The 60,948-nt window shown below is 49.4% G+C and overlaps 3 protein-coding genes across 9 annotated transcripts; 2 read left to right on the plus strand and 1 right to left on the minus strand.

Annotated features, from left to right (window-relative positions):
* Positions 1–7,106: 7,106 nt before the first annotated feature.
* NUDT13 (nudix hydrolase 13) lies at positions 7,107–18,785 on the minus strand. Of its 4 annotated transcripts, none has more exons than XM_082285763.1 (9): positions 18,539–18,785; positions 12,264–12,374; positions 11,291–11,430; positions 10,685–10,792; positions 10,208–10,314; positions 9,270–9,395; positions 8,955–9,066; positions 8,102–8,256; positions 7,107–7,538 (listed from the first exon to the last, which is right to left on the minus strand). In XM_082285763.1, the coding sequence occupies exons 2-9, from the start codon at positions 12,344–12,346 to the stop codon at positions 7,344–7,346; spliced, it is 1,026 nt and encodes a 341-aa protein (XP_082141889.1). In that variant the 5' UTR covers positions 12,347–12,374; positions 18,539–18,785; the 3' UTR covers positions 7,107–7,343. The 4 variants fall into 4 exon arrangements, with proteins under 4 accessions (XP_082141889.1, XP_082141891.1, XP_082141890.1 ...); XM_082285765.1 differs by lacking the exon at positions 18,539–18,785 and adding an exon at positions 14,674–14,731; XM_082285764.1 differs by lacking the exon at positions 18,539–18,785 and adding an exon at positions 13,717–13,797.
* A 143-nt stretch (positions 18,786–18,928) lies between these two features.
* P4HA1 (prolyl 4-hydroxylase subunit alpha 1) lies at positions 18,929–47,697 on the plus strand. 3 transcript variants are annotated; one of them, XM_082286120.1, is made up of 15 exons: positions 18,929–19,015; positions 24,630–24,746; positions 25,607–25,703; positions 27,601–27,752; positions 28,442–28,579; positions 30,304–30,543; positions 31,375–31,565; positions 32,080–32,256; positions 36,072–36,142; positions 41,081–41,180; positions 42,120–42,173; positions 43,344–43,409; positions 43,841–43,909; positions 44,530–44,626; positions 45,088–47,697. In XM_082286120.1, the coding sequence occupies exons 2-15, from the start codon at positions 24,659–24,661 to the stop codon at positions 45,156–45,158; spliced, it is 1,611 nt and encodes a 536-aa protein (XP_082142246.1). In that variant the 5' UTR covers positions 18,929–19,015; positions 24,630–24,658; the 3' UTR covers positions 45,159–47,697. The 3 variants fall into 3 exon arrangements, with proteins under 3 accessions (XP_082142246.1, XP_082142247.1, XP_082142248.1); XM_082286121.1 differs by lacking the exon at positions 42,120–42,173 and adding an exon at positions 42,235–42,292 and having other exon boundaries at positions 43,348–43,409; XM_082286122.1 differs by lacking the exons at positions 42,120–42,173; positions 44,530–44,626 and adding an exon at positions 42,235–42,292 and having other exon boundaries at positions 43,348–43,409.
* Positions 47,698–52,311: 4,614 nt separating this feature from the next.
* Positions 52,312–60,573, plus strand: PLA2G12B (phospholipase A2 group XIIB; the record flags this gene model as incomplete). 2 transcript variants are annotated; one of them, XM_082286587.1, is made up of 4 exons in its annotated part: positions 52,312–52,546; positions 57,150–57,238; positions 58,407–58,572; positions 60,455–60,573. In XM_082286587.1, 4 exons carry the CDS (start codon positions 52,312–52,314, stop codon positions 60,571–60,573), a joined length of 609 nt encoding a protein of 202 aa, XP_082142713.1. The 2 variants fall into 2 exon arrangements, with proteins under 2 accessions (XP_082142713.1, XP_082142714.1); XM_082286588.1 differs by lacking the exon at positions 57,150–57,238 and having other exon boundaries at positions 52,517–52,546.
* Positions 60,574–60,948: the final 375 nt, after the last annotated feature.

Below are 60,948 nucleotides of genomic sequence, written 5' to 3' on the forward strand. Positions count from 1 at the left end.
CGCTGGAATCCCCAATCCCATCAATCCAGGGAGTGTTAAAAGCTTAGTCCAACCTGGCCCACCATCAATTTTTGCCAAATATCCCCCAAATCATCAGGTTAACAGAACCCTGTTCTGGTGCTGCATTTTTAGTATTGGAAAGCCAGGAATTACTTTATTCCCAGCGCAGGGCTCTGGATATGGGCTTGGGGAGAACAAGACCTTACCAAGTTACAGAGCCAGGGGATGGCGTTTGGGAACAATCCTGGGCTGCCTGGCAGCAATTCATTGTCCCTCTTGTCGCCCACGAACACCTTCAGCAGCTCCTCCAGGAGCCCGGGCCAGCGGCTCTGCTTCTCTGGGAGCGGGAGACATTCCCTTGCCCACTGCAGGTACCTGCAAACCATTCCAGAGTCAGCTCCGAGCCAGGGACGGGGCAACAGCGGGGCAGGGATGCGGCAGGGATGGGACAGGGACGGGGCAGGGATGCGGCAGGGACGGGGCAACAGCGGGGCAGGGATGGGGCACCCCGAGACAGGGCCGTGCTCAGCCGAACCACGGCTCCAGGGGCTCGGGCCCTCGGAAGTGCCGGATCGGAGCCTCGTAATCCCTGCAGGGAAGAGGCCGGCTCAGGCCGGGATCGGGGAGGGTGGGAAGCGCGCGGGGCGGGCGGAGGCTCTGCCACCCCCACGGCCGCGGCATCCGCACAGCTCCGGGGGACGGGGCACCCCCGATGCCGCTCCCCATCCCGTTCCCCCGTTCCCCATCCCGTTCCCCCGTTCCCCATCCCGCTCCCCGCCCGGGCCCGTCCATGCCCGCCTGTCCCCCCCGACCGCTCCCGCCCACTCAAACTGGCCGCGCGCAGCCGCGCCCCGCCTCCCCATTGGCCAGCCCTCGGCCCGCCCCGCCTTCCCATTGGCCGCTGGGCCCGTCAATCACGCGGGAAACCCCGCCGCCCGCAGGCGCTGTCCCACGGCGGCCGCTGGAATGCGGCCCGGGCACATCCCCAAGGGAAAAGGAGGCACAAAATGAGGAATTGGGAAGTAAAAGGGGAAGGCTGCGCAGCGCCCGCGGCGCCCCGACAACGAGGAGCAGCCCCCTCTCCTCTCCCCATCTTCGTTTCCCACCTCCAAGCCCTGCACGTTATCAGGGAGCAGCCCCAACCCTCTCCCATCATTAACTCGGAGATATTCCATGGTTTTTCCAAACTGCTGAATTTATTGTGCTGAAGAGCCGCTTCGTTCAGCACACACAGGTCCATAGAGCTCCATAGAAAAGTGCTGCGATACAATTCCGGTTACAAGAGGAGTTATTCCAGAACATACTGCCCAGGCGCCGTCCCTCTCCGGGCACAGCCGGATACTCCGGCTGCCCCCCGCATTCCAGATCTTTATACGGGACTTCACATGAGATAAAGCCCCTTCACAGGACAAAGCCGCTTGTTCCCACCGTCCAGGTCAGAGCAGAACCAGTGGGGACAAGAATGCAGCAGATCCCTCTAAACACATCCCACCTGCCTCCTATGGGTGACCCCGGGCCCACCAGCGCTGCCCTGGCAGGGGCAGATCCCGTTTTCCATCTAAAGAGGATGAAACCATCCCAAAAAACCTACTTGACAATGATTATCACCATCACAATGTGGAAGGCGATGAAGTAAAGCTTGGCAGGCTGAGCTGTCACATTGGCAAATCCACTGGCAAAGAGTGGAGCGGGAGTTAAGGGAAAAGAGGGAAGGAGGAGCTGAGGGAGGAACCGGGAACCCAACAAAGCCCTCTGAGGGCCCATCTCTGCCCCCTGTCCATGTGCCGTGCCCGGGGAAGAGCAGAGTCTGGGATCAAAGAACCACCCAGTCCCCCACAGCAAGGAAAGCCCGGCACCCCGGTGTTTCAGGGGCACACCAAGGGCTGTGCAGGGCAGGGAAGGAGCAGCAGGACCTTTCTCCTCCTCAGCCCCTGCTCCAAGGCGCAGCAGCCCCAGGTGTGAGCGGCCAGGATGAGGAGGGGGCGGCTCCTGCCAGAGGCCGCTCTCCGAGGGTTCCCCGGGCACAGCTGTGCAGGGAGCTGCTGGTCCAGAGGGGCAATGGGGGCATCCCCAGTGTCCCTCCAGGGACAATGGTCGGAGCATCCGGCAGGAGCTGGGGAGCAGCCGGAGGCACCTGGGCACAGAGCACTGCTCCCAGAAAATGCCCAGGGAAAACCCCTCGTGCCAAGGGGCAGCACCTGAGCAGGCAGGGCAGCATGTGGGGTCCCAGGGAAACATTCCACTTTCCCCTTTCATCTTGGCAGCCCTTCCCCAGTGCCCCCCCCCCAAAAAAGGGGGGTTATGAGGAGAAAAGGGATTTAAATGGAGGGAAAAAACTTCCTTCTCCATAATTGTCTGTGTTTAAATTGAGGGGGAATCCCCTTCCTCTGCAATTTTAAGGGTATCACTTGAAGGAAACCCTGCCTTTTCCATGCTCTTAGGGGTATCACTTGACAGGGAATCCCCATTTTCCATTATTCTCCAGTTTAAATTGAAAGGGAAAACCTTGACAATGCTATTTTATGGGTTTGAATTGAGCATAACTCCCCCATTTTCATCATCTTAAGGTTTAAATTGAGGGGAAATCCCTGTTGTCCCTTCTTTATAAGCGTTTGAATTGAGGGAGAAATCCCCCTTTTTCCATCACTGGAGAGACCTGAAGTAAGGAAAACCCCTCTTTTTCCAGTATTTTAGGGGATTCAGAGGAGAGAACCTATTTATTGCTATGGCATCTATTTAAGTAGAGACAAACACTCCCTAGTCTCTCATTTTAAGGGGTGCAATTGAAGGAAGCTCCCCCTTTTTCAGCATTTTAAGAATTTAAATCTGTACTTCAGGGCACTTCTAGCTGGGTACTGGCACCCAATCTCTCACAAGGGAGTGAGCCCAGCACTCACAAAACCCTCCTGCTGCCAGAGAGCTCCTTATTTTTTTATTTATAATGAATACAGCCTTAATTAGAGACCCCAACGGGAGTTACACCATGTATATTATTACTATCCTTCTCCACTCTCCATTGTCCTGTATAGAGTACTACTCAATAGTCACTAATGAACAATTACAGAACTTAACAAGGAATCATGCAACTCATGTGTCTACGCTGCCAAAACAAGAAGCTTTTTTACCCTTTCAGTGGATGCAGCTGTAGTAAAACAGAAGGCATCTACAGAGCCCTTTAGTCACCTGGAATTTAAGGCAGAGCAGCCAAACAGCTGCAGCTCCTCCCAGTGCTTTTATCCCTTCTGGTAAAATTGCCTCCTCCCTTTTCCCGGGCATTGTGGGAGCGAGAGGCGGGCCCGGCCAGGGGTATATTAACCCCAGCCCTGGGGCCCACGAGCTCATTATGTTTGTGGGCTGGGGTGGAGTAAGAGTTCGTCTGTTGTTTTAATGAAGGCACTCTTTCAGGTTGTGTCGGCTGTATTTTTAGGAGATGCTTTTGGCATCTAAAGCAGCAGAGGTTTTGGAGACACCATGAAGAAGACAGCATTGAGCGCAGGGAGTATTTAAGCTCATGGTTTTGGGTTGAGTATTCAGGGGTGGTAAGGTGCTTTTGTAATTTCCTTTTTTTCTTTTTCCTTTTTTTTTTTTTTTTTTTGTTAGGAGTGTTGCAACTTCTTGAAATTCCAGATTGTGTCAAGTATGAAACTTCAGATTTTTCAGCAGATTCATTGTGCCACAAAAGGAACCTGTGCTGTGTTAGAGATGATGTCTGAGCTGGAGGCTTCTGATAGGTAAGTTGAGGACTGCAACTGTGAGAGGGAGTATGAGCAGGGTATCAAGTTAGGAAGTGCCCGGAGAGGTTTTGAAAGTAGTGTGGTAGGAAATGATGTCTATTCAGAGGCCTTCTTAGGCTTACCTGCAAGCACAGCAGGTGCATTTATGTGTTTTAAGGCACACAGATGCACCCACTGTGCTCACAGAAACACCACATAACTCTTGCTAACCCAGATGTCCATTATAATGACGGCCACAGCCTTTGTCTTGGGATGAAGAGGGATGCTCAAGGACATGGGTGCACTTAGGACAGATGGTCAGTAGGTGACTTGTTGGGGTTTGGCTACTAAACTCAGGCATTGATTTTGGCTTTCTTTATTGTAGCTGATGGAGAGGCTAACCCAGCCACCACGGGGCCTTCCAAGACAGCTGAGGTGGACTAGTTTTGTATCCAGTGTGGATTCATGTCACTGGTCATCCAAAAGCTAAGTTGGGGACTGGGATCCAGAGATGGGAGGATAGCAGGTTGGAAATTCCCAGGAGAGATTTAAAAATTAGCATAGGGGAAAGGGATGTCCTCTAAGGGGCCTCTTAAGACAGCTGAAAGGAGTGGCTCTACTTGTGATCAGACCATAGGGTGTGCAGGACAGAGCAGTTCCAGCCTGTGTTGTGTTGTCCAGCGTGTCTTCTGTGTCTTTGTTCTCCCTTGGATCAGATCTCGGAGGCCTTTTCCCCTCAGGGGGCTTATTGCAAGTGTCAGCCATCATCTCCAGGTGCTCAAACATTCACTCTTCTTGGCACGATGCCGATCTCGTTTGTTCTTTTACGGTGGGCTTGGCTGTGTCTTGGCATCACAGATCAGAAGTACCGAGTCAGATCTCTTTTGAGGCCTTGTTCCCGGCTGTACTGCCATCCATCCTTTCCAGCCGTGAGCTGTAATGCCCTGGGGCTTGTAAGATTGTCAGGATATCGGGAGCATTCTGAATGTGGCACTGTCTCACAGCCATCTTGATCATTGTGACTGACAGTTCTTAGAACAGGTCACTGTTCCAGTCTTTTCTTCTGCTCCTTAGAGCCTCCTCTGTCCACGGTTGCCATACCATTGGTCATCTCTTTTGGCATCGTGTCAATCCTTGCTGTTGTTCTTCTTGCTGAGAGCTTTTTAAATCATCCTTGTGTCACACTGTAGCATCATGTGTTGTTTGTGTTGGGAACCGCTCTGTCCTGTGGAGTGGAAAGACTTTACAGGTAACGTTTTGCTTTGCTCAGCTGCCCGAGCTGCACCTCGGGCGGAGCAACCGTGGCTGCTCCGTGTGGGGTTCCGCGGAGAGGCGGGAGCGGCACAGCAGCGTCTCAGTTTGCAGTCATTTGTCTCAGTGCACGCTGTTGTGGGATCCTAGGCGGTTTGCTTTGGGAAATGAGAACTTGGGAAAGGTCAAGCTTTCCCTGTGTGTCTGGGGGACTTTGACAAATAATTCTTCTGTGGAGGAATGGGATGTAAACCCCATATGAACAGAGGAGGCCAGAGGAACGTGGCGATGAGGTGGGTCAGCACCTGATGTCTGAGCAGCAGTGTGACTTTTGGCTCTACATTTACTTCACTGGAGTGCTGGCCTGGATTTGGGAGGAGCCAAGTAGCCTGGAGCAGTGAGGTTTTTCCTGTCAGAAATCCATGCTGGGGATGTTTTCCCTGGCTGTCCCAAGGGGAAGGAACAGCTCTGGAGTTTTTGCAGCCACAGGCTGGGGATGCATCCCCTGAAAACCAGTTCAGGATCGTTCATCTGACTCTGTCCCTGACCTGTGGCTTCCAGGGAGCCTTCTGGTCTTCTGGATATGCCCAGGAGAGGATATTCCACCACCTGACTTTTAAGCCAGGAATTCCAAACCCAGTAAGTCAGTCCCATTCTATGGGAGCTGCCCCAATGGTGGGATGACAGAGGGCACACCCCACGCTGCTGTTTGGGACATTCCTGACTGGAACGGGAGCCAGCTGGGCATTTTGGAGCGCTGAGGCCACCAGGGCAGCCTTGAGTGGCATTCCCAGGCAATGCTGAGGCATCCCATGCCTGTGGCACGTGGCAACACATGCCTGATGTGGAGCAGAGAGAAATTCTGAGTTAATGGGAGGAATAGAATTGGGCTTTCCAGAATGGAATTGGTATAGGTGCTGATGGTACCATGGAATCATGGGGTGGCTTGGAAGGGACACAAAGACCCTCTGGGCTCTGTTATCCCATCCCGTGGCAAAGAACACGTCCAAAACTGCCTCCTCACCCTCATGGAATGGCAGTGGGTGTTGGAGCTCTGGCAGGAGCACCTGGTGTGGTGTGTCTGGCAGGGCTGGAGGGCAGGAAGCAATGCCCTTGGCAGTAGCAGAGCACATTCCTACCAGGATGACTGTCAGAACTCACAACTGTGAGAGACATGCTCTGACATGTAGGGTATATTGACTGAGGGTTGGGGTAGGAAGGGTGCTCATTTATGCCACCATGGCCTGAAAGAATCCCCTCCTGACCTCGTGAAGTAAAAGTAACCTGAGCAAGCACAGTGTGTCTCAACGGTGTGAAAGACTTCTTTTGTTACTTACTGCTCAGGTGTCAGGAACTGCAGATTTTTACCACTGCTCAGCTGCAGTGAATCCCAGTGGTGGCAGTCAGTGATACATCCCTGTTCCCCCTTCAAGCACCTGAATTTGCAGTCGTGGCATCTGAGCTCTGACCAAGCAGGCAGAAAGGACTGTCAGTCTGAATCAGCAGCTGATCAAACATCCTTTCATCTATCTCTTTCACTAAGTTTTCCTTGCCCAGATGGTCTCCTTGTTGCTCTTCCTCCAGAGAGGTGGTACCATTTCATCAGTAAAATCAGACCAGCTCTCCAGACAAGCCACAGACTTTGGCCTCAGGGTAAGAGGCATTGATCCTTTCAAGATTTTTCTCTGTTGTAAGTGAAGTTCCTGTTGTGGCAGTTCCTGTCAACTTTGCATTGTCTGGCTTATGTGTAGGTTTTGCTCTTCCCCTCTCTACCACTAGATAGCTCTGTTCTCTCTTTCTTCAGACAGAAGTAACTGTCTTACCAGTGGGGAAAAGGTAGCATTTAGCATTTGCGCAAAAAAAAAAAAAAAAAAAATTTGGAGGTTTTATATGAAAATGGAAGATTGAATGGGAAGAGACAGAAGAAGGGGAGAGCAAACAGGCAGTGGCTTTTCTTCTGGTTTTTGATAGCTCTTCCAGATCCATATAAACACGGACACTGGAAAGTGCCAGTGTCCCTTTATTTCTGTTCTGGTAAAAAGGGTGCATTCAATATCCATCCAAGATGGGAAAAATGGAGGAAAATAGGACATTGGTGCCATGGGGTCAGTGACAGCTGGTCACAGTAAGCTTGATGCTTTGGATCTAAGAATTTTATTGTACATTTACTGCAAGTCATAGGATCTCAGAGGTGATCCACTGTACTTGGGACTGTCAGATCAGTTCAGAGACGGCTTTGCAGGTCGGTGTGCCTGAGTGCAGGAGTGCCAGCAGCGTGGTGCTGTCCTCACTGTAACACAGCCCTTGCCTCCAGGGACTCTGGAAGCTTTTCTGTTGAGCTTTCACAGTTCTGGTGGAATCACAGACTCGAAGCCCTGCCTAAGCTGTCTGGGCACTCTGCTGCTGAACCCACTCACGGATCAGCTGGTGAGCAATGGCCTGTTTGGGAGGGAACCAGGGTAAAAAACTACCGTCGTCTTGCTTTGAAGATCTGGGCTCTCTCTTGAGACCCTCCACAATTTCTTCCAGGCCAAACCAACGGGCTTCCTCCAGTTCCAGGCTGTCCATACTGATCTGAAAGGAATTCAGAGAGCACCAGTTCCTTAAATCAGCTGTAAATGTGGGCAGTGGTACCTTGTCCATTCTTGCTTCCATGGAGACCCTATGCTGGAATGCCCAGAGCACTAAATCCATGCTTGAATTAAACACTGATGCCAATCCAGTGAAGGATATTACTGTGCACCAGAACTTGTTGTGCTGGCTTCCTTAGGGAAGCCACAAACCAACCCTGCTCCATCATGGCAAAGTACCAGTGGCTGAGCACAGTAGTTAACATGGCAGAATCTGCATGTTCTATGACAAATGTGTGAGGGAACCTCCTCTGCTAAGTTCAGAGATAAAAATACAGGGGTGTTGGGCTCTGGGCTTGTATATGTAGTGACCTGAGTGAAATCTGGCACCTTGCATCAGAAGATGATAGGATTGTTTCAAAGTTTATTCTGCACTTGCAGAAAAAGCCAGCGGAAAATTACATTTAAGGAGGGTCTGGTGCTCTCCCAACTAAATTCTGCCGATTGAAGGAGATTTCGCCGCCCGGGGCAGGCAGTGCAATGCCTCAGGGAGCCCGAGCCGCTCACCTCAGTCCGCTGCGCTCCCACCAGGGCGTGGCAGGCGATCATTAAGCAGCTGCTGGGGAAGGGCCAGTGCTGGGAAGCCGAGTAGCGGAGCAACTCCACCTCCAGCCCCACCTCTTCGGCCACCTCTCGCCGCACTGTCTCCTCCACGTTCTCACCTAGAACCAACCCGAGTCAGGCAAGGACAGGCACGCTCATTGCCACTGCGGGGGCTCCAGCCGTGCTGACCTGGAAGCGCTTGTGGGCGGCATGCTCCATTAAATTCAGCAGCCTCCGATAAACACAGGCACCAGAGACATTTTTGGCCCCATCCTACATACAGATGGTGGACAAAACAATTCTAAGCCGTTTTCCCTCCTGTAACAAGAGGTCTGTAGGTTTTTTTCCTAAGCCAGACGGCATGAGCCACAGAATGGATTTAAAAAGCATCAGGGCTTATACCCTGCTGAGTTTAAAGCTTATGTTTACTATCAGGGACTAGAACAACTGCTAGACACCTATAATAACCATTCCCTTCAGGCACATAACAGCTACTTTGAATTCTGTGTGCACAGAAACACTGATTTATTTAGATCTAATGTTTTTCCCGGCTATCCTAGAATCACGGACTGGTTTGGGTTCAAAGGGACTTCAAGGATCATTTAGTTCCAGCCCCCTGCCATCAGCATGGACACCTTCTGCTAGACCAGGTTAGTCCAAGGCTTACCCAGCTTGGCCTTGAACACTTCCAGGGATGGGGGCACATGGGGATGGGGACACACATCACCTGTGTGTCCATCCTTCTCTGTGAACGTGGATCTGGCTGATGTCCCCACACCCTGCATGGCCAAGGCCACTGTGCTGGATCAGAACTCACCCACGTCACAGAAGCCTGACAGAGCCGTGAACATCCCTTGGGGAAACGAGGGCTGTCGGGCGAGGAGGCACCGGCTCCCGTCGGACACCAGGGTGATCACCACTGGAGACATCTGGCACGTGCACCACAGAGCAAAAGAAGAAATTCAGGCAAAACAAGTTAAGTGCAAATTTTTGCTTTTCCTGGCTGGTCGAGGGTCACTGGCTGACCACTAAAGACAAAGTACCCAGCTGCACACAAATCCCTTTCCCTGCTTCCCCTCGGGGTGACCCAGCAGCGTTGTCACAGAGCCCTGTGTCCCTCACCTGTGCTCACCTGTGGGTAGTAAGTGACTCCACTGGCGTGGCAGACACGCTTGCTGCCAGCTGCGTTCTTCTGAGTGGGCTGCCCAGTTTTGCTGCAGTACTGGTGGGAATCATGCCACCGGAGAAGGGACTGGGCCTGCCAACACAGAGGAACACAAACCTTATTCATACCTAGAGGGAAGGAATAATTCAGAGCAGTCTCCCTGAATAATGCTTTGCATGCAGTCGTGGGGATAAACTCTGATTATCTTTGGAAGCCTCAGAAAGGTCAGTGAAGTAGGGGCGGTGCTTTGAAAAGTGGCAGATTCTGCAATCCATGTTTCCTGCTTCTAAACCTGAGTACGTCTGGGGGAGGTGGGCAAGAGCTGTTGTTTATTGGGACATAATTGGAGTTGTAATGGACTATTATAAAGAGTCTCCAGCCCTGAATATCTTCTTGAAAAATAGCCCAGGCATCACAAACATTATAGAGCAGGAAAGGAAACATGGGCTATTTCTCCCGACAGGTCAGGACAGCTGATTTTCACACACAGGACTTTTCTTAGGCCTTCCAAACACAGGACATCTGCAGAGTACCAGCTTGTGAGTGAGAGAAGATGTGTAAGTTTGTTTGTGACATCCAGTTTGCCTGATAGTTGTTGAGCTGAGGACAAACTGGGATTGCTGCTAAGGTCAGCACATTTCACTCTGAACATGCAGCAGCCTGATGCCAAATGGCATAAATTACTGCAGTCACTTTGAAGTTACTTGTCTGTTCCTCTTGCATCTTTCTTTTGGGACCACAACTCTGGGAAAACTGGTGTAATTTATAGTGTGTCTGTACCTAGGTTCCTGAAAGTGTACAGCAGGTACTTCTACAATATTAGATCATAAAACAACATGGGAGACAAGGAGAAGGGTTGATGTAAGAAATCACAGCTTCTTAAAGTAAAAAGCCCTGTCCAATACCGAAGCCAGCAAAGGAGAATCCTTCCCGTCCACTACAAAGAGAGCCTTTCGTAGGTCAGTGAATGATCCCTGGAGTTCTGACTCAATGGCTGACTTATCCAAGGCTCCTGTAAAAAAAAAAAAAAAAAAAAATCTCATAAATTTCAGCTATTATTGCTATTATTCCAATTTTATGCCTTTTGTTGTTCCAGTGTACAATTTCTAGGAGTTCCCATGGAAGTGAACCACACCAGGGGTAGCATTCCCAGATGTCAGTGGCCTGCCCCCAGCCCACCTTTACTGCCACACACAGCCCAGGAGCAGCAGTGCAGCCCGTGGCTGCGACCTGCCGCGCTCATCGCAGCTCCTACAGAGACTCAGCCCAGCCCGCCCTGGCAGGACAGGTTCTCTCCAGGATCAGGGATGCTGCCTTGGCAGCACCTCCATCTCAGTGCACCAAACTGGTGCTGGCATGGACGGAAGAGGAGTCATCCCAACCTAAATCCAGCGCGAAGTGCGGTCTGTGCTCGTCCGAACAACCGATCAGCACCGACTTCTGTAGCCACTGTTCAGCCTCTGGGAGCTTCTCCAGAATCCGTTTCATCTCTAAACAGCAGGGAAAGGGCAAGAGAAAGCTGTGATGGAAGCAAATCCAGGTAACTGTGATGTTCTCTGGATTGTCAAGGCACAGACAATCTTAGCTCAAGGCAGAATGCCCATGTGTGAAAGGGGACCAGACAAGTGATCCCGCCCAGATAGAAACCTAAATTCTGGCTTTTCTCCTAAGCTGTAGGAAGTTTAGATGATGTCAGGCTAAAGGTCCAAATGTTGTAATGCTTGGGGAGTAGCTGTCCATTGGTTTTGTCCTGCACCAGCCAATACCTTTCTCTCAAAGAAAGCTTTTCCTACATTACACCAAAAAAAAATTTTGTCAGTAAGACCTTACTTGTTTTCCTGCCAGCCCTCTCTCTTCAAAAGGCACAGTCCCAAATATTTAAACCTGATCGCCTCAGAACAGATTGGGTTGATATGTGTGTCTCTGTTTTATTTCAGCTGTGTGATCCACCAGGTGTTGCTTTCTGGATGCACTGACTTCTTTCTTACCTGCTGCACTGAGCTGTGGTACCAAATATTTCTTCCCAACTTTCTGCAGGAAGGGGGAGAGATTGTGAAAGAGGTAGAAAGCTCCTGAGGCCTGGGCTTGCCTGCAAAGGCTGTCATCTTCCTTTAACTGATTTAAGTATCTGCAGTGAGAAAATGATTGGGAAGATGAATTGAAGATTGTGTTGAGATTATTGCTTATTTGGAGGCATTTATTTTGCACAGAGCAGGGGGGCTGAATGGGCAGATCAGATTTAAGGCATTCCACATGCTTTGAGAGTTTTGACAGCTGAGTCGCTCTTTGGTGGGCTGCAGCCTCTAGTGAAGTTTGTGTGGCAGAAAATACTGCAGTTCTTACCTACCACGTGAGTACCCTCAAGTTTAGAGATGCAAGAGGATTAGTAACCCAGTCTCTCAATCCAAAAGGTCTTCTGTAAAGGCTGCAGAAAACCTTGATCTTCCCTTTAGTCCCCTCCCAACTCAGAATATTCTGTGAATTTGGATGGCTCCAAATGCTGTTTGGCCAAATTGCTGAGCACTTCTGATGTTGAATCTGGTTCCCATCAGGCTATGTGCATTGTGTTGTACCTGTCACACTGATGTGAGGGGTAAAAACCACGTCTTAGGGTACAGCCTGCTGGAGCTGCATTAGGAAAAAAAAAATCATAGGAAAAGGGTGTCAGCATGTGCTCCTTTCAGACTGTTTGAAGCAGTATTTAAAGTGAGGAGAGCAGCATCACTTCAAGTCTGCCTGGAGCCCTCGAGCCAGGACAGGCAATCATTACCAGAGCTGCAGCCTGAGAGAACCAGTCACTACCAGCGGTGAAGGGAGCTGTTACCATTTACAGAGCTCACTGTGTGCATTACTGTGTGATGGCTGGACTGTTAAAAGAGTAACCCCCCGGGTTAGAGTTAGGTAGGGCTGCTCGTGCCGAGCTCTGGCCTCTCAGGACTCACGAATCAGATGAGAACTTACCTCATTTTTCTCACATAGGTGGAGTGTGACCTGCAGACAAGGGAGGAAACTCTCCTGTGCAGTGCTTGGTAAACCACAGCCATAACCAACACCCACAGCTGGTGTCCCTGCCTGAAAAAAAGGCATAAAATGTAATGCAGCAGCCCTGCAAGGTTAAGTTTGATTTAAAAGGTGCAATAACCAGGTAAATCTCCCTCTCAGAGTCTGCAGAATCTGCTTTCTAAAATGATCACTTCAGTCACACTTCAAACCCCATTTCAGGCCATTTTAAGATTGCTTAAAGGTACCTCAGTTTGTTTCCATCTCTGAGTGTACACAGGTCTTACAGAATTTGCTTACAAGACTTGATTAAACCTTCCTGTCCCAAATCCCTGTGTTCCTGGGAAAAGGGCACAGAAGGTGGCTGCTCTCTTGTTGGTTTCCTGCACAGTTGTAATGGCCTCGGTCCAACCACACATCCTACTGCAGCACACAGTGGATCTGTGGGAAAGGCACTGATGCCAGGAGAAAGTGAAAGACAAAAGATCAGCTGTGGAAGAGAATTCCCTGAGTTAGACAGGAGACAGCAGTCGCAGCTGAATGGGATCATCTCCAGCTATGAATGCTTTTTGTGCCAAAGAATCCCACCACGTTTTCAGCCCAGGCCATGTCAGACTGCAGCTTGACCTTGGCTTCAGGATGTCAGGAAACAGCCACATTCACCCGAGACAAAAATTAACTGTGGTCCACAGTCCTCGATGATCACTTGGAACATTCCACTTTGCAGCCACAGAACTCGAAGCCTTTTACGGAGGAAGTCACGTTCGCTTGGTTACAGACACATAAGCAGTGCCAGGAAGAGTCTCAGAGTTCTTCCTTCAGCAAAGGTCTGTGATGGGAGCCTGAGAGGTGCCTCAGCACAGGCTCCTATTTGCACGTGGAGACTCTGCCTTGTGGCTTTGGACATCCGTGGCCCAGATCCCCCTTTCTCACCGTCTCAGCTGACTGGGTCGGTCCCTCGGGGACACAGGGGAGCCAAGCCTGTTGGGGAAGCCACTGGGAGCAGTGGGAGCTCGGCACGCTGGTGCAGACACGTGTGGGGACGGCGGCTGCCACACAGACCGTGTCAGGAGGGTTTCGTGGTGTGACACCCGTGTGGCGGTCCCTCCTCCACAGCCCGGCGTGCCAAACTCCCCGGCGCTGCACCGGGAGCGCCGCCCTTTGCTCTGGAATGAGCAGCAGGATGTCACAGGGAGGAGCTTCTGCCCAGAACTACGAGTGTGCGGGCGTTTAACCCCTTCCTCCCTAGGAACCACCGTGCCGGGCTCTGGTTGGGACCACCCACAGCTCGGAGCTGGCGACAGCAAAGGCTCCACCTGGAGAGGCCGTCCCGGCCTTCCGTGAACTCCACGCAGGCTGTGCAGCCCGCAGGAGGGCTCCAGGCTGCCATTCCCCGTGGATTTTCCCCACTTACTGCGCCGTGTGCCGTCTCCAGCGGCAGGGATCGGCTCCGGATCCCGGTGACCTCCGGCAGCAGCGCAGCCACTCTGCTGGCTCTGAGTCACTGCCCGCACTGGGAGCGCTGGGAGCTGTAGTTCTGCCCAGGCTGCTGGCACGCAGCTCCCGGCTTGGATTCACTTCTGGAGATTGTTCCTGCTCGTTTCTTTCTCTCTTTTCCCCTCTTTCTTTCCTTCCTTTCTTTCCTTCTTCCCTTCCTTTCTTTCTTTTTCCTTTCCTTTCTTCCTTCTAGCTTCTCTGGGGTTTGTCTCCACAGCATGGGAGCGCTGTTTAAAGTTAAGGACCATTCGTCCTCGAAGAGGAAAAGGTGCCAGAAGCTCTATCTATCCAAAGGCTGGAGCCGCTCAGTATCCCAGCACCCAAATACCCGCGGCTGGATTTGCCAGTGAATAGCTCTGATCAGAGTGCACCCTGTGCCAAGGCACGTCAGAATAATGACAAATCATTTTCATTCCTTTTTAAGTGAACAAACAGATTCCTCTCGAGTACTGAAAACATTATTCTGGGTTGGAGCCCACCTGACTATATTTAGCACAAAGAGAATTTTATAAACATACGAAAAGTAAATGTTTTCAGGGCGGCCTGTTGCTTTTTGGTGATGAATTGAGCCGTTCTAATCGAGAACTCACGTCATGTAATTTGAGAGTGTAGCTTGTAAAAATAATAAACAGAATATCCAGGGAAATAGTACTCTTGTTACCAGAGTTACTTACAAGTTTAGGTTTAATTGTGCTTGACTGCTATTTTTATGCTTCCTGAAGCAGAGCAAGCCCAGTCTTTATCAATCCACCAGGCTAATTGGATTAATGGACAAAACACATCTTCCCTTAATAAGATAAAGGACTGAAATATAATCTCTAAGGGAAGTATCCACCCTGCTGTTAAAACAAACTAACAGATTTATTGACCTTACCTGCCCCCAGATACGGATCTTGCAAGAAGAGCTGGCTTTAGATGGAAGCAGCTGGAGGAGATACTTCAGGCATCAAATCTAGGGACAGCCTCTCCAGCTCGTTCTGCCCACAGCAGCCAGGTGGTTGGTAAGGGAGGATTAAAAGCCAGAGCACCACACTGCAGTGTAGACACCCCTCTGAAGGCAGGGCAGTGCTCTGGCCACTTGTTGTTACATGCAGCTGAAAACCCTCATGGATTGGATTAGCCCAATCATGGCCACCTGGCCTGTGTGCCATGGGAAGATGGAGAAAATAAGATGAGAGCCTGCACTTGTGCTGCTGTCTGAGCCATGGGAAGCCAGGCAGTCTGTGAGACATTCCTTGTGCCTTCTCTGAGGGGTCACACGTTAACTGCCCTGTTAAATGTTTCTGCAGCATGTAAGCAACGGGGATGATTTTGAAACAGAGGCTTTCTTGTCACTTACTTAATTATTTAATTCAAGAACCACAAATACCAGCTGTTGGTTTGGCACCTGAGTTGTTTCTTTGTAAGTATTTTTGGGCTCTGAGTTGAGCGAGCTGCATCTGTGAACTGTTTATTTTAGTCCCTTGCAGCCATTGTACCCCATCCTGGGAACAATCCTGGGAGTGAACTGAGAGCCTGGACACACAAATGTGTCTCTGACAGCTTTCTGTATCTTAATAATTTGAGCTTTGGCAGGGCCGCAGAGGAAGTGAATCCCTGAAACTCTCCTGATGCAGTAAGAGCAAGGCAAAGAGGACACAAGCAGTAAGAACAAATACTTGTCATCTCTTACATGGACAAGATTAAGGTAAATCTTTGGTCCTGTGTTGCTAAAATTATTATTTTTTTTTAATCTGGGCTTGTAAAATACTCATATTGAAATTAAGAGTCAGTAAAAGATTTTTCCAAGCCATAAAAGTGGCTGGAAAATGTAATTCTAGGCTAATAGTGGTTATAGTACTGATCTTGCTGCTTCTTTTCTGTTTTGTGTCCTTCCAGATGCCCCCAATAAGCAGAAATGAGCATTAGAATTGCTAGCAGCTGGCCCTTGTAAGACTGTTAATGGCCTTAAATACATGAAACCAGCAAATTCACATTGACAACTTGTGGTCAAGCCACACCAAACTTCTTGGAAGGAAAAAAAAATTCCTTTTTTTAGGACAAGCCTGGGGAAAGACAAACCGCCTCTTTAAAGAGAAAGCTAATGAGTAGCCTTCCCCCTATCATTAAACTCTAGATGCAAACTAACCAAATCTGGCTTTTCTCCGAAGTTAGAATCATGAGTATTATGTATATGATGGACTCCTAGTTTCTCACACTGAGGGTGGGGACCTTGAAGTAAAGAAACTGCCCAATTTGTTCTGCTGATTCCATCCTGGACAGGTGTAGGGGGGAGACACTGCGACTTGTGAGAGGAAAAGGTTCCAAGAGGACAGTGAGCACGACCAAGGACTTGGCCACTGCAAGGAACTAGGTAGGCTCTGACTGCAGCCTGCGTGCGGGATGGGTACGGGGTGCCTCACCCCACGCATGAGCCTCATTAATCAAATCTAACGAGCTGGAGCCTTCAGCCCCATGCTGATCGGCTTGTTGGTGTTCCCCACTGCCTGCCTTACTTCCTAAGGGTATCTGGTAGTGCAAAAGAGGATGAGAAAGCAGCAGATCTTGCTTGAAAAAATCTGAATGTGCTTCTACAGCGTGTGAGGTTTTGTCAAATCTCCAGAAGCTGCTGTTAAACCTCTGGCTAGATGTTATGGACTCTTTGGATAACGGGGCTTTAACTGGATGCCTCAGCTAGAAGCTTGGATATCACTCTAGTATTTCCTGCTAGTTGTAGGAGTTGTATTTCTGTTGGAAGGCGACCAAAATGAGAGGGAAGGAAGGCTTATTTTTTTGATGGATAGTTCCACTAAAAGCTGGCCTTCTTCCTGCTCTGGCGCAGCAGCACTCACAGTGCTGGCCGTGCCGCCAGCTGTGGGGACACATCTGCGTCCACAGCTGGACCAGAAATGACTACATTCACCTCACGTCATTGTTTGTTTCTCCTGTGAGACACTTTCCATCTCAGCAGCCCCCCAAAATGGGACAGAACACCCGCAGCTCGCTCTTCTCAAGGCACTGCTGGGTGAGTGGGAGCTGAGGTGAGGGTCTGGGTACAGGGAGAAATCTCAGCTGTGGGTCACGCTGCAGCCCGCAGTCCCCCCTTCTGACCGAGGTGGTTTTAAGGCATTTCAGTCACCCTGCTGAAGAATGTGTTAGAGGGGGATTTTGCTCCCTGTGGTGCCTTTGCCCAGCTGTTTTTGTTGTGAAAGATTTCCAGCTGGCAGTGACCAAAAATGTGTGCCTTTAAAGGGCACCTTTGAAGGCTGGTTATGCTAGTGAGGAGGTGATCCTTTACCTGAAACCCACATCTAGAGAGAAAGGAAAAAATGCTTAGGAATGTCCCTGATTCCAACTTAATTGCTGGAATGGACAAATAACTGGTTTATTTATGAAATCCTAGAAAACAATGAGCAGTCAGCACCAATCTCTCAGAGCAAGACTCATCCAAGCAGCGTTTTAATGTCTTTAATAGTTGGGTGGGCCAGAGAGGGGTGAGAGCTGATAATGGTTGGTGATACAGCCTTTGCTACTGCCTTGGAAGCTGCTTTTGGGACCAGCCAGGTTTAGATGGAAGCCCTGGAAGAGGGGGGGAGGCTGCTTCAGCAGCTGCACTTGATGAAGGCACCATCAGTGTGGAAATGTCTTCACCTGGGCTGGTAGGACAAGGTGAGTGGGGAGTGTCAGCTGGGGGAGTGATCCTGATCCCTCCCCATCCCCTCCTGGGCGTGGAACCTTGGCTGCCGTGCGGGGCCCCAGCCTGGGCTCTGCCAGGGGAAACAGACGCTGCTGGAGGTGGGAGTTAGAATCACAGAATATCCAGAGTTGGAAGGGACTCACCAGATCACCAGCTCCAACCCCTGGCCCTGCCTGGGACACCCCAACAATTCCATCCTGTGCCTGAGAGCACTGAGAATGGTGTAGCAGGGACCTTCCTAGGCTGGGCTTGAGAATCTCAGAGGTGTTTTCCAGTGATGTCTGTGTAACTTAGGTCAAAGTAACAAAGTGGTTATACAGCTTGGGTTATAAGATATCTATATAACCTTAATATCAATATAACCTAAACCATGACTTTTTGTCTATATAACCTGAAGAATATCAATATAACCTGAAGCATAGCCTTCTATACTTATATAGCCTGAATCATAGCTTTTACTTATGTAGCCTGAATCATAACTTCTATACCTGTATAACCTGATGCTTATATAACCTGAATCATAACTTCTGATACCCATATAACCTGATATGAATAACTTTTTATACAAGGACTAGTATACAGTTAACTAGTTGCTTATATGCAGAATAGAGAAAAAGAAAACAAAAACAAAACAAACTTACCAGGTGTATAGTTTTAGAGCTAGATAAGTGTAGTACTAGTGAGAAATTGGCAAGCCAAAGCCAATTAGCCACAAAACAAAGAATTTAGGCCGGTTAAGACCAGATGGACCGAAGAGCACCGTGACTGCGCATGCCCCGAAGACAAAGCTGAAAAGTTCAAGTGCAAAGAAGACTTTGGAATCCTTCATCAAGGACTCCCAAAGACCCCCGAACTGGGGAAGTGCATGAGCAGTGCAAAGAATTATCTAATAACCATGGGATCATGCTATGTAAATTAGTTCTGGCGCATACGTGATGATGCTGTAATGACAGAGCAAGATTAAGCAAAATTTACTGTATAAATACACCACTGCACTTGACAAAAGCGGATGAGTTAGGAGGAAAAAATCCCCCTCACCACCAGCGCTGCAATAAACAAATACCTGCTCTACAGGCATCGGATATGGGGATTTATGTCCAGCCTATCTTTCGGGCAGCACCAGCCTAACTGATTCGGCGATGCTGGGCCCAGGTGCGGGGCGGGCCGGGCTGCAGGGCGGCGTCCCGGCGTTGTAGGCCTTTTCCGGCACCTGTCACTCCAGCAGCAGCGCTGTGGCTCGGTGCTGCTGTGCGGGCGGCTGCTCCCGCTGGCTCTCGGCCGGGGCCGCTCCGAGCGCGGGGCCCGCGGCTGCGGAGGGCGCGGGGCCCCCACGTGGAGCCGCGCATGCGCGGAGCGGCGGCCGCCGCTGTGACCGGGCTCACGTAGCGCGCGGGCCGCGCCGCCCCGCGGGGCGTGGCCAGAGGGGGCGGGGCCAGGCCGGCCATAAGAGGCGGCGGGGCCGGCCGCGCTCAGTCGCTGAAGCCCCCGGGCCGAGCGCGGAGCTCCGGTGCCGCCCCCGCCCCGCCGCCCCCGTGCTCAGGTGAGGCCCGGCGGCCCCACCGCGCGCCGGCCGAGGGGGTGGGCGGGTCGGGGTGAAGGGAGCCGCGGGGCCGGGCGGCTGCCGCGAGGGCGGGCTGGGTGGGGGCGATACGTGGCAGCGCTCCGCCGCCCCCCATCCTCCCCGCGGCCAGGGGCCGGTCTCCCGGCGCTCCCGGCCGGTATTCCCGGCCCTTGCGTAACGGGAGCCGGCAGCCTCCGGAGGGGGGCGGGAGGGCGCCGCCGCGCCGGCTTCCCCGCGGCTGGCAGACTAAACACAGCCACCTCCTCCTCCTCCTCCTCTGCCTCCTCCCGTTCCCTGCGCTGCAGCTGGGAGTGTCTCCCCGGCTGGGCTCGGTTCCGCTGCCCTCCGGTGTTGCAGGTGGGCTCCCGCCCCGCGGCCCCGCAGCTGGTGCCCCTTGCCCGTGCAGCCGCGGGAGCTGCGAGCGCATGGCTTCGTGCTGGGAGGGGTGGAAAGTTACTTGGCGTAAGCGCTGGCGGTACGCGCTGAGTGCAGGGATTGCACTGCGAGGAATGGGGCTTGTCTTGGTTTCCCTCTCTTGCTGCTTCGGGTTGGACTCAGCCGGCTGCTTTATGTGTAATTTTGCATCTACCTTTTTGTAGTAAGCTATGCTATTCCGTAGGTATTTTGATAGGATCTAGCTTAACCAGCAGGAGAAACTCCGACCTGGAGCCTTGAGCCTGCTGGTAAATAATAATAAAACGGTCACGTGTACTTGGAATAAATCTTCCCGTTTACCTGAAAAGCTGGCTGCTCCCAGAGGAAAGATCCTTCGGATTGCAGACGGAAAGGATTGCCCAGCGTCCAGTTTCACTTTTTTTTTTTTCTGCTGACTTCAGTAAGAGGAGAATGCTGAGTGCTGAAGTGCTTACCTACTTATAAGTAAAGGTTCAGCGCTCGAGGTTTTAGTGAATGAAAGGAGCCATTTATTTACTTGGCTACAACAAGTAAATAAATGCAGCTTCCCACAGCGCCGGAGGCTGTTGGCTCAGGATGCAGACGGTGCTCTGCCAGGGGCGGAAAGTAAAGGTAATGAGTTCCCGGGTTGTCTGGGAAGCAGGGGCCTGCCTCTGGGGACAGGGATGTTCTCTGTCCTACTGCTCTACACCCACTGCTGCTCTCGGACCACTGCTGGATACATTTTAATGCCTTGGACCAAACTGCCAAGCATCTGATTTGACCCGGAGTACCCTGCACTGCTTCTGAAGTATGTGCTGACACGAGTACCGATTAACTTTCTTTCTCTTTGTTTTCCTTCCCAAGCCAGCTCTCTGACCTGTAGAGATCTAAATGTTGTTCCATAATGAATGGCTTTAAAATCTACTGTTTAAAGCTGTGGTTTTGGGGCTTGCATGTAAATTGCAAAGTGCCTGGTGCTGTTTGACAAACTGTAATGACAGGTGTGGGTTATACTTTAGAAGGAGTGGGGGTAAACAGAGGTTTATAGCAGGAAAAGCATGCCTTCATGCTGAGATTGATATAGATATGGAAACCTTTTTTCTTTAAAAGAATATACTCCTTGGAAAAACCCAGCTGATCGTTGGCATTGTCCTGCTTTCTTTATAATCACTCTTGATATCTGAAAACATTCGGTATATCTTTTTAGATGCTCAGCTAATCCTTGAGCAGAAGGATAGCCTCCTGCTTGTTGTGTCTAATAAGATAATTGCTCTATTCCATCCACAGTGTGCTTTGTCTTGGCTTGGGAAGTTAAAACAAGTGGATGCTGAGGGCTGTGTCCATTCAGTTTTAGTCTGGAGGAAATCAAGGGAAGACTTGCTTCAGTTCCCTGAGTACAAATCTCTGTACAAACGCCACTGCTCTGCATTCAGGCATGAATGTTGTCTTCAACTTGGCAGTAAATGACAGCTAGAACACCCTACTTGACTTTGAAATTGAATCTCATCTCTTATTATGTTATTATTTTTTTTAATATATAAAAGATTATATTATAACTTTGTCATTAAAAGCTGCCTAAAGCACACCCTGTTCTTTTGGTGGCAGCATTTATGGAAAATCTTTCTTCTCTCACTGCCTTTAAACAGCCTTTGAACGTGCTAGAGGACTCGGGAACTGGATTCTGGTGCTTCTGTCCTGTGAGACCTTTAAGCAATGATGACTGCTAAATGTTCTTAGTACTTATTTTGGGAAAGTTCTTTCCTTTTCAGTAGTATTTTCAGTCACGTTGTGTCATGAGACTGTAACTTGGGTTGTCCTTGAGACAGGAGAGGTTTAGGGCAGTGAGCAGCTATCACTTCTGGTTCCATCTTTTCCATTTCCCCTCCACTCAGCTTAACTGTTTAAAGGGTTTTGTTATTATTATTTTACATACAGTGGGGTCCAGTAGGGATTGTGAGAATGGACCCATCTTTAAATCAAAAGTTGGGGATCTTGCTGATACAATTTTGTCTCTTGGCCCTGCAGTGGACTTCATCTTGAGCAGGCCAGTTACTTCTTACCTAAATAAAGAAGCTGTTTTGGAATTAAGTTAGAGCTGTTCCATGTTGAGTACCCCCTCAGTTTCCATTTTTTATCCTGTTTTCTGGATCCTGGTAAGCACCTGGGAGCTTGGAGAAGGTAGTGAGAAGACTTGTCTAATGAGCATATTCAGTCTTTGGGCACTGATTAGTGGGACCTTGGTTGTGATGAGGTTATATCGTATGTCACTCTGCTGTTTGTCTTCACTTGCCTGCTTGCATCTTTCTACTTTCTACTTGTAAAGCAGAGCTGAACTCTTTGGAAGTCCTCAAAAAAAACCCTCTAAGTTGAAATGGTGTTTGTTGTGTGTTCAGAGAATCCTGTGCTTCTCTTGGCAGTGCCATTCCTCTGCTTGCTGCTTTGTTTCCCTTCTCTCTATGTGTTTGTTGGCTCTTTGCTATTCCCCCCACTCACGTTTTTCTGCTCTGCCATGTTTTGCTGTTTCAGAGCTTAGTGAGTGCACTTTCCCAGGGGAGGCAGGAAGCTCCCGTGTTGGAGCTGTCAGCTGGACTCCCACTTCCCTGCGTGGGCAGTGATCCCCTCCTCCCCGAGAGCTCAATTGCCATCTTTGTGGGACACGGGTGAGGAGGAGGGCGAGACTGACAGCAATAATGGAGAGAGGATTTTCATCTTGTTTTACTTCATGTCACCAACAGGAAGAAATTAAAGCCTACTTGTTTGGCAGCCTGTGAGTCCGAGAGCTTTCCAGCGTCTGCATGAACTGAGCTGTGTTTTCTTTGACTGGGAACCTGTGGCTGCTCCTGCCGCAGCAGCTGGAAAGCTCTGCTCCTTAGCAACTGCTGTCAGGGCAGCGAGCGTGGCCTCGGGTCCTGCCCAGCTCTGGGTTCCATCCGGGGGGGGAGGAATCTTGGGTGGCCGAAAGCTATTACGGGAGTCTGGGACCTTGCAAATGACAGGAAATCTGGGAAAGGAAAATCAAGATGACCCCTGGACGTCATTGAGCTTAAGTTGGGCGAGCTTGGAGGTCCGGTTAGGCTGTGCATGGGCTCGTCCTGTTTCCTTTTGAAATTCTTCCAAGAATGGGAGATCCAGTTTCTCTGGGCAGCCTCTTCTAGTGCCTAAGTGTGAGAAACTCTGTTTGTACCTCCTTAGAGTTGCCCGTGTTGCACTTTGTGGCTGTTGCCGGTCACTCCTGCTGCGTGCCTGTGGAGATAAGGAGGTGGGAATAGGGTTGCAACAGCCTTTGGAGAAGCCTGGTGTTGGAGCAGGCTGCAAAGGCAGCTGGAGAAGAGGAAAAACAAGATGGAACACTGTCACTGGGAGCAGTAGGTGGAGAGGAAGCATTGTTTTCTCCACCTTTTTGGTGATTTTGTTTGTTGGTTTTTCTTCTTGTTTTTAAAAAGTTTAACAGTAAGAAAGGAAACTTTCTGGAACTTCTCTTGTGGCTCACTGAGGCAGTAAACAAAGAGCTCAGTGCATTCCCAGTACTGATAGAATTGGCAAATATTTATGGTGTAGTAAAGCTGTTTGTGCTTTGTCACTGATTCACAGATGTATTGGCTCGAGTGCTGAAGGAGCAAGAGGCACTTGGCTTTCTGCAGGGTGAAACAGGAATTGAGTGGTGTTTTCAGTAAGAATGGAGGTGGACATCAGTGGGTTTTTATTAGGTGTGTTTGAAACAGTCTGGTGTAGCTTGTTGGCTGCCTGGGGGGAGGATGAGCCAGGAGGAAGAGGTGAGGAATGCTGCTGTGGACAGCAGGGCTGCTTTAGAGCATTGGTGAGGCTCAAGGGGGGGAAAAGGAGAACTCCAGGCTTCCCTCTCCAAATTCTCACTTTACAACTCGCTTTCTGCCCGTGAATGTGTTGGAATGCATCAGCCCGTCAGTTGTGGTCATGCAGATTTTGGGTGACTTACAAGAGCTGGAGGTTGTGCTGCTTTTCTAGGCTCGTGCGAGTTTCCTGTTGTTCCTGTTGGTGCCAGTGGAACTGTGCTTGTCCTGTCCAAGAGGCAGTCCCCAGATTAAATCCAAACCCCAGAGTAAATCCAACTCCCTTCTGGGGTGCTGGAGGTGGAAAGGAGAGGAGGGAGCTGCCTCCCGACCCTCAGGTGCAATCTGAGGAGAGATCCTGCACTCTGGAGTCAGGGATATGTTCCCTGTTAATGCCTCCACTTGTGGGTGGGATGGTTTTTATTTGGGTGTAACTTTTGAACTTTCCTGATTATGTTTGTGCCTTCCCTGTGTGAATGCCACACCTGGGTCTATGTTGTTTGCTTGATAAAAGTTATGTTGCGTTCTTTCCTAAACAGGCCAAACCACTTCATAACTGAGCTTGTTGCTATTTGTCTTTCTTTTTTCTTCATTAGTTGTGCTGTTGGAAGAGTTGTAAACCAATTTCTGGTAGTCCACGCACTGGAGTTCATTTTTTCTGAGCAGATACAGTATGTGGGAGTTCAAGCTTTTGTTTGGGGGGAAAAAAGTAAACCTTGTGAATTCCACGACAGCATAATTACTCCTAAAGTATGCGGCGGCCAGGCAATCCTGGGCTGCTGAAGGGATCAGGATCCTGAAAGGCTGAGAGCTTGGCAGCTGGCCCTGCAGAAAGCACTGCCTGTGAGCCTGCCACAACCTGACCCAGGATCCAGGGACAGAGCAGCCTTTTGTGTCAGGTGTGGAGCTTGGCTCCGTGGTGGCAGCAGCTGAGGAGCAGGAGCGTGCACAGAACTCCCTCTCCGGACTGCTTGTGTCGGGTTTTCATTTAGACCTGTTCCACTGGCATCTTTCTGACTGAAAAAAGGAAACTTTTTGCAACGAGTGGATGAACTTGAGAATGGGTATTTTAACTTGGTGCTGCGGGCTTTTTTCAGTGTTTGAGGGGTTTTTCGGTGCTTTTTGCAAAGCAGCTCTATCTGCAGCATGACTTGGATGCCAAAAAGAAGAGTGCTGGTGAACATGCTGTCCCTGAGCTGTTCTTTCCTCTCTGGCTGCACGAGGCAGGTATAAAAGTCAGCAGAAGGGACTCAGTCTGTATGAGCTGCTCAAGCTGTCAGGGTTCTGCTGCCTCAAGCAGCCCCAAGACACAGAGCTGCCTCCTCTGAAGGTGGATTTATCTCTCTGGTGAGCGGGGATTTTTCACCTATTCTGTGTTTCTCTCCCAGGTGTGTGGTGAGGTGAGAGCTGTTGAGCAATGGCGTTTAAGAAGGTTTGGTGTGCCCTAGCCCTGGGATTTCTGCTGCCTTTCTCTTGTGCCCACACGGACTTCTTCACTTCCATTGGTGAGGCCTGCTTTGGTGTAGCCAAAAGAGTTTCTTGACAGCCCTCAAAACTGATTTTGCAATGATGTGTTAATCATCCAAGGCCTTAGTTGGTGCAGAACTAAACGCACTTCCTAGTTCTTACCGTGTTACGGACTTTTCTTTTGGGAGAAGCAGGCTTTAAGTCAGTCCAGGGGCAGTCTAGTGACCCTGGCCAGGCTTTGTAGTCACTATTTATTCTTACAGGTACTGGAATTTAAACAGAATTTTGGTGTTGCCCACATGTGGAAGGAAGAGGTGCAGCTGCCAAGGGCACATGATGGTGCAGTATGCCTGTACTCACCCTTGGGTTCTGGTGGCCTCAGGGTGGGCTCTGTACCCCTTTGTGCTGAACCAGTTCAGCTGCCTGCTTGCAGGAGGTGAAGCAATTATTAGTTAATACCAGGGAGCCCTTGAAGTCATGGATATAATCTTAAAAACAAGAATAAAGCCCTGGATTAGCCTTGTTTATCAAACATGAAGGCTTTGTGTGTTTCTGTAGCTTTCTCTTTATTTGCTTTACATTATGTATGCTCGGATGAAAGATTACTCTGTGGCAAACTACTTCCTTTTCCAAATGAATCCTAAATTAGTTCTAATAATAAATATCCAGTATTACATTAATTTCCATGGCAACAAGCTTGGTCCAGCAAGAGATTTTTCTCCTTCAAAAAAAAAAAAAAAAAAAAAAAAAAAGGCCTTGCTCAGATACTCCTTCAGGGTTATTTAAGTAAACGCAGAAGGACTTTTGGGGATGGAAGAAAGTAGAAAAGAGGAAGAATGCCTTTAATTCTCAGGGGTTTGTGTTTCTTCTTCACTCACCAAACTAATTTTTTTTCTAGGTCATATGACAGACTTAATTAATACAGAAAAAGATCTGGTTGTGTCACTCAAAGATTACATCAAGGCAGAGGAAAGCAAGCTGGAGCAGATCAAAAAGTAAGCAGTTGGTTTCATAATGCTGACGGCTAATAATTGCATCCACCCTTATGCAAAAAGTGCTTCCTAAGGCTGATTAAATTTATGGAATGTTTCCTCTGGGGCAAAGCTTTAAGTAGCAGGTTTTGCTGGGTGTTTGTTGTAAGTTGTTCTCTTTGAGCACTGCTTGGTGTATAAATAAGACCAGAGCCCAGCATGTCAGATTTTATCACAGCTAGAAATAAACATTTTAACACTGAACAGGATGGTTTCCTTGCTTTCAGACACATGTATAAATCTGTCTTGAGGGTGTTGGAACAGTTCTAGATGGAGGGATGGTTTTTATTTTAACGTTTGTGTATTACCTTCTGGTGGTCCACCACCCAGGAAGAGAGATACTTCTTTATCACTGAAAATACAGGGTTGGAATTGCTGACAGGTTTGAAATGTTGTAAGTGTACTCTTTACAGCTACAAATTAACATGGGAGAGTGCCAGTTGGGCATCCAAAAGTGTGTAAACACAGCTCATTGTACGAGTGTTGCAGCTCTATCTCTATTGTATCAGAGGCACTCCCTGTCAGGTCAGAAGGGTTTAAAAAACTGTCACAGAGCGATTAAAGAACCCGGAAAAACATGCCGGCATTGTTTGTTGGCATCTGAAGGATGCTGGGAGCTGAAAGGCAGTGACAGCTGGTGAATCACCCAAGTGCCGAGGCTGGCTCAGGCCTCCCGGGGGCTTTTGTCAAACAGAAACACCTGCAGGAAATCCCAGCCCTGTGCGTGTGGGTCGGGCTGCTTCAGCCCCTCCTTAGGGCTGACAGCCCTGCAGTGGGAGGTGCGGGGAGGGCTTGATCCTGTGCAGTGCCAGGGCACCGTTTGAAGTTGGGTTCTTCAGTCTCTGGCTTGCTCTGAGCTGGGGTTGGTCCCCAGCAGCACCTGGAGCCCTGTTTTGGAGGGACCTGCACAGGGGCTGTCAGAGTGTGGGAAAACAATGAGGGACCGAGTGGGAAGAGCCGATGCACCCAGAAGCAGCTCCAGCAGCTGTAAACACCTCCCTGCCTCAGGGAGAGCCTGCAGGTTCAGTTCAGGTACACCAGATCCTGCGACAAGAGGAACTCAGCTCCGGGACAGAGTTCCCTCCAGGCTACAGATCCTCTATTTGCTTTATTGCTGGGGTTTGGAATTCTCTGTCGGGTGTGGCTCTTTAACATCAATTTACCCTGATTGCAGGGCGTCGCTGCATGGCCTTCATGCTGTAGATCTGCTTCTGCTTTTTTTTTTTTTTTTTTTTTTTTTTTTTTTTTTTTGAAAGCTGTGCTTGTTTTGGGGCACGTTGGGGTTGTGAATGACTTGTGGCACTTAGAGAAGTCTGAGCTGAAGCTGCAGCACCAGAATCTGGATCTGGGCTCCTCATTTGGGAGTGTGAGAACTACATGTTTCTTAATCCAAGCTTTCAGCATGGAAAGGAGCTTTGTGGTGAGAGGCAAGGGGCGTGTGTGTCTAAACCTAAAATAATTTGAGACAAGCATTGAACTGCGTTTTTTGTAAGCCTTAGGGGGGAAAAGGGGCGTTTGAAAGATTGAAAGTGCGGGTAAAGCTTTGTTTCTGATTAGTCCTGCATGACAGCCCATAATGGAAGTGCTGGCACAGTGCTTTTGAGGCTTGGAGGAAGGAGTTCCTTCCTACAGAGACTGCAAGAGCAGCACAAGATTTGGGCTGCAGCTGAGGAAGAAGATCTAATAAAAAAAAGGAAGTAGCCCTTTTTGTTCCCTTTAGAAGAGTTCTAAATATAGATAATGTAAAAGCTTGCAATTTCTGTTGGATTTTTTATTAATGAAGACATTTGAGTAGCTTGAAATCAGTTCTCTAGCACACCAGCAGACTTCTGTGACACTTCAATGAGTATTTTCATTATAGATGGGCAGAGAAGTTGGATCAGCTGACAGACACTGCCACGAAAGACCCAGAGGGGTTTTTGGGCCACCCTGTGAACGCATTCAAGTTGATGAAACGGCTCAACACAGAGTGGGGCGAGCTGGAGAGCCTGGTCCTCAAGGACATGTCAGATGGTGAGTGTGCCTGCAGCCAAAACCAGCATCACAGGCTCACTGCAGGTCCTTGGATGTTGCTTTCCACATGTCAGGGGTTGAATTAGATTTGCAAATCTGCTTTTGAGACTGAGCATTTGTGGAACTAATCTGAATAACTGTAGCAAACACTTAATTGCTGCCTCTTTTCTTCAGCAAGAGTGGAAGCTCTTTAGCAAGGAACAGGACATGAAATAGTTGACTCTGGAAGACACTTAGCAAAAGGAAGCCAGGATGGTTATATCTGACCTGAGAGACTGTCTCAACAGCTAATTAATACCAGGTGGAGGTTTCTAGTAAGAAATTACAAGAAAGCAGAGCTTTCAAAAAGACCCAGGATTAGTCTCTGATAAGGATTCAGCACGTTCAGCTTCCCTGTTGCTGTGAGAGGGGCTGAATATGGCAACTGGAAAGGCTCTGCACCTGCCAGCCAGAAATCTGCACCACTGTGTCTTAAGCCCTTCTGAATGAGTGGGGCAAAAAACCAGGTGTTTCTTTTTTGATTTTTCCTTTGCTTTCTTCGAAACAACCCAAACCAAAAGCCAGCTGCGCAGCCTGTGCCATGAGTTCAGTTCAGACTTGTGTGAAGGTGGGTCTTGGCTTTCCCTGCAGTAGGGAGTTTATCCAATGCCCAGGACAGAGGTGACCACGTGTTTCCCTGTCTTTCCCAGGCTTTATCTCCAACATGACAATCCAGAGGCAGTTCTTCCCGAATGATGAGGATCAGACTGGTGCAGCCAAGGCCCTTCTGCGGCTCCAGGACACCTACAACCTGGACACAGACACCCTCTCAAGAGGGAACCTGCCAGGTGAGAGCCATCCATGTTTGTTAGTTCCATTTCCTGAATGTCCTGATTACAAATCATTTGCTCTGCTGCACCTTGTTTAACTGCTCAGCCTGAAGGTGACATTGGGAAGGGGTTTGAGCTGGCTGAAAGTAATGAAAAAGGTGGTTTTTTGGTTGAAATCTGCATCTTTCTTCTAGTTGTGGTAAGACAATGTAGTGTCAATAGCTTTTAATAAAAATCAATAGCAATAAAATCTTGCCTAGAAGGGGGTTTTTCCTTGTGTTGCACTGGCAGATACCTGGATTTATTGCACAACTTAATGCATTTTAACAAGTTCCTTTGAGTTTAAACTTCAGGGATTGTACAAACTGAGGAGCAGAAGATGGTGCATGCACAAACTTGAGCCTGTGTGGCATTGCCTGAGCTGATCTTCAATAGATTGCTCTGTGCAGGAGGAGACGCAACTTCTTTTTTTGTCAGAAAACTTTCTCTGCTGAGTCTTCCTTGTTTCCTCTGCTCAAAAATAGTCCTGTGCCAGCTGGCAAAAAATCAGCTCTGTACAATCCATCTGTGTTTTTGCAAGTGCTCATTGTGGTCAGATGCCTAATAAAATTAAGGGTAATTGGCTTTATGTGTTATGATGTATAACCTTGCTTTTGGGTTTGGTTCAAGACCTTCTCAAGGACCTACAGATTCCTTCTAATGCAATGAGCAGCTCGTTGCTGTTTTCTTCAAACAGCACAGAAATACAAGGGGAAGTTTTGCTGCTCTTGAGGCAATGAGCTGTCCAGACTGTGTGCAGTGAGGTGTAATGGCAGAACCTGGAAGGTCTGGAGTAGAAAAGAGAATAGGCTGGGCTCTGGAGAGCTCCAAAGGGATACTTCCCCATGTGGTCACTTGTTTGTGCTCCTTTTCTTCATTTCCAGGGAATTTCTTTTGGTCCAGAATCTCAGCTGCTGCCAAATCTTTGTGTCCTTTGAGAGTTTGCAGATTCAGGCTCAGGAAACTGCAGTTGCTCCCCATCACAGGATGGACACAAGGTGTTTAGTGGGGGAGCAGGAACGGACAGCAGAACAGCTGCCCTGTTTGACAACTGCAGAGCTGCTGTTAGAAACTCAGAATGGATTAAGATGTAATTTTAGCTGTAACACTGGCAGGTCCTGTTTCCCTTTTACAAGATTAAATTCGGTTTTTCATAGGGCCTGTATTTCCAGAGGCAAAACCAGGAATCTGTAATTTGCCTACTAGTGCTTTAATCTTTTAGAGGTCACTTAAAATGTTTCTAAAAATGACTGACTTGAAAAAAAATCTCAAGCAGCTGGGAATTTACTCCCTGATGTTTTCCTCCAAGTTGTCAGTAACAAGTCGTGGTTCAATAACATTTTGAAAGTGATAATGTGATGTCCTTGAAAACAGTGTTCTGAAACTTCAAATTTGGCTTATTTTTGCTCTTGCTCTAAGTGGTTGGGGTTTTGAGGAAGGAAGCTTTGTTTGATTTGATTTTTCACTAGTGGTAGAGACATTTTGCTGTTTGCTGCTATTCTGGCAATGGAAAGCTGCATCTGAGTGCTTGTGTGCCAAGGATTTACAGGCTTTAGAGACTTCAACAAATAGCTACTGCAGAAGGGAGCTGTGGGAGAACAGAAATAAAACCCTGCTGTGAGGAATGAGAAATAACTCAAATGTTTCTCGGAGGACAGGTCTGGAACCCCGTGTAATCTGTTTGTTTTGTTTTAAATACCCAGGTGTGAAGCACAAATCCTTTCTAACAGCTGAAGATTGCTTTGAGCTGGGGAAGATTGCCTACACGGAGGCTGACTACTACCACACGGAGCTGTGGATGGAGCAAGCCCTGAAGCAGCTGGATGAGGGAGAAGTGTCCTCTGCAGACAAAGTCTACATCCTGGACTACCTGAGCTACGCTGTGTACCAGCAGGGGGACCTGGGCAAGGCCATGGCCCTCACCAGGCGCCTCCTGGAGCTGGGTATGGGGACAGGGACACAGCTCTGTGTGCGTTTGTCCTGGGGAGTGCAGGCTGGCCCAGACTCTGACTTGTATGTGCATTTGTAAAGTGCATTTTTACTTTTTTAGATGGGGATTTGCTCCTTTCTGCTGAAGGGTCTTTGCCTCCTGACACTGTTGGCTTCTATCCCCTTACCTGAGCCACTGCTGCCTGAAATCTGGTTCTCTCCCTACCTTTTACTTTCCTGTGTTGAGATTACTTCCCCTTAGGTAGAGGCAAAACCAAAATTAATGAAATTGAAACTAAATTGGTGATACTGAAATCTCTGCAGATGATTTAAATACGAATTCAGCATGCTGAAGATGAAACACATGTAAAAACAAGAAATACAGAATACAAGACAGTGAGATAAGAGTCTGTTTCATGAAAAATGAAAGTATTTCTTCTTCTGTAAATAATACTCTGCTGATTGACCGTGTAATGGATGCTCTGAGAAGCTCAGAACTAACCCAAACATAGCCATAGCTACAGAGACCCATTTATTAAAGAACTGAAGCTAATTCTGTAAGTTAAAAAGCTTTGTCACCAGAAATCTTAAATCCCACCAGGGAATTCTCAGGTTTACAGCCAGTCATGCTGTCCCAGCTCTCTCCCTTGTCTCTCCCTCTCTAGTGAGATGGGCTGGAATGGCCAAACCCTTTTCCTTACTGCTGGGACCCCCGTGTGCAGTGAGGGCTTGAGAAGCAGTCCTGTGCATCTGTTTCCTTTTGCTTGCTGTAAATAACCACGTCTGGAGGATTCCTCACGGGCTGGAAACCTGCCAGTGATCCCCGTCTGTTTCTGTGTCAACAGATCCTGAACATCAAAGAGCAAACGGGAACATGAAATACTTTGAATACATCATGGCTAAAGAGAAAGAGGCAAATAAGTCCAGCACAGATTCAGAAGACCAGCAGGAGAAGGAAACTGAGGTTAAGAAAAAGGATTACCTGCCTGAGAGAAGGAAGTACGAAATGCTGTGCCGTGGGGAGGGGCTCAAAATGGTAAAGTGGAGTAGATTGTTCTCAAATGTTTGAAACCAAACAATGTCAGGAATTTGTGTGTGGTGTGCAAGCAAGGAAGTTGTTAGAGCAGCTGGATGAGTGTGCAGAGCTGAGGATCATGAATTGGATTTCTTCCCCGTTTCAGTCTGTCCAGTAGACAGAAAGTAACGCTGCCCCAGGCACTGCTGGCTGTCTTGGGTGTGCTCCATCAGTGTCATTAATTGAATGAGGAGGCTGGAAGTCTGGGGTTACATGCAGAATTAAATAAGGGTGGGTTTTTCAGCAATAAAATTATTTTAGTAGGGTTGTGTAAAGTAATGCTTGTTGAAGTATTGCACAGTAACATTAATGTGCAGCCAGTACTGGCTTCTCAAACTGAAATAATCTCTTTAACCTGTCCCAAAACAAGGCGGGGAGAGGGAATTGTTTGTGTGTCTGGGACATGTTCTGTTCCCTGGAGATATCAATGTCCCCTGGAGTTCTCTGACTCCCTCTTGCTCTGCCTCCCTTCCAGACTCCCCGGAGACAAAAGAGGCTCTTCTGCCGCTACTACGACGGGAACAGGAATCCCAGGTACATCCTGGGCCCTGTCAAGCAGGAGGATGAGTGGGACAAGCCTCGGATCGTTCGCTTCCTGGACATCATCTCGGACGAGGAGATCGAGACCGTGAAGGAGCTCGCCAAGCCCAGGGTAAATGCCTTCCGCTTCCGTGCCTTTGGAGCCCTGACCTCCACGAGTGCGCGGTGTGAGCGCGCGGCCGGCTCCGCGGGCACGCAGTGTGTGTGCGCTGCGCTCGCACCCCGCGTGCCTCACCCTGCAGCTCTGGGTGCCTCCCTTTGAAGGAGCCTGGGGACAGCTGGGAATTCTCTGTGACGACTGGAGCCAGGTCACAGCAGTGCAGGATTGTCAGACTCTTCCAGCAGATACAATTTCAGCTGGATCAGATGAGGAGGAGAACGTTCTCCAACAGAGAACAAACATAAAGCAGTGAGGGTGTACTGGAGCATTCCTGAATTTTCTTTGGTTTTCTGGCTTTTGTTTTTTCCTTTTTAAGTCTGGAAGGGAAAGGCAGCCATTCCTATGGTCCTGGAATGCCACCTTATTGTACAGACAAGAAAGAATGGTTGCATTCTCCATTTTGGCATAAGACTGCCTTCTGTCTCCCAGGCTTGGAAGCTGCCTGCAGACAAAAGAGCTTTAAGAGGGCAGGACTTAGGTGGTGGGTTTTGCCTTCTTATTGACGATGGTGGCTCATCGACGCTGTTTCAGACACTGGATGCAAAGGTTCCTGTTTTTCAGTGAGGAATAATCCAGGGCAGCTCTGCTGTCTGAGAAAACAGGAGTGTCCGAGGCAAACAGCAAACTGATGGGAGTTGCCTTCTGTATCCAGTTGGTGCAACCCTGCATCCACAAATATACATTGAAGATGTAGTTAGTTATATTAATTTATTTTTCCATCAATTATCTGTGACTTCTAAAATAAGACTTAAACTCATAGAAAGGTAATTTTCCTGCTTTTTTCCTTTTGGCCTAAATGGGTTTTTGTCCAGAATGAGCTGAGCAGATGGAGATTAGGGGAATAAGAGCATTCAGTGCAGGAGAAACTGTTGCCTTGGCCTGCTGTGAGGTAGAGCAGCTGTGGTGGTACATGGGCAGCTGGGGGGTGAGGCTGTCCTTGGCCACTGCACCATCTGCTAGGGAGCCTGAAGGTGATTTTAAAGCTCCCTGAAGCCTGATGTGCTGGACATTGGGAAGAATTTCTTCACTGAAAAGTTTGTCAGGCCTTGGCAGGGGCTGCCCACAGAGGTGGCAGGGTCCCCGTCCCTGGAGGTGTCCAGGGAATGACTGGACGTGGCACTCAGTGCTCTGGGCTGGGGACAAGGTGGGGATGGACCAGAGGCTGGACTTGATTATCTTGGGGGTCTTTTCCAACCTCAGTGATTCAGTGATTCTGTTCTGTGGTTTCTGAGGCACGTTCTGAACTGCAAGCAGAAAGTATAAATTTTTCCCTTCACGTACCTGTGAGGCATCTCCTCCTGCTCCCCTGCCAGGCAGCTTTGCTGCAGGGCTGAAAATCAGAGCCCCTGTTGCTGGTCTGTAGGTGTTGGAGCCCCTTTGCTCCTTCGTGATGCATTCCACACCCATGGAATGTGACCAGACCACTACTTTACAGAGTAGGAAACTGTAAATGTGGGACTGTAAGCTCTGAACTTGCTGAGGTCGTTGTTTTCCTGTCAAACATTCGGCTCGTGGCAAAGACTTGGAGACCTTTAATGCAGGAGCATCTGTATGCAGTTACTGTTCCCCATATTCCCTGTGGCTGAGGCCTTGCACGGCTCAGCAGCAAAATGGTTGTGTTCTTGGAGACTGAAAGGTCATCTCCTCCTTCCTGATGCTCGGGATGCTGCCATCCTCTGGGAAGAGACAGTCCTGGCTGATCTGTGCCCAGCCTTCTGCTGTGCTGGCAGCACGAAGCCTCATTATTCAGCTCTGGAGTCTCACTGGAATTGTAGTTTGTGCCTTGGTTTTTTATGTGTCTGCATGGGAGGAGAGGAGAGGCAGCATACTGGGAGCTCCCAGTATCTTTTCTTGTCAGGAGGTATGGAGAGGCCTTGATTTGTTAAGTTTATTCTAACAGTAAAGAAATGCTTCTGATTGATTGGGAGTCAGCATGACATTGTGCCTTTTCCAAAATTTGGGCTCTGCACCTCAGTCTTTCCAGTTACGAGTGATGGACAGTGTCTGGTAGTACATGAGCCAAGTTAAAGGGTGATGTGAGGTTCTGAGCTGGAATACTAACACAGATGGGAAGGCATGAAGTAAATGGAGCACAGCAGAGGGAAAGGAAGGCCTTGAGCCAGGAGTTCCCACTCTGTGTAAATGTGACCATGGGTGAAGCAAAAGTTTGTTTGAGCCCAAAGGAGCTTGGTGCTGCTTTTGGTACAGGAAGACCCAAAAAGGAATGGTTCATTCACCTTTGGTTTATGGTGCTGCCTGGATTCAATTTACCTGTCAAACTCCTCATCCAGGGGCAGGACAGTGTAACAAAGCACCTCTTGTCCACGTGCTACACCACTGTGCTGCTCCCAGAACGTTTCATTGCACAAGAAATCAAAGCTGCTGTAGAACTGTTCTCGCTACAGACGTGGAAACAGGACTTGTGGAAAACCTTAAAAAAACCAAACAAGAGACCTTTCTTTTAGTAAAACTGGAGCCTCCCCCTCATTCCCCATGGCCCCCCACCCCTCCATGGCAGACAGACCACGGCAGCGGTGCCGGGGCGGTGGCGGTGGTGGCTCGGGGGCGTTGTCCCCCTCCCCAGGCTTCTGAATGGTCGGATTGCTGGGATGCAGATTGTGCTTGTAATGCAACTTCTGATGGTTCGCTTCACAGCTGAGGCGAGCCACCATTTCAAACCCCATAACGGGAGCCTTGGAGACGGCACATTACAGAATTAGCAAAAGGTAAGAGAGCTCCATGCCAGAGGTTTTGGGCCTGTAATGAGTGTGGACATCCTGCTCATTATGGGGAAACGAGGTGGGCTGAAGAGACAGCTGTGTAGTCCACCATGTGATTCCCTGAGATCTGTAACAGGCTGTTACTGCTGAGTTCCTCAGTCTTTTCCTTCAGCTGGAAGTTCTGGGGGCGTGTTTTGATTTGTTCTTTCCTTTTCGGTTGCCTTCTCAGTGTGTGTTTTTTCAAGCAAGTCTCTGCAGTCAGTGTGAGAAATACAAGATGCTACAAAACCTTCAGTAAAATCTGGTTTTGTTTTTAATCTAGATATTCCTTTCCTCTTGCTCTTCTCACAACCAAGAATTGTCCTCCCTTTCTTTGGAAAATGTAGCAGACCTCGAAGTGCCTTTTTGGGTGTAAGAGATGCTTCAGGTCCTTGCTGTGCACACAAACACACATCTCCTTGTCCAGGATAATCCCACACTCCCAGCTGGGCTCCTTTACCTCCTGCTTGACACAAATCTGGCAGAACACAGGCTCATTTCCACCGGGCTCCTGGTTCTTTTCAGCTTGTCTGTTAAGTACTACAAGTGCTGAATTTAGCCAGTGCTTTCCAAAATTGGCTGGATCTGAAAGAAACCACCTGCCCCTGCCTGCCCTCCCCTGGTTTTAGCCACGGTAATTAAAGGTTTGCTGCACAGGCCTTCAGCACTGAGCCAAAATTCTGGGAGGAGTTAAACTTCTGGGTGAGGAGGAATTGTCTGGGAAACTCAGCATCATAAATTACTTGCAGAAAGTTCTTGATTTTTAAACCAAAAAAACAAAAAGGAAAAATAGTAAAGGGAGGAAAAAAGTGAAAGGACAATCTAACCAAATTATTCCAACCAATTTGTTGTGATTTGGACATGGCAGCTGCAGCTTGTGTTGCCCTTCCAACCATTGCTAATTTGCGAGCATCGCATCCGGACCAATCGGAACCCTTTCAAACACCTGGGGCTTGGCCAAAAAGCAGCCTGCGAGGTGGGTAAGCCTTGTCCTTTCTCTTTTTGTAGCTGAGCCGTGCTACTGTTCATGACCCTGAGACTGGGAAACTGACCACAGCACATTACAGAGTCTCTAAGAGGTAAGGGGAAGGGATTCCTTGTCTGAGGAAGTGTGTCCTGGGGCCGTGCTGCTTCAGCGCTAAACGCGGGCAGGGATTTTGTGTAACTTCTCTTATTCTTCAGCCTTTCTTCCGAAGAGAGTGGGCTAAAGCAAGCTGAGCTGTCGCATAACAAAGCACGTGGTCTGCTGAAGTAGGGATTCCTTGTCAGGGGTGGCATTCCGAGGTGGAAGTGCCCTCTCTGGCTGAGCATGGCTTGTGCGCTGGGACTAACGTACTAAACGTGGGTGTGGGGCTCTGCTGGCGCCCGGGGCAATGGGGCACCTGCCTGGCTCACCTCTGCTCCTAAACTTCTGTATCCACACCTGCTCAGAGCTAGGAGCTGCTGTAATTCCTGGGAGCACTGCACATTAAAGCTAGGCGATGATTTTAAGGGATTTCCTTGTTGAAATGATGGAACGTAGCTGCTGCTTGAATAGAAACCCAGAGTTCTTTCAGCTGCTTTGAACAAACCCCTGAACTTAGAATGGCCCAGAGCTGAAGGGCCTTAGCTGTGAATTTCTTCAGAGAGGTAAAAGTGCTTCCAAATACGGGATCACAGGGAGGTGATTGATTCAGGAATGATGATAAGTCTCAGGAAAACTGGAAAACCACTGGAGCTGAGGGCCTTAAGGCCACTCTAGTGGCAAGTTGAAAGCATTTATTTTTATGCCTCGCACCTTTGCAGCACGTGGGTCTGTGTGCTCATTGGCACATGCAGGTGGTGGGAATCCTTTGGGAGTTGTCTGGGAAGCTCTTACATGTTTGCTCCTTAAAACTGCCCCCACGGAGCGACTTCAGGAACGTTCATCTTCTTGTTGGACATGCATTGCATTTCATTTTTATTTCTTGTTTTTAATGTTCGGGTCTGTCCATGTCTTACCTATCTTGGTTATTTGTCACTGTGTATTTCATTTATGCACTTGTGGGGTTTGTCCTCTGTGCCAGACAGCTCTGGGGTATTTACTGAGGAAACTCCTTCATCCATTTGGATCCCCTCATGTCAAACTTGATGTGCTAATGATGGGAATTGCAGAAGGTGACCAGATTACTGATGGAAATTGGGATGCATAATTGGTGCCTATTTAAATAGATGAGGCTTAGTGAAGGAACTTTTTATTTAGAGTTGCGATTTTTCATTAGTAGGAAGTGTTATTCCCTGAGGTGTTGCAGATGCCACAGTCAGAAAAAATAGCACAAGGCACTACCCAGCATTAAAGGCCAATTAAAAACCCAGGACAGAGCCTGGGGAATAGGACCTTTAAATTCTTACTAAGGTTTGGTGCTCAAAAATGTGGCACTGTGGGGCTTCCTTCCAATGTACCCAAGGAACTCTCAGAAGTAAATAGTATTTTACTGAACTAAGTTTTTTAATTCAGTATCTCACTGGAAACTGGAATTAAAATTGTAGAGAAACATGCAAGAAGTAGGGAACACCATTTTTTGAGGGTAGGAACAGCCTGGAGGGTAGAGAGGGACTGCCCTTCTCCTGCTTCCCCATGCCTTTGCTTTCATCCATGTGCAGATTTGCAGGATGGTTATGGACTTTCCAAGAGAACATGACACCTAAATCTGGAGTAGGAGGCAGAAGCCACCCCCACCAGCCTGATTTAGAGGGCGTGTGCTGTTCATGCTGCTCTCCTGCACTTCCAGAGACATCTTTCCCTTGGAGCTGCTTGAGCTGGTTTGGGTTTTGGTGAATCATTGCTCCTGAAAACCAAAAAATGCTCACTTTATTTTTTTTAATAGATGACTGCTTTCCCCCTCCAAACATTCCTTCCCAGCACATGCCCTCCTAAATTACAGCATTCCTGTCTCTGAGAGAGCTACTGTTCCCTTGGTGGGACGTGGCAGCTCTGTGAAGGGGGGCACCTTGCCAGCACCACCGAGCCGTGTGTGCAGCACCAGGATAAACCCACCCACTCACACACTGCTTTTAAAGATAAAAACTGCCTTTTCCCCTTCTCTCTGCTCCCAGCAGGCAGCCAGAGCTTGCAGCACGTAATGTTAAAAGTTTCCACTTCAGAAATACCAGGCTGGGCTTTTACTCGCTCCCTGTTGTGTCTCTGCTGGTACTTTTCTGCACACCACGTGTGGCTTAGAAGGCTTTTAAACATAAATGCCAGTATTTTGTGGCCAGTGACTTACAGAAGTAGTGTTGGGTTGTAATGTCTGCTCCTAGACTGACCAGAGCAGCTGAGGAGATGAGATTTTGGGGGGATGTGCCCTTGTGTGTTCTGTAGCTCCAGAGAATTGTCTGTTTTTTCCTTAATGTACTGCTTGGTCTATTTCTGTGTAGAAGCATTGTGCCATTAAAAATTGCTAAGGTGCCCCATGCAGAATTATAAGAGGGAGGAATATGGGACATTTGGTGGCTGCCCCATCCCTGGAAGTGGCCAAGGCTTGGAGCAACCTGGTCTAGTGGAAGGTGTCTCTGCCCATGGCAGGGGGTGGAATGGGATGAGCTTTCAGGTCCCTTCCAACCAAGTCATTTCTCGATTCCATGAGTCGATGTGATTATTCCTGTCCATTTGTAATGCATACAAAAGTTGTTAAAAGCCCCCCTGGTGTGAATTCAGCACGCTAATGGAAGCATTCTGGTTTTTGTAACAGCTCAGGGATGGCTCTTTACAAAGCCAAGTGGGTCAGCAAAACCCCAAACTTGTGTGGTCAGGGAAGTGGCGGCTTGTGTGGTGGTCACTAACGAAATACCAAATCCTGCGGTAACTCAGTGCAATCTTGAGCTGCTCTGCCTGGGCTCCCCAGGAGTTGTCCCTTTTTGTTAGGGCCCATCATGGACTCGGAGGTGGCAGCTGGTCAAAGATACGACAGAATGCAATGAACCTGTCAAATTCAGTGTCTCATCTGACAGATGGTCATGGAAAAGCAGAGCTGTGTGCAGTTACTGGACCGGGAATTATGTAAATATCAAAAGAAAACGGGTTGCTGAGCATGCTTAAGGCTGTTAATGCTGCACCTCCTGCACCACTGGTCAGGGAGTGTCTTTCTTTGATAGACAAGGGCAGGAGAAAAGCCAACTTTGTGTGAAGAAACTGTTTTGTAGGAGGCACTTCTATCAGCGAGGGACCAAGCTGAGGCAGCACCGGAGGAGGGAATGTGGGACAGCTGGAATACTCTGTGAGCAGGCAAGGCCATGGATGCAGGTTTCATAACACCTTCAGGGTTAAATCCCCCTGTAGGCCTCCCTGTGGTTTTGCTCAGCACCCAGCAGACAGGCTGGCACTTGGAATATGGTTTCAATTCCCTGTTCCTCCACCTTTCATAGACTTTCTTTGTATGCTGAGGCAGTTAATTTTATTTTTAAAATACATACAGTACTCCCCTTCCTGAAAGGCTGCAGTTTTCTCCTGGTGAAGCATTCATTGCCACTCTAAATAACCAACACAGCAAGAATGCTTGGGTTTTCCTTTCTTTGGGTTTTTTTCCTTTAAGCCTTTATTAACAGACTGGGCAGAAGCAGAGAGAGCCTACACTCTGAAGCTGGTAGGTGTGTCAGGGTTTTTCTTGTGCCTTAAATGTGAGGTTAGGGCTGCTTGTGAGCATTACCTGGTCACCATGGCTGTGTAGCATGGCTGCTTTTTGGGGTTTTTGTTTGGTAAATGCTTCATATCCATGTCTTTGCATTCTTCTGCCACCTGAAATCAAAGCAGGTTGTGTTGTAACACCTCCTCGTACTAACAGCGTTCAGCAGTGGATGGGTCTGTGCATGTCTGTCTTGAGAAATGTGATTTCTTTTATCATCTTATAGTTCATTTGTCATTGAGAAAATGCTCGTAGAGATTCTGTAACCTGTGTCAGTGCCTTGTGTCATGTGTCAGGCTGCTGTTCCTCCCAGGCAAAGTCTTCGGGGATTTATGGGTTTTTTAAATACAAATTAAAGAAAACTTTAATTTAGTGTAGATGTAAAGGTTGATTTGAGTAAAAATACTGGGATGCTGCAACTGATAGTTTCCAGCTGGGCTCTGGGCACAGAGATTTCTGTCCAGCAGGAAGCACTGCTGAGCCTAAAAGCTGAATCAGCTGCTAGAAAAAAAAAAGGTAGAAATAGCTGTCTCTGTTTTCCTGCCAAAAAAACAAAATGGGGGAAAATGAGCCCCAAATCATCAGTATTATCACCCATATTAGTGCAGTGGTTGGCATGGGATGAGTAAAACAGCAAGAGAAACAGGCATCAGGTGAGCAGGTGTTGAAAAACTCTAATACACAGTAGGAGGCAAACATTTTGAAAGATGCCCTTGAAACTGAGGCTGACCTTCCACATTTATATTTTTTTTAAAAAGGGGTTAGTTTGGGGTTTTCCCCCCCTTAAAAATCACTGTGTACCTGAAGCATGTGCTAAATACCAGATTTGTAATAGGCTGTTCTGGTAGAAATTGTTCAATTTAATGCATTATTTAATTGTTTTCAGAGTGATTTTTAGTAGCATTGCAGGGCTAAGTGATGAGAAAGGGCAGCTCAGAGTGCTGGCCTGGAAGTGTGTGACATTTCGGGGAGCTGAGTTACAGCTACACAGACAAATACAGCAACCCACCCTCCCAAATCTTGCTTCAAAACACATCGCCCCTGGGGGCTGCATTGGCTGGTGGGAGTGGGGTAAGAGCAGAACTGTGCATGCCTAGTTTAAAAAAGAGCCTGAAGCACTGTTGGGAACATTTCCTTCAGCCCAGTGTGGGAATGCAGGCCCTTGGTTAGGGAGCTCCCTTAAACCAGTGCTGGAATTGGTCTTTCTAGAAAACACCTTCATTGAATTCAGGGCTTTGTAATGCCCTAGAAGCACTTCTGGTCATGCTACCAAATTCTTGACAAGTCCTAAGAACTAATCTGACATTCCAAGTAACTCCAAGTGTTGCTGCCGTGCCGCCTGTTGCTGTCCCGTGTCACTAACTGTCCCCCCCTCAGCGCGTGGCTGTCGGGGTACGAGAGCCCGGTGGTGTCCCGGATCAACACCAGGATCCAGGACCTGACAGGGCTGGATGTCTCCACAGCAGAGGAGCTGCAGGTGAGTGTCAGGGTGGGTTTGGTGCTCGATGGCAGTCAGCATTTCACTGTGGATGGATGGCTTGTGCTTGCTCAGGGCGGGTGGCCACAAAAACTCACTTATTTACAGAGAGGAGGAAACAAAGCTGTCTTTGCAGAGCAGCTGTTCAGTGTGAAATGGCTTTTTGGGGCTGAAAGGAAACAGTGATAACTGAAACTCTGGCTGTGTAATTCCTTTTCATTTAGACAAACTGAGTTTCATGGCTGCAGGGTCAAACTTTGCTGCTGTTGGAGACAGTTAAAAGTTTAGCTTGACTTGTACTCAAGGAAGGCCACCAGTGTGCCTGCGGTCCCTGGGGTGTGGGAAACACTGGCTGTATGTGTAACTTGAGCAAATTGTAACTTAGAAGTGCTTTTGTTTATTTGCTTGAGGCCTTTAAATGAGCAGCTGCTTCCCTGACTGTGAGCAGAGCCTGAGTACCTGGGAAGCAGGACACCCACAAAGTGGTTCTGAAACCTGCTCTGCTCCTTGCCCCTCTGTCAAGGTTCCTGGTGATAAAATGGCCATGGAGCTGGTTAAAAAATGAGGTTATTTTTTTATAACCAATTGGCAAGAAGGACAGGTGACCCTCTCTATTGACACATTTAAATTTAGGTCAAAAAGTGGTTTAAATTTGATGATGTAAAAGCACCGTGACACGTTTTGAAGAGAACAGAGGCTGAAAAGTTTTCTGTAGAAGAAAAATGCTTTTCTAGCCTGGGAAGCACCAGGTTCCTTCCATGGAGCACGCTGCATCCTGCAGTGCCAGTCTTGGATGTGCTCTTGTAGCTGACAGAGGCTTGACATTTCCTGGGACTTGGTGTTTAAACTTCATCTGTGCAAAAGGCTGTAGCTGGCAGTCGAACTCTTGCCTGGATAAATACTGATTTACTAGATCCTGTGCTTCTCCTTCCACTGTAGGTAGCCAACTACGGCGTAGGAGGCCAGTATGAGCCTCATTTTGATTTTGGAAGGGTAAGTCCTGTTTTGTCTTCACCTCTTTCTTCTTCACAAGCGCTGTGTTTCTCTTTTTCAGGTGGCAAATTATGGAGTGGGAGGACAGTATGAGCCCCACTTTGACTTTGCACGGGCAAGTAAAGAGCTGGAGGAGAGCTAGACCTGGTGAAGCCTGGCCTTCTGGGCTGGGGCACACTCTCTGTTCTTCAACGTGCATTAAATTTTGTAGCTCTTCCACTTTCCTAATCCATGTCCGTGGAGAAAGCCCTCTAAACCACCAGCTGAACCTGTGGAGGTTGTTACCTGTAAGATGAGTGCCAGCAGACTCCTGACAACTGGAAAAAGTCTTATTTCACTCTCCTTAAGTTTTTAATTGGATTGAAGTTGTCCACCTGTTTTATTCCAGTTTAAATTGCAGACTGCTGAAATTCAGTTGGTTATTTACTGGGCATAATTCTGTGTGGTTTAACTCCTTCAGATTAACCTTAATTTTGCCAATCCCAGCCACCAACTCTGAATCAGGATCTCTGCTCTGTAAGCAGGTGCTCCAAGGCATTGCAACTGAGTAACAGGTTTTGTTTGGAAGCCCTGGGGTTGTTTCCTGGAGTAACAATTGCTGGAATTTCAGTGCACACAAATTGTGGCCCAGGGGGTGGGTTTAAAAACAGAGGTGTGACAGAAGTTGGTGTCAAAACTCATCAAAATGGAGGTTCATTCTTGTAAGCCAAGTGCTAAACACGTCTTAGTTGCCTGGTTTGTCACTGAGGCTTCCTCCCTGCTTCCCAGCTGGAATCCAAAGTGGAGTGTGGCAGGGAGGTGTCCCAGCTGCCCCTGGGACTGAGAGCTGCCCTGGCTGCTGCCAAGGACAAGGGGGGATGAGTGTAATTAAATAATTCAGTTTGCTGTGAAGAGGATTTATAGACTCGGCCTCAGACAGCACAGTTGTTCTTACCCATTAGAAATCTGGGCTTAATGCCCGCCCTCCCTGACAGAATTTCAAAGTGCCTGGTTTATTTAAATTAATAGATTCACTCCTATTGCATTCCTCCCCTCCTTCCAAATCAGGGGGTTGGATTAATTCTTCTGCACGAGTCTGTTGTGTGCTGCTGGCTCAGCAGCTGTGTGTCACTGGCTGCTCTCAGCAACCAGAAAGAAATGCTGATGGAATCTGCCTGCTTTTGTTCACAGAAAGATGAGCCAGATGCTTTTAAGGAATTGGGAACAGGCAACAGAATTGCTACTTGGTTGTTTTATGTAAGTGATACATTTCTGCCATCTGTCACTGCGTATTCTGTACCACTGAATGATTTAATTCTGCTTTTTTTTTCATTCTTTTTTACTGAAGGGACTTGCAAGTGAAGCAGCCACTAACTTTGGGGTAATACACAGGGGGGGTCTTCTTACCCAGACTTTGTGGTTCTTCCATGTGTCTTAAGGAGGATTTTTCCCCCAAATTTGAGCATTAGCTGAAATTATTTGCCTGCCTGTTTATTTTTGTATCTGCATCAGAATTTACAGCATGTTCACTGCCTTAACACTCAAGTGGGAGGGACAAGGCTGGGACTGCACTGGGAACAGAGCAGGTTTGGCCTTTTTAAGGGGTTTACGTCGAAATTAAACTTCACTTTTACTAAAAAGTGAGATTTTATCAGCCTGAACTCACCTGTGCTTCCCCACCTGTTCAGATGAGCGATGTGTCAGCAGGGGGAGCCACGGTCTTCCCTGAAGTGGGAGCCAGCGTTTGGCCAAAAAAGGTGAGCAGGATTTATCCAGCAGATAAAACCACTCCTCCCCACCTACTCAAACATAACAGGCACCAAACAGAGCTTTAAAGTGAACCTTTAAAATAACTGTAAGCACCTCTGTGCTGTCATACCAGTGCTGTGATTTTCCTTAAGTGCAGCAACTGGAGCTGTGCTGGTGATTCCAAGGGCCCTGACATTCCATGTGTTGATACTGCAAAACATTTAAATGCTTCAAAACACATCTTGAAAATACTCAGATCTATCAGTTGATTAGTCTTGAGGCATCTCTAGGAGATTCTCCTGTCAGTTTTTTCCATCAAGCAAGGTTTGTCTTTGCTGGCCTGCTGCTCGTCTTTAGTAAATAATCTCGGCTTTCTTTAACTGGTCAGGAGTTGAATGAAAGTGGCTTAGGATTTAAAAAAAAATTAAGAGCCAAGTCTATAGACATACAATAAGTCAAAGGAGACTTATTCCTAAGGAAGCAAATGCTAGAATATGGAAAAGAGCCTTCAGTTCCAAAGGAGAATCTGAAACACAAATGCAGCCACCTTTGCCTTACCCTTCAGTGAGCTGGTGTGAAAGTGTGTGTTGTACAGAGCAAAGGGCTGAGTGTTCCCTGCCCTCCCCAGGGAACAGCTGTCTTCTGGTACAACCTCTTCCCCAGTGGAGAAGGCGATTACAGCACGCGGCACGCGGCCTGCCCGGTGCTAGTGGGAAATAAATGGGGTGAGTACCTGCCTCCGACCCGAGTCTGCCCTGTGCTGGGGGGTGGCTTGGCTTTCTTTTTCCTCTAGACTTCAGAAATTAAGTTCTTTGTAAAGAAATCTATTTAATTTACTTTATCTACCTCATATCTCTCTGTATGTTAAATATATTCCATTCATTACATGTATAAAGTAAATGTAATATTGTATCTACTTTAAGAATCTTCGTAGCTTTGCAGCCATACTGGAAGGTTTTTTGTTGCTTTGTTGGTTTTTTTATTAGACCAACTTCACGCATTAGTGCACAGCAGTGGGGTTGGAATGAGAAAGTCTTTTAAGGCCCCTTCCAACCCCAGTTCTGTGATTAAAAACCATCAGAAAATTAAGATAATCCTGTGCTTAACCAAAAGCTGGCCTAGAGCATATTTAGGTTCAGTAGAGGAGGAGCGTCAGCAGTGACCCGGTACCTTTGTGTCTTTGCAGTATCCAATAAATGGCTCCACGAGCGGGGACAGGAATTCCGACGGCCGTGCACGTTATCGGAGCTGGAATGACGCAGCCTGGCCTCCAGAGTACTCAGTGTGTGTGAAATGCACACAGCTGGCAGTTTACAACTGACTAACAAACACTCCACTACAGGTCCATCCCCACCCACGCCGCTGTGTCAGCTGTGGACAGGACAAACGTGCTTTTAGTTCCCTCCAAATCCCCCCCAGGTCTTATCGACAGAAAATACTGAGGCTGACGAGTGTTACTGGAAAAAAAAAAAGGACAAAATACAGACGAGGGCCACAACTTACAGTGGTGTTGTGTGTGGTGTTCCTGTCACCATCATCCCTCTGAGCAGTGTGGGCAGCCAGGGGTTGTCCGGAGTCCTCCTCACCCCTGCCAGGCTTAGGGCAGGATGATTCCCTGGGAGGGCTCCTTTCTAAGGAATGCTGAATTAAACCCATTCCTATTCCTCAATTCCCAGACACTCGACTCTTTGCTCTCCTAGAGTGCCTGACCACTGCAGGCATGTTTTATTTTTTCTCTGGAAAACAGGTTATTACCATGTTTTAGCCTGGTGTTCCACTTCCACAAAAGCCCCACTTCTTAAACTTTTCTTCCTTCACGGCCTCTGTGGAGAATTTGGCTCTTAAGCTTGACCACATGAGCCAGCAGCTCCACAGGCAGAGCCAGGATGCTTCCACAGCGTCAGAGTGGCCTGGGAACACCCACAGCCCATCTTCCCTCCATTTCTGCAATGTTTGTCCACACGAACAAATGCTGCTTTTGTTCTGTCCTGGCAGCCAGCTCTTCCCTCTGCTTCTCAGGCAGTGGGGACGGGGATGTTCCCATCGTCATTAATCAAAATTGTTGTGCCTTAGGACACTAGAATTTCAAATTGGTTCTGAGACTTCAGGTGCTGAGCTAACACAGAGTCCTCACAGAATGCTCCCCACCCCTCGTCCTTCTCCCAGCTCTCAAGGTTTCAGGAGAAACTCTCATCTTATTTATAGTCCTGAACCTTTCTTAGATGCAGGCTCACTTTCCTGAACCCTTTCCTTTCCACAGCAGGATTTTTAGCAGAATATCCCAATATCTCAATAGCATGAGGACAAAAATCAAAGGGTGCTGCACCTGCCTCTACCAAAACAGTTCAGTTTTCTGGATGATGATGATTTTACTGATTTAGGGGTCAAGCCTGAAGTCTTTACCAAGGAAAAATTCCAATTTTGGTTAATTGGATTTTCTGCCTCAATAAAATCTTGGCAATTGAGCCAAAATGTACAAAACCTATTGTTAAACGTGCTAGAAATACCTCTGGAATACTGGGAATGCAGTTTAAGGTACTATAGTTGGAGGAACTGCATACTTTTAGGAGACACTTTAAAAAGTCTTTGCTGGAAAATAGATTGTTAAATTTCTACTGAGCCTGATAGCAGTGGGACCCACAGAACTGCCCATCCCTAGCTCTGCACCTTCCTGAATTTTGCCTGGCTTTTGGCAGCTGGAAAACAAGGTCCATCCATAACTTGAGAACACAAAGTGCACAGTCCTCCCCTCACATCTGTACTGCTCCTTTACCAAGAGCAGGAGCTGATCTAAATAAATTCACCCCAGAATGGGGTTAGCAGAGCTGATCTTTGAGCACTAAATTGTAATAATTAAAAAAACCCCAAACCCCTAACATTTGTGCCTACCTGAGTTTTCTCACTTTTTCATTGGGCTCTGTTCCTCTCCATGGTTCTCTCTTTTCTCTTTCCCCTCTTTTAGTTTGTAAAGGTCCAAAAAGGTAACCATGGCTGCAGGTAACTCCCACCCCCTCCCTGCAAGTACAAGGGTCCTGTGAACAGTGTGGGGCATCCATAAATGCCAGTCCTACCTTGTAAAGGAGCACAAAGCAAAATCCCTGTACTGCCATCAGGAACAGGTGTGGAAAGCATTTGCTCTTGCTGTCCCAACTCTATTCAACAATCACCAAAGGACGAAAAAAAGCCAGAGATGGGGAATTTTGCTCAGCAGTTCCCTCCCTCACCTCAATGCTAGTGAGTATTTCCAGTGTTAAACAGCATCAGTCTCAGGCATTGCTTGGGGAGTACAAATGTTCTGGTGCACGACTTCTTAAAGCAGTGAACCACTCACAGATAATTCTTCAGGAAAGAATTTTCTACTTGTGACAGTAGAAAATTTCACTTGGTTAAAGGGGAAAAAAAAATCCCTCAAAATTAAACCTTGAGTCTGCTGAGGCCTATCAGGAATGTTCCAGGTTATGGCAGTAGGGTTGGCTCTAGATTTTCAAACTGCAGACAATCCCTGTTTCCTCCACTGCAGTGGTGTCCATGCCTCCAACGCTGACTGTGTAAGGGATTACACTGGTGCTGGTGCTTCTGCCTTACCCCATCATTTCTCAAAGGGCTTTTGGATCCCTGGCGTGGCTCCTGTGTGAATCTAGTTTTGTATTAAACATGATTGAAAACTGTCTGGGCTCACAGTGACTGACAACTGAGAAATTGCCTTACTGTTACATTTTTTGTAATAAAATTTTTAATGTTTTAAAAAAAAAGTGAACAGGCTTAAAATAAAAGCCACTGCCAGTAGCAGTGAGAAATCCTCCACATCCAACTCTCCTCGTATGTGGCTGCTATAAATCTGATCACATAAAGTTTTATCACCATTTGTGGAAACCAAGCTCCTCTGTTTCCCTGCACCATCTCAGTGGGCAGGTGCAGGAGCTGCTCCTACCCCAAATTCCTGTTCAACACTAAACTTTGTGTCTCCACTGGGAACACACAGCCCTAAAGGACTGCAAGAGGGGAGGGCAGATCATGCTGGGCTGAAAGCAGGGTCAGCTGCTGAGTGTCCCTTTTCCAGGGGTGACATACCTATTTCCTGAAGCCAGAAGGTCAACCAACCACTGATCCTGGAATGGTTCTAGTGAAGGGAGGAAAGCACCAGAGACTCCAACGGCACAATAAACTCACATGTAGGAAGGTCAGGCTGGCCTCTTCCATAACCAAAACCCACAGCTGCCCGTGGAGCACTTGGCTTGCAGGTAGGGAGCTGCCCCGGGACACTGCTCATGTGGCTCACACATTGGGCAGCTGTGGCATAGCAAATCAGCCTAAAGTGCACCAGCGTTGTTTTGTTTTGGAAAGGTGATTGGGTTCCAGCCCCAGCCACCCTGTGCTGCTGAGCTGCTGCCCTGCCCCTGCCAGGACGGGCCTTGGGGGAAGGGAAGGGCTCTGGATCAGCCCTGGCCTACCGCAACCAGTGACTTCCCACCATCCTACCTGGGTCCCTGGGGCTCTTCTGGCACAGCTGCACCTGGAGCAGGACCATGGGGGGTCACCACCATGGGAGGAACCCAGCAAGGGTAAGGACCACAGCAGCTACAGCTGAAAAGGCAGGATAAGGTCAGAGATAGGGAAAAAGGCCTGTGAATGTCACAGGGCAGGAATAAGATAAAGAGGAAGGAAAGGGTCTGACAGGATCATAGAATCCAGAATAGTTTGGGTTGGAAGGTACTTAAAACTCATCCAGTTCCAGCCCCCTGTCATGGGTAAGGGACACCTTCCACTATCACTCCAAGCCCCATCTAGCCTGGCCTTGGACACTTCAGGGATCCAGGGGCACCCCACCCTCCCAAGGAACAATTCCTTCCCAACATCCCGTCTATCCCTGCCCTCTGGCACTGGGAAGCCATTCCCGTGTCCTGTCATTCCAGACCCTTGTCCAAAGTCCCTCTCCAGCTCTCCTGGAGTCCCTTTAGGCCCTGGAAGGGGCTCTGAGGTCTCCACAGAGTTTTCTCTCTTCTAGGCTGAACAATCCCAGCTCTCCCAGCCTTTCCTCCCAGCAGAGCTGCTCCATCCCTCTGCTCATCCTGGAGCCTCCTCTGGACTCTCTCCAGCCCTCCCTGTGCTGGGCCCCAGGGCTGGGGCAGCTCTGCAGGTGGGGTCTCACCTGAGCACAGGGGCAGAACGCTCTCCTGCAGGGGGGCAGCACAAGGCTGTAGGGACCTGCCCACACACTTGAGCTCGGCCCCCAGGAGGGAGGGGGTCTTTAACCACCCCCGCCCACCCTCCCTCGGCTGCTGGACTCTGACCTGGCTCGGAGGGACTCGGGGATTTCATCATCGACCCGCAGTTCTCGTTCCCGTAATCAGTGACTCACCTGGCTCCCAAAGCGGGCTCTGAAGCAGCCACGGATCGCCCACTAACCTGAACCACCAGCTGCCCCTTCCCCCTGCAAAACACCGACCAGCAACTCCCCGAGCCAGCCAAAGCCCGTGGAAAAGGGGCTCCCGTCCCTCCCTCCCTCCCAAGTCCTCCCCAGCAGAATGCCACGGGAAGGATCCTGGCACAGTCACGACGTAGGGAGTGTGCTCGGAATGAGGAATGCCCCACAGGAGCCGGAGCTTGGCTCCTGATGCGGAGCCAAGAGGGATTTTCCAGCTCCGTCGGGGACGGGGCTCATTCCCACAGGCGCGGGGACCACAGGAGCGGACAGGACGGGTGTAGCCACCTCTCCCTCCCAATCCGGGAACGCTGCCAACAGCCTGACAGTGTCCCTGGGAATGTGTGACTCACCACGGCCCGGGGCTGCGCTATATTTAAGCATTACGGAGGCAGAAATGAATGCACCGAGTCAGGAGCTGCCTATCCCGAGGTCAGGAGCAGGTTCAGAAACCAGTTGTCAGAGTTCACCACCGTAGCAAAAAGCATCTGCATCCCTTTAAATCTTCAGAGCTGGCCCAGGGAAGGGGTATTTGTAACTGCAGTGGGTCAAAGCGAGGCCAGACAGCCTGCAGGGTCCCACTGTGCACATCCACAGCCGGGGAGTTCCTCACTGCTGCAGCTGCTGAGCCACTCCCCGAGGGAACTCTGGAGGTTGCTTTCACCCAATCCGACATTTTTCCTGGTCTTCAGATCTTGAAGTCTGGGTGCAACCAAGCTATTTGCAGCTGGACTGAAAACCTCCCAGGAGACTGGCTTGGGGAGGGAAAGAAGGAAGCAGGAGGAAGGAAGGAAGGAGAGCGGCTCATCCCCTGGGCAGGGCGAAGGGGCTGCCACGTTTTGGAAAAGCAGTTAAACTGCTTTTTATTCACAAACCTTTGCTTCGGGACCAGTGACAAACTAGCAGGAAAGTTTCTGACTCCTCTTTACCCAGGCTCTCTGCTCTCTGCCAGCTGCTCCCTCCCCACCCTGTTCGGCTTTCCTAATTCCAATTGATTTTGCAAACGGCCTGAGCTCCAGAGCCACCCGCTCCAGGCTGCATGTCCTGCTCACGCCACATTCCCACATTCCCTGTGGTTTGCAACCTCTGCAGTCCTGCCAGCATTTTCTCCCTCTCTGTTCGCCTTCAGCAGCACACGGATCAGTCACCAGGGCCCGAGGATGACAAAGAAAGCTGTGTTCTGGAATTGCCTCTAGAGCAACCCTAAAAGGCTCCACCACAAAAGCAGGACACCACACACAGACACCCAGAGGCTCTTACACATTTCCAAGCTATTCTCGAATAGCTGTTTTGCTCTTTTTTACATTAATTTCTGCCAGGCTGTTGGCAAAGGCTGGGAGCACTGGGACTGCAAACTGGAGTGTCAGGCGGGGCAGGGATTGAACCAGCAGAGACATCAAGGGCTCCACTCACTGCAAGACACAGCATGGGACTCTTGAATCCAATTTTCCCTGCACTGGGGCTCCCTGACAACAGACTCCAGGGACCATTTCCACCCACGTCTGACAGACCAATCCCCAGCACGATCTGAACAGTAGGAGAGGCCCAAGCTCTCCAGTGCTCCTGCAGGGAAATCTTCACTTCCCCAGCGCCCCCTCTGCTGTGTGCCAGGGGTGACACAGACATCCCAGGGTTCTCTACACCTGGGTTTATCTTCCCAAAGGCAAAGCTGGTTTGAAGTTCCCCTGGGACCTCCTGCATTCCCAAACATCCCCTCACAGGTAACTCCACCCTGGCAGCCATGGGCCTCAGAGCAGATGGAACAAGCAGGCAGCAGCTGCCTCTGGCTCCACACCATTTCCCAGGAGAGGGACTAACCAGCTTGTTTGCTCCCTTCCCCACTTCTCTGACTCACCTGCCTAAGAAACCAAAACTTGGCTGTCCCATGTCTGGAGCTTGTCACCCAGGGCCATGTGCAGAGACACAGGCAGTGCCATGGAGCTCTGGCCCTCCAGAAGCAGCAACATAGCAGGGCTGAATCTCCTGCAAAACAATAAAATGCCAGAATTTGCATTTGTGTTTGGCATATATTTAAAATGCCTGCAGCCCAGCTCCTCCTGAGAGGCATTGCTGTGCTGGAGCACATCTGAAAAGCTTTCTAAGAGCAGCCAGAACCTTCCCACACCATTTCCCTTCTCTATTCTCTGTGAGTGGTTTGCTTTGTCTTTTGCTGTGGATGTTCGTTTGGTTGCTTTCTTTTTAATGCGCAACTTTGAACCCTCCACCAGCTGAGCAGGCCCCTGGGTCCTGGCAGGCCTGTCCCACTCCAGAGCCAAGACCTGCAGCTGCCCACAACCCATCCCCTGGCTCAGATTTCAGTGCCAACCTTTCCTTCTGGCTCACCTGTGCTACATGTTTAATTTACATTACATAGGAGCTGTAACAACCAGCCATATAACATCAGCCCTCAGCAGCCACATCAAAGGCAAGTATTCATCTACAACGTCGATCCTAGAACTGGAGGTGCTGCCAAGGAATTGCCCTGAATGCAGTGTTTGTAACCCCAAACTACTCCAAGCTGCTGGATCAACCCCTCCGAGGCTCTGTGAGCCCATGGGATTTGCTAGGAGCAATACACCCAGCAGCTAGGCTGGGTGAAGGTCTCATCCCGCCCCCGTGTGCCCAGGAGGCCTGGGGAAAGGGCAAGGGGTGCTCCTCAGGCTGCCTGAGCAGCGGGAATTTTTTTCATCTCCCACCAGGCTGGGGAGGGAGTGAGGTGGCCCATGCAGGGAGAGGTCCCTTTTGGGGAACTGCAGCCCCGGTGCCGGGGGGACTGAGGCTGTCCCCGCGGGACTGTGCGAACTCCCAGCTCCGGCAGGTGAACGCGGTCCGGATCTCGGCGCTGCACTTTGCACCCCGGCTGCGGTGACCTCACGCCGGCTCCCTGGGCAGTGTTTAAAGTCCAGGCAGAGGGGAGCTCAGTGCCTCCTAGACACGCAGCCCATTCCCGCTGCTCCCTGCCCAGGGCTCCGGGATCGGGACTGCAGCATGCGGCTGCTGCTGGAGGCAGCGCTTCTGTGCCTGACCCTGGGCTTGGGGCAGTGCACCGAGGAGGCAGCACAGGACAGCACCGGCCACCAGGACTCCCAGACAGAGTCATCCTATTCCGACTGGGGCATCGAGACCATCCGGGACGGCTTTGAAACGGTGAACAGCTACTTCGACTCCTTCTTGGAACTGCTTGGGGGAAAAAATGGAGTCTGTCAGTACCGATGTCGATATGGTAAGTGAACCTCGCTGCTGCTGCTGCTCCTCTCTCCTTGCCCTTTCCCCTCTTTCCCTCTCCTTCCCTGCGGCCACGGCCAGCTCCTCCTGCCCAGGAGTCACAGTCACAGCTTCTCTGCCAGTGCCAGCACAGGGACACTGAACCCCCATCTCCCTCTCCGCCAAGAACAGCCCGGTCTCGAAGGCGCTGTGCCGCATGCACAGGGACAACAGGAGAGGATGCAGGCTTTCCTGGAAGGGCACACAGGGACCCGGGCTGTCCAGCTGCCTGGAGCCCGGGACAGGACACGGAGGGGAGGCTGAGCCAGCAGCCCTAATCTCAGCAACCTTCGGAGTGTCCTTATTCAGCAGTTGTGAGCTGGCCAATGCCTGGGCTGGAGGACGAGAGATAACAGGGAGGCGAACCAGATGTCAGCGGGAGGAACCTTTAGTACTCAAGGCAGAACGAGGCAGCCCTGCTTGCTTTGGACTGCAGAGTGATTTACCAAAAAGGAAAAGTTTGGTTTGTCCTGGGGGCAGGATGAAGGGGGTGACATCCCAGGGAGGGCAGGGCACGGGGTGCACAGAGCTGCAGGTCTGTGGGGCGACAGGGGCAGCACTGGCCATCACCAGGGTACCTGTGGAAACAACCTGCTTGGGAACCAGCCAGGAGTTTTCCCAAAGACTGTACCCTCTCCTCAGCCTCCTACAACTGTCCCACAGCAATACCCTGTTCTGTCACCTCAGCCTGCCCATCCACAGCTGCCTGTCAGCCCCTTTCCCCACAGCTTAGCCCACACCCCTAGTGACCACCTGGGAAAGATGCTTGTGAGCAGAGGAATTTCAATCCCTCTCCTCCCCGGAGCATTGTTTTTTGCAGACAGACTCAATGCTTTGGGGAGACCCCACTGACTCTGTCTCAGTCTGTATGGATCCCATGGACCTCCTGCTCTTCCCAGGCCAGCAGCCAGGGCCCTGGGACAAACAGATGCTGCAGGACTGGGACCTGAGCTCCCTGCCAGGGGCAGAGGGGCCATGGAAAGGTTAGAGTGAGTCTGAAAGTTACTGTGTTTTTTCTTTTGTTTTGTAAATAATGTCATAGAATCATAGAAGAGGCTGAGTTGGAAGGGACCCATCAGGATCACTGAGTCCAACTCCTGGCCCTGTGCAGGACACCCCAAGAGTCTGTGCCTGAGAATGTTGTCTAAACATTCCTGGAGCTCTGGTAGTCATGGGACCACTGCCCTGAAGAGCCCAGAAGTGCTTCCAGTGCTCAACCACCCTCTGGGTGAAAAACCTTTCCCTGATATCCATCTAATGTGGCTTCCCTCTCCTGCCAGCTCTGCTCCCCAGGCCCCACTCTAAGAGCAAACAGGGAGCAGCAAGTCAGGAACCTCAGCCCTATGGGATGGAGGGAGCCAGGTACCTCAGCCCATCACCACAGCCCCACAGCGGTCCTGGTCCCTCAATCCTCTCTGCACCAGCTCAATAGGGCCATGTGTGTCCCCAGTGCCTGGAAGAGGTGGCCCCCCCAAACCCCACAGCAACAAGGTCCATACCATGCTCCAGATTCAGAGCAGAGAGGGACGTGCCCTTCTTAATGTAGAAACTGAAACCCCTGGCAGTGGGAAAAACGTGGCTGGGACTGCAGTGTGCCTGAGGTAATGCTGATATTCAGAGCTGGTTTCAGGGAGCCTCAGGACTCACCAAATCCTGCAGAAGTTACTGCCTTTGGACACATCCAGAGGGCTCTCCCTGCCTGTCCTTGTGAAAAGCATCTCCAGAGAGCAGCACAAATCCCTGCTCACACCCAGGAGCATCCAGCATCTTATTGGAGAAGTGTTTCACCTAGGAAAGGAAAACAAGCATATTGTTAGCCCAGTCCTCATCCTCTGCTGAACAACTCATTGATCACCGGCTGAAGGAGGAAACTACTGAAATGCTGCCCATGTGGCTCCAAGGGTCTTGCTGGACCCTTCCAGGACCCTTTGTCTTTGCTAATCTCTGGCACAGACATTGCAAACTGCGAGTAGAGAGGATGCTGGGATGATACCAAAACAGTGAGATCCAGTCTGTGCTTGGAAGGACGAACACAAACCATCTTTGTGCTGAATCAGGGCTTGATTGCTTTTTTCCCAGGCATGAAGCAAAAATTATTCCTTCTGCTTACTTTCATTTCAGCCAAGAGATACCAATAACAGCTTTGCCACAGTAAAGGTCAGGACTCACCTGTGATTGCCACATTCATCTTCAGCTGAGCACATGGCACTTGGCTGTTCCAGCTGTAAGACTCTCCTGATTTTTCAGCAGCTACTGAGGTCTGAAAACAACCAACTTGATGGATAACTCCCTTAAATCAGGACGTTAGGGTTACACTAGCATTTACTGACAAATATCCTCCTGCTTACAAAGTCTCACTGGGCATCTCAGGAGAAACAAACAGCCTGAGCTGGGAGTGAAGCCCTCATAGCTTCCTCCTGGCCAGGCAGGACTTCACTGCTTTGCTCAGGATTTGTCCTGAAGGGCTTAAGATGAGGGGGCACCTGCAGGCTGTGGGAGAAGAGCCTTCAGAGCCAGGCTCTCCAACAGGGCACTGAAGGGCTGGGTATGTGCAGGCACCTCTCCCCAAAGCCTGTCTGGGGCACACAAACAACAGTGGACCACCCAAAAGTGCAAGGAACCCCGAGACCATCCATTCACCCAGAATACACTCACCTCCCGCTGCCAATGTCCCAGCACTGCAGTGCCTGAGGCCTCCTGCATGGCTGGCAGCTGTTCCAGCCAGCTGGCTGCTTTCCAGCCTCCTGGAACAGCTACAACAGCCTGGAGGCATTCAAACGCATCAGGGAAACTCAACTTCAGTTCTAGGGCTGTGCCAACAAGGCAGTGCCCTGAAATCTTATCTTCTTGCCCGGATGGCCAGGATGGGCAAGCAATAAATGATAACAGGAGCACTGAGTGGTGCTCATAGAGAGGCAGGAACACCTGGTATTCCTGTTTTGGTTTTGTTTCCCTGCTAACTAGAAAACAAGATGTGGGAGAGAGGTTAGTTGTGGTGTCTTGGACTTGACCTAGCTGGGAAAGAGTACCAAGGGGCACTTTACAAATTTTAAAGCTCTCTTTTTTTTGCACGGAGGAGGGGACAGGTTTCCTACAAGGGCTTATCCTGAAGGCAGTGTGATGTTTTGTGGATCAGCACAATTCTCATGTGAGGGGTTTTTTCCCCAGGACAACTCTCTAAAACATTATAATAGCTGTGACTTTGGCTTGATTGAAGATCTGGAAACACAGCTATCTTTGGCTTAGAACTAGATAATGGAGGTTGCAACGGGATGATCTTAAACGTCCCTTCCAGCCCAAGCCATTCTATGGTTCTATGATCTCCACATCCCCAAGAAGTCTCACTCCTACTCAGACTTCCCATCTTATCCCATTAACTGTCAGCGTGCTGCAGGAACAAAATTTACCATCAATATCACAAGCAATTCACTCAAATTTAACTCCATCCTGCAAAACCCACAGTGGATTTTGAACTTTCCTCTGCCTCCTGCATCAGTTCAGGAACATTTGAATTCTGAGTCCCAGTTCCCACTCCCTTCCAAAAAACCAACGAGGCTCTTTTGGAAAGGGAAAATTGCCTGCTGGCATCTCACAGCCAGTCAGGATTTCAGTTTGTTATTTATTTGTAGCAAATCTGTTACTTAAGCGAAACAGCTCTGGCAAAGTTTAATTGAGAGGTGCTGGGAACACTCCTACCTAAGTCCTTCTGGGGCATTTGGCTGTAGGGCCTTCCCGAGGGCACAGCAGATTTATGGTTGTATTAACCACTGGCATTTTAGGTACCTCAACAGAAAAATGGGGAAAGCACCTTAAATAATTCCTGGTGCTGACAAGAAGCAAAAAAGGGAAATGAAGTTTAAAAGAACCCAACCCTGCCTGAAGGGCTGAATTAGATCCATTTTATGTCTATATAAATTCTCCAGCAGTGCTCAGGGAAGCAGAAACCTAACCCTTGATGTGATGGGCTTCCGAAGGCTCAGCTCACACATGTTTTTGTTGGAGCATTCACAGTTTGTGTTTTCGCAGAGCAGGGACAGGACCCAGGGAATGGCTGGAGCTGTGTCAGGGTGGGCTTAGGTTGGATACCAGGAAAAGGTTCTTCCCCCAGAGGGTGGTCAGGCACTGCCCAGGCTCCCCTACAAAAATCAGATTAAAATGCTGCTGAGGGTACTGTAAGAGCTGGCTGTTAGCTGGACTCTGCCTACACTGGGTAAATAATTATTCACAGAGGGAGTTCTTGCTCCTTTATGCATATTAAGAAGCAGACTGAGGAAGGTGCAGAGATCAAAGGCATAGAAATGATTTGCAAAACATGGCAGTGCATCACCACGGGCAGAAAATGGACCAAGAAGACCTACTCAGAGCAAGATCAGACATGCAAGGCCTAGCACACCAACAGTCCAAGAATGAACTGAGGATGTAAAGAAAACCCCTTGATGTACTGTACCCAGTAGTGTCTGGGGCTGCAGACCAAGGGGGAGCTGCCTGTCACTCCTTGCTGTTTGGACCTAGTCTTGGGAAGATCAGCTTTCCTAACACTTGTCCTGTCCTTTCTTTCCCAGGGAAGGCTCCAATGCCACGGCCTCACTACAAGCCCCAAGAACCCAACGGCTGTAGCTCCCATTTCCTGGGGCTCAAGGTACCTGAAAGTGTATGTACTGTCCCAGCCAGCATTCCCAAAGGATGCGGCTCTCTCCTCACATCGCCAGCGGATCATTCTGGGGAAGCAGAAGGCTGAGCTGTGCTGGACAGCTCAGTGACAATAACCTATGTGCTCACAGCAACACCTGCCCCTTCACCTCCACACCTGCCCCTTCACCTCTCCCCACACTTCTTGCCTCTGCCAAGCGCCGAACTAAACCCACCAGCTTTAATTCTGCACCCACTTGTTATCTTAAAGGCAATTAATGAAATCATATTGGAATCACCACCAAGAAAAGCACTCCCAGGAGGCTCTCAGAGCAGGGATTCCTACTTAGCTCATGCATTATTGCTGCCCATGGAGTCTGCAGCAATTAGGCAGATTCCTGCTCTGACAACCCCTCTCTTTGCAGCCCATTTTTCTTGTTAGGTTTAATTCCTGAAACTCTATTTCATTGCAAACCTTATGGGCATTTCTGTGGTGCCTCCTCTGTACCCAGGCAATCATGAGTGTAAGGAAGGAACAATTCATCTCCTAAATTTTACATGAGGAAGGGCGAAAAGAGGAATAATTTATAACAAGCTAACAAGTCCAGTCTCTTCAGGAGACAGGCCTTCTGCCCCATCACACCCAGGGTTATTAGCTAAGCTTACTGTTTACTCCAAAGGAGCAGAACTCCCCATACCACACCGTGCTTGTCCTTGGCCTCAAGTGCGTCTCTGAGAAATAGGCATTAAAAATACTTATGGCATATTTATTAGGCCAAAAAGCAGGACCTTGTCAGGTTGTGGGGAAAAAAGAGGAAAGAGAAAAGGGGCCTTTAGCACTGTTGGCAAGGACATGGAGCTCTCTGATGAGGCCTGACAAATGAAAACTAGAACATGGTCATGGAGGGCTGTTTCTCACCTCTCTACCAAACGCTGATTCCCTGGGGCACAGAGAGGAGAAGAGAATGTGATGTACCCTGTGCTGAACCTGCACCCTGACACCGCTGCGCTGCTCCCTCATCCTTCTTTAGATGGTGAAGAAGCAGCACATGTGCCCTCCTGCTGCCCCAGCTATCAGGAACAGCTTCTGGAAAGGAGCTGGCTGGGCTCTGCAGCACCTCACCCTGCCACAGCTGCGTGAGCCTGAGGCCAGGACACAGCCAAGGGACACTTCTTTTCTCTTTCCCCAGCTAGACTTGGGCATCCCTGCCATGACCAAGTGCTGTAACCAGCTGGACGTTTGTTATGACACCTGTGGAGCCAACAAATACCGCTGCGACGCCAAGTTCCGCTGGTGCCTCCACTCCATCTGCTCCGACCTCAAGCGCAGCCTGGGCTTCGTCTCCAAGGTGCAAGGTAGGCTTCCCACCTCACACTCCCTGTGCAGGGAGGCACGGCAGGGAGGGTGTGGGCAAAAAGAAGCAGAACTCTGCAGTGGGGACCAGCACATCTGTCCTGCACTTGTCACAGGTGGGTCATAGGTGGGTGAGAACACAGAGATCTGCCCTCTCTGCCACACACTTCTGTCCCAAGGCTGGAGACTTATGGTTATTTGCATTTAGAAAACATTACAATGTGTGAAAAAATACAAACAACCCTGGAAGCAATTCCTTCAAAACTTGGATGCACTCCCAGACAGCTGAGACACCTTCATGGGATACCAAAAAGCTTTCCAGGGCCAGTGAGCCACACACTGAAATCTGTACGTGGCCAAGGGCCAACAAAACTGGGAGAGCCAGGGACAGGGCTCTCAGGGATCTGGTCACAGATAAGAGATGACCATGGCACCAGGGACACACCAGGCTGGGTGGTGGCTGAGCCACTGCAGGCAGCTCTGGATGGCTCAGTAGGGCTAACGAAGCTCTAGTGATGTGCCAGCAGCTCAAGTGCCACTCTGGTTTTGCCTAATTTTCAAAGCCTCAGCCTGCAAGTCTGAGAAGAGGTTTTTTGGTAACCCCTGCTGATGCCCTGCTCTAAGGTATCCTTAAACATGCATTTGTTTTCCAAAGGTGCAGCCTGATTAGGACATGTGGGAAGTCTCACAACACCAGTACTAGTGCAGATGCCTTCCTGTCTAGTCACAGATAAATACATGGAAAGAGTGCCCAGGCCAGCAAGAGGAAACAAAGATGTGGACTGATATATAAGTGCTACAAGCTAAGCACAGCCAGTCTTTCATGGTCACCCTTATCCACAGGTCCTCATGCAGCCAACTTCTTCCTAGCTCTTCAGATTTTCCCCTGCCACTTTTTCTTATGGTTCCTTTTTGCTTCCTGCCTGCAGCAGCAAAGCACACCTAGATCCTAGGGAGTTGAGGTGGAGCAGAGCCCTCACTCCTGGGCTAAGCCAAGCCGCCTCTGCCAGGTAGGAGTAGATTCCTCCAGCATCTCTGTCCTGGCTGCTGCAGGAGGCACAGTGAACCTCTGAGCCATCCTCCCCTCGACTTGTGCTCAACAGATCCCTGTCCCCAGGGCTGCTCTGAGCAGCTCCTGTCACAGTCCTCCTCCACAGCCATCCTGGCTCTTATCTGCCATCTTATCTGCCAGTGGTTTTCCCACTGACTCACCACAGCCTCTCCAATGCCTGCCAACTGAGCAGCTTCTTAAGGGAACAGAAGCTCTGAGGTGCTTGGAGAGGCTGAGCTAGGAGAAAACAGTCCCAAAAGGCAAGGCTTTCCCAACTTCATTATGCATACAGCAGTGTTGGTGCCAGTAAATAAACTCTAAAGACCTAATATTAACCTATTTATTTACTGACAACCAATTTCAGGGTTGTGTTTTGGGATGAGGAGGAGCTAGTAGTCAGCTGTTGTAGGATTTTTTCATGCTGGCTGGCAGCTGGCATCATAATTCCCAAAAGAGCACAGAAAGGTTGGTTAATAGTGGCCATAAGCAAAACTGAGAGGAGAAGGAGTAATGTAGAGGCCTCCTGGGAAATCTGTTTGGTAAACAGGGCTGTTTGCAGAGCCCCAGATGATCCATCAACCAGTAAGGCCTGAAAGAGGCAAAAAAGGAAGGGTTTAGGGGAAAAAGAAATGAGTTGCCACCCTGGGGAGAAAAGAGAAGGGAATCTCAGGATTTATAAAAATGCAGTTCCCAGAGAGAAAAGATGACAACCCACGCTTCCAATTGCAAACACCATGGAGCTCAGTGCAGGGCTTGGGCTGGGGTGCTCCCACCCAGCCCTCAGCCACCCCAGAGTGCCTGTCCTTACCTGCCCATCCTCTCCTTCTCCACAGCCTGTGAATCCATGGCAGACACGGTGTTCAACGCCGTCTGGACCCTGGGCTGCCGGCCCTTCATGAACAGCCAGAGGAGCGCCTGCATTTGCAGCGAGGAGGAGCGGGATGAACTGTGAGGAAGAGCAGCCGCCAGTCTCCGGGAGCCGCTGCCAGCGTCCCCTCCCCAGCACAGTGACTCCTATCAGCCCTCGGGCCCAGCACGGGATGGGGGACCTGGGCCAAGCTCTGGGCAGAGCAGAGACAGCCTGTGAACACAGAGCAGCCGTGCCTGCTGTCCACCACAGATGCAGCTCAACAGCCCCACCGCCCCTGTCCAAGTCCGCCAGCCGGCAGGACCTGATGCCAGTTCTCTCCATGGACCGATCAGGAGTGGCAAGCAGGATGCAGTGCTGGTTATAAACACGGGGCTCACCTTGAATACACACTATTACCTCCCCCGACCTTGTAAAACTCTCTAATTTGCAGTGAAGACATTAAGTTTCCGCAAGCCC

Source organism: Coloeus monedula, assembly GCF_965178545.1.
Source record: "Coloeus monedula genome assembly, chromosome: 8".
NCBI classification, from domain to species: Eukaryota; Metazoa; Chordata; class Aves; order Passeriformes; family Corvidae; genus Coloeus; species Coloeus monedula.

Coding starts and splice junctions, on each gene's coding strand:
- P4HA1 (XM_082286120.1), top strand. CDS start 24,659: ATGGCGTTTAAGAAGGTTTGGTGTGCCCTAGCCCTGGGATTTCTGCTG. Junction 25,704..27,600: donor AAGCTGGAGCAGATCAAAAA/GTAAGCAGTTGG, acceptor TTTTCATTATAG/ATGGGCAGAGAAGTTGGATC. Junction 28,580..30,303: donor CTCAAGAGGGAACCTGCCAG/GTGAGAGCCATC, acceptor TTAAATACCCAG/GTGTGAAGCACAAATCCTTT.
- NUDT13 (XM_082285763.1), bottom strand. CDS start 12,346: ATGGCTGTGGTTTACCAAGCACTGCACAGGAGAGTTTCCTCCCTTGTC. Junction 11,431..12,263: donor ACCTATGTGAGAAAAATGAG/GTAAGTTCTCAT, acceptor TTCTCACTGCAG/ATACTTAAATCAGTTAAAGG. Junction 10,315..10,684: donor GCACTTCGCGCTGGATTTAG/GTTGGGATGACT, acceptor TTTTTTTTACAG/GAGCCTTGGATAAGTCAGCC.